Raw genomic sequence first — 72089 nt, 5'->3', positions numbered from 1 at the left:
AAGAATCGTGAAAAGTGACATGAAAGTGTTTTGAGAACGACTGACATATAAAAACATCGCTTTTTTCAAGAAAACTGTCAGGATTTAGAAATCGTTCCCCAGGTCAAAATGGGTTAATATGATGTTTGTATTGTACAAATAATCGAAAATAATATCTTTTATTAATATCGAATCGACATAGATTTTTGTATACTAAACCGATTGGTCTCATTAAGCTGGTCTCCAAGCTCACGAAACCTTTTTTTTTAACGATAGTGGTCCAAATTTCAATTTGGAGGTTCTTAGTTGGCACGAAAAAGGTTTGAGAGAACCACTGATTCATCTGGCCTCAGTGGGATAATTAAGCAATATTACACCAGAGGGTGTTGTTTAACGTGATTATTGCCACGACAGTGATGCGGTCAGGAACGGGACGTAGTCGAGTTCCGCAAGCATCCCTGAAGTGGCAATAATCATGTTAAACCACACCCTCAAGTGTAATATTGCTATTCTACAACAGTTACCCGTAACCCATTCTGACCTGAGATCAGATTCATACGAGGTTTTCCACTGGACACACACTGGTCTGATGAACCCATTCTGACCCGAGGTCAGATTCTAAAAATGTCAGTCGTTCTTCGATTTTTCAAAAATGGCAGACCTACAAGCTCGTATCGCGCCACTCGGTGGCACAATATGCTTGTAGATCTGCTATTTTTCAATAGATAAAGCATAACATGATGCTGACACCAAAATGGGTGCCCGGTCAGAATGGGTTAAAACAAAGAGAATCGCTGAAAAATATATATTTGTTTAATGACAGATGTAGTCACTACGACCACAAATGTCCAAAGAAACTAGCTAGCCTAGCCACCCAGTTTGCTATAGCGCTCTGGGAGAACAGAGCAGCTGAATTCTTTGTTTTGATTATAGGTGGTGAACAGTGCTGGTTTGATCAACGGCTAGAAGGCTGTTTCAACCAATCAGATTGCTTCCTCTTAAAGGAGAATTCCATGCTAGAATGCTTTCTTACCTTTCTTTGTAGTTGTTACGTCCCCACCAAAGAGGTCCAGGTGTTTTTTTGTGCAAAAGCTCCTTATTGGCTATTTCCCCTACCATAAGCGCTCAATGAATTACATTGAATTGAATGGGAATTGAATGGGGCTATGGGGTGTTGTGCTAATTCGCTTATTTCCATCGGAATAAGTAGTAAACTGTGCCGCTTGGGATATTATTTACATTATGAAGAGAGGATATATACAAAATAATTATAATTTTGAGCGATGGAAATAAGCAAATTAGCACAACACCCCATAGCCCCATTCAATTCCCATTCAATTCAATGCAATTCATTTAGGGCTTATGGTAGGGGAAATAGCCAATAAGGAGCTTTTGCACAAAATAACACCTGGACCTCTTTGGTGGGGGACGTAACGACTACAAAGAAAGGTAAGAAAGCCTTCTAGCATGGAATTCTCCTTTAACCCATTCTGACTGGGCACCCATTTTGGTGTCAGCATCATGTTATGCTTTAGCTATTTAAAAATAGCAGATCTACAAGCTCATATCGCGCCACCGAGTGGCGCGATACGAGCTTGTAGGTCTGCTATTTTTGAATAAAATCGAAAAAGACTGACATTTTTATAATCTGATCTCAGATCAGAATGGGTTCGTCAGACCAGTGTGTGTCCAGTGGAAACCTCGTATGAATCTGATCTCAGGTCAGAATGGGTTAACGACCTGTTGTAGAATAAAGGGTTTGATTGATGTCCGATCGTTCAGTTTGATCAGGAACCTCACGCTCTTCACGGAGGAGCCGGACGTGGCCTATCCGAGCCAGGACGTTGTGTGGGAGAAGTTCGAGAAGGCCTTCATGGTGGCAGCGGGCCTCATCGCCCACGCTCCCGTGCTGAAGGACTACCTCTACAAAGGCCTGGAGGAACTGCACGACGACAACATCATGTACCTGGAGCTCCGGAGCGGCGTCTCCAGGGTCTGTGTTCAACCCTTTTACCTTCTGTAATCTGTATATCATACTGTGTGTGTGTGTGTGTGTGTGTGTGTGTGTGTGTGTGTGTGTGTGTGTGTGTGTGTGTGTGTGTCTCTTTTACATTTCAAAGTAGTAGTTTAGGTTTAGTTTAGTTTGAGTGGTGCAGCCACTATTTCCGAGTACGAAAATAGCGTTTGGTTGGTTTTCACAACCCAGTGTTACTGTAGATATGAAGTAGGTTTAATGTAGATTTGATGTAGGTTTGTTGTAGATTTGATGTAGATTTGATGTAGGTTTAATGTAGATTTGATGTAGATTTGAAGTAGGTTTAATGTAGATTTGATGTAGATTTGAAGTAGGTTTAATCATGTAGATTTGATGTAGATTTGAAGTAGGTTTAATGTAGATTTGATGTAGATTTGAAGTAGGTTTAATCATGTAGATTTGATGTAGATTTGATGTAGATTTGAAGTAGGTTTAATGTAGGTTTAATGTAGATTTGATGTAGATTTGATGTAGATTTGATGTAGATTTGAAGTAGGTTTAATGTAGATTTGATGTAGATTTCAAGTAGGTTTAATGTAGATTTGATGTAGATTTGAAGTAGGTTTAATGTAGATTTGATGTAGATTTCAAGTAGGTTTAATGTAGATTTGATGTAGATTTGAAGTAGGTTTAATGTAGATTTGATGTAGGTTTGATGTAGATTTGATGTAGGTTTGAAGTAGGTTTAATCATGTAGATTTGAAGTAGGTTTAATCATGTAGATTTGAAGTAGGTTTAATCATGTAGATTTGATGTAGATTTGAAGTAGGTTTAATGTAGATTTGATGTAGATTTGAAGTAGGTTTAATCATGTAGATTTGATGTAGATTTGATGTAGATTTGATGTAGATTTGAAGTAGGTTTAATGTAGATTTGATGTAGATTTCAAGTAGGTTTAATGTAGATTTGATGTAGATTTGATGTAGATTTGATGTAGATTTGAAGTAGGTTTAATGTAGATTTGATGTAGGTTTGATGTAGATTTGAAGTAGGTTTAATGTAGATTTGATGTAGGTTTGATGTAGATTTGATGTAGGTTTGATGTAGGTTTAATGTAGGTTTAATGTAGATTTGATGTAGATTTGAAGTAGGTTTAATCATGTAGGTTTGATGTAGATTTGAAGTAGGTTTAATCATGTAGATTTGATGTAGATTTGATGTAGATTTGATGTAGGTTTGATGTAGATTTGATGTAGATTTGATGTAGATTTGATGTAGATGTGATGTAGATTTGATGTAGATATGAAGTAGGTTTGATGTAGATTTGATGTAGGTTTGTTGTAGATTTGATGTAGATTTGATGTAGATTTGAAGTAGGTTTAATGTAGATTTGATGTAGGTTTAATGTAGGTTTAATGTAGATTTGATGTAGATTTGAAGTAGGTTTAATGTAGATTTGATGTAGATTTGAAGTAGGTTTAATCATGTAGATTTGATGTAGATTTGAAGTAGGTTTAATGTAGATTTGATGTAGATTTGAAGTAGGTTTAATCATGTAGATTTGATGTAGATTTGATGTAGATTTGAAGTAGGTTTAATGTAGGTTTAATGTAGATTTGATGTAGATTTGATGTAGATTTGATGTAGATTTGAAGTAGGTTTAATGTAGATTTGATGTAGATTTCAAGTAGGTTTAATGTAGATTTGATGTAGATTTGAAGTAGGTTTAATGTAGATTTGATGTAGATTTCAAGTAGGTTTAATGTAGATTTGATGTAGATTTGAAGTAGGTTTAATGTAGATTTGATGTAGGTTTGATGTAGATTTGATGTAGGTTTGAAGTAGGTTTAATCATGTAGATTTGAAGTAGGTTTAATCATGTAGATTTGAAGTAGGTTTAATCATGTAGATTTGATGTAGATTTGAAGTAGGTTTAATGTAGATTTGATGTAGATTTGAAGTAGGTTTAATCATGTAGATTTGATGTAGATTTGATGTAGATTTGATGTAGATTTGAAGTAGGTTTAATGTAGATTTGATGTAGATTTCAAGTAGGTTTAATGTAGATTTGATGTAGATTTGATGTAGATTTGATGTAGATTTGAAGTAGGTTTAATGTAGATTTGATGTAGGTTTGATGTAGATTTGAAGTAGGTTTAATGTAGATTTGATGTAGGTTTGATGTAGATTTGATGTAGGTTTGATGTAGATTTGATGTAGGTTTGATGTAGGTTTAATGTAGGTTTAATGTAGATTTGATGTAGATTTGAAGTAGGTTTAATCATGTAGGTTTGATGTAGATTTGAAGTAGGTTTAATCATGTAGATTTGATGTAGATTTGATGTAGATTTGATGTAGGTTTGATGTAGATTTGATGTAGATTTGATGTAGATTTGATGTAGATGTGATGTAGATTTGATGTAGGTTTGATGTAGATTTGATGTAGATTTGATGTAGATTTGATGTAGGTTTGATGTAGATTTGATGTAGGTTTGATGTAGATTTGATGTAGATTTGATGTAGGTTTGATGTAGATTTGAAGTAGGTTTAATCATGTAGATTTGATGTAGATTTGATGTAGATTTGATGTAGGTTTGATGTAGATTTGAAGTAGGTTTAATCATGTAGGTTTGATGTAGATTTGATGTAGGTTTGATGTAGATTTGATGTAGGTTTGATGTAGATTTGATGTAGATTTGATGTAGGTTTAATGTAGATTTGATGTAGATTTGAAGTAGGTTTAATCATGTAGATTTGATGTAGGTTTGATGTAGATTTGATGTAGGTTTAAAACTCAATGTCTGCCGAGGACTTAATTAACTTATTTTTTATGATCTCCCAGACTGCCAACAACGCCATTAACGCCTTTTTAAAATGTGTATAACGTTGGGCAACGTTTTAGAATAAAATTAAAATTAAAAATGTATAGAAACTGGCGGTCAGGGCCTCTTTTGCGCCCCCTAGTGGTGGCGATGGATGTATATTTGATGTAGAGTCAAGCAGCTGTTCTCCTCTGTAGACGTATGAGCTGGACGGCACCATCCATGACAAGGTGTTCACTCTGTTCTCCTCTGTAGACGTATGAGCTGGACGGCACCATCCATGACAAGGTGTTCACTCTCAACATGTTTCAACAAGTCACACAGCAGTTCGTCAGGGACCACCCAGACTTCCTTGGAGCTCGAATCATCATGGCTGCTCACAGGTATGGTTTTTAGTTAAATGCTCACAGGTATGGTTTTGAGTTAAATGCTCACAGGTATGGTTTTGAGTTAAATGCTCACAGGTATGGTTTTTAGTTAAATGCTCACAGGTATGGTTTTGAGTTAAATGCTCACAGGTATGGTTTTTAGTTAAATGCTCACAGGTATGGTTTTTAGTTAAATGCTCACAGGTATGGTTTTTAGTTAAATGCTCACAGGTATGGTTTTTAGTTCAATGCTCACAGGTATGGTTTTTAGTTAAATGCTCACAGGTATGGTTTTTAGTTAAATGCTCACAGGTATGGTTTTTAGTTCAATGCTCACAGGTATGGTTTTTAGTTACAAATGCTCACAGGTATGGTTTTTAGTTCAATGCTCACAGGTATGGTTTTTAGTTACTGTAAATGCTCACAGGTATGGTTTTTAGTTCAATGCTCACAGGTATGGTTTTTAGTTAAATGCTCACAGGTATGGTTTTTAGTTACTGTAAATGCTCACAGGTATGGTTTTTAGTTAAATGCTCACAGGTATGGTTTTTAGTTACTGTAAATGCTCACAGGTATGGTTTTTAGTTACTGTAAATGCTCACAGGTATGGTTTTTAGTTAAATGCTCACAGGTATGGTTTTTAGTTCAATGCTCACAGGTATGGTTTTGAGTTAAATGCTCACAGGTATGGTTTTGAGTTAAATGCTCACAGGTATGGTTTTTAGTTCAATGTTGTGGAATATCAGCATTGAATTTATTCTCTCGTGTGATATATCCCATTCTGGGGCGGGAACCCCTTTTGGCGTTGGCATTAAGTTATGCTTTAGCTATTGAAAAATAGCAGATCTACAAGCTCATAGCGCGCTTGTCTGCTATTTTTGAAAAATCAAAGAACGACTGACACAGAAACACAGCTTTTTCAGAAAACGGTCTTTTTCAAACAGACATTTTTAGAATCTGATCTCAGGTCAATCAGGCAATTATATTATATTTAAGCAATATTACACGAGAGGGTGTTGTTCAACGTGATTATTGCCACGACAGGGATGCGGTCAGGAACGAGACAAAGTCGAGTTCTGCAAGCATCACTGAAGTGGCAATAATCACGTTAAACAACACCCTCGAGTGTAATATTGCAATTCTACAACAGTCACCCTTAAAACTAACAAAATCGCTGAAAGAAATATATTGTTTTAATGACAGATGTAGTCACTACGACCACAAATGTCACTGAAGTAGACATAAAATAGTCCCTGTTGATTCAAGTAGCTGCGCTCTGAGGCTCCGTCTGATCAACTCAGCTTAGCTGTCAAAGCCGGCCCGGGGAGATACTATGCGTCGTCGTATGACCGTGTCGCGTTACCCAAATAACTGATGTACAAGCTGGCTTACAACTCGTCGCGACGCGTTGTGAAACTATAATCCATTTCTGAACGGGGTGTTTGAATTCCCCTCTAGTAGGACTAGGCTAGTAAAGGCTACGAGGTGCGGAGTGATTTATTCAATGTGATTAGGCCCAGGGCCAGGTGGTGAATGGTGTCGGTTTGATCCACGGCTAGAAGGCCGTTTCAACCCATCAGATTGCTTCCTCTTAACGACCTGTTGTAGAACATATCATATTGTAATCTTACTCATAATACCTGTCTGGGTTTGAGCCTCGTTACAGGCTGAGCTCCACTGTTCCATTAAGAGAATACAATTCAGGTTACTGCACCTTTATGGATATGTGGAGTGATCTTTGTGGGGAAATGGCATTTGATTTGGCAAATTAGCAGCAGTGTGCTGTTCCAGTCATCATCCATGGGATTACTCGGAGACACCTCTTTATTCATTATCTGAAGCCTGTTACTGTAAATGCAATTAAACCGTTTTCATTTTGTGCGTGCGCACGTGAGCGCACGCACAAACTTCACCTACTCAAGGATTAAAGCGGAAATAAAATATCACGACTGTTTTCTAAATAATGTCCATAATTAATATGTGAAATTATTATGTTTTATTATAATATTGTTGCTGCTGTTCTACATGCTGCCAACCAGAGAGCACTATACTGTACTGCATACTGTATGTAGGCCTACTGTACAGTACTGGTTCTACATGCTGCCAACCAGCTGGTGGAGATATCACAGACTGAGGCTTTAACCGTTGCTTTCCGAGACCATTTGGGGTTTTATAGAAACGATGCTAGTTTGACCTTCAAATGCTCTAATCTTGTGTTAAATAATTACATAAAATAGCCTATCTGAAGATGCATTGAGAACTTGTAGATTGGCCTTTTTCGCTAGGCAACATGCCTCCATAGAAGACATGCTGGCTTCTATGGAACTAGGCAACATGCCTCCATAGAAGACATGCTGGCTTCTATGGAACTAGGCAACATGCCTCCATAGAAGACATGCTGGCTTCTATGGAACTAGGCAACATGCCTCCATAGAAGACATGCTGGCTTCTATGGAACTAGGCAACATGCCTCCATAGAAGACATGCTGGCTTCTATGGAACTAGGCAACATGCCTCCATAGAAGACATGCTGGCTTCTATGGAACTCACATGACTGAGAACTTTAATCCATGTCTACCAGTGTAATGACATGGCACAAACTAGGGAGAGCTCTTGAAACTGGTTCATTTTAAACAGGTTTTCTTTAGGGTTGTAAAGAATCAAATCAGATCAAATCAAATCAAGTTTATTTATGACGCACATTTAAAAAGCAACTGTCGTTGTACGCAAAGTGCTCATCAAGAAGTTGGCACCGACTTGGTACTGGCTTATATCCACCATAATACAATGGTCTTAAATCCACCATAATACAATGGTCTTATATCCACCATAATACAATGGTCTTATATCCACCATAATACAACACATAATACAGGCTTATATCCACCATAATACAATGGTCTCTTGTGATCTTATATCCACCATAATACAATGGTCTCTTGTGTTCTTATATCCACCATAATAATATGGTCTCTTGTGATCTTATATCCACCATAATACAATGGTCTCTTGTGTTCTTATATCCTCCATAATACAATGGTCTCTTGTGATCTTATATCCATCATAATAATATGGTCTCTTGTATTCTTATATCCACCATAATACAATGGTCTCTTGTGATCTTATATCCACCATAATACAATGGTCTCTTGTGATCTTATATCCACCATAATACAATGGTCTCTTGTGTTCTTATATCCACCATAATACAATGGTCTCTTGTGTTCTTATATCCATCATAATAATATGGTCTCTTGTGTTCTTATATCCTCCATAATACAATGGTCTCTTGTGATCTTATATCCATCATAATAATATGGTCTCTTGTATTCTTATATCCACCATAATACAATGGTCTCTTGTGATCTTATATCCACCATAATAATATGGTCTCTTGTGATCTTATATCCACCATAATACAATGGTCTCTTGTGTTCTTATATCCACCATAATACAATGGTCTCTTGTGTTCTTATATCCATCATAATAATATGGTCTCTTGTGTTCTTATATCCACCATAATACAATGGTCTCTTGTGATCTTATATCCATCATAATAATATGGTCTCTTGTGTTCTTATATCCACCATAATACAATGGTCTCTTGTGTTCTTATATCCACCATAATACAATGGTCTCTTGTGTTCTTATATCCTCCATAATAATATGGTCTCTTGTGTTCCACTTGTAGGGCGCTGACGCTGTCTGACATCACATCGGCCGTGAAGGAGGCCATTCAAATGCAGAGAGATTTCCCAGACGTGGTGGTAGGATTTGACCTGGTAACTGCCGCCCTGAAAATGAGAAAATTGCATTACACCACAAGTCTTCGTCCACGTTGCTTATTAATTACATACGCCTCAGCTCAGAGCTGCTGAAAGATGGATGTTCACGCACCTGGATATAACCCGCTTCAAACATCTATCGCTAGGCCAAAAGGGAAATCCCCCCCTGGGTCATAACTTAAGAATACAAACTTTTAAAGCTGTTTTAAAGAAACTGAAGGGACATAAAAAATAGAAAATAGCTGCAAAAAGTAGCTCTTCAGTGCAGGTTATTTGGTTTAGGCTTATATAACAATAGCCTCGATACCCAGGCTTTCATTTCGTCTGCGCGAAAGATGAAAGCCTGGAAAAAGCCGTGGGCTGAACCAGTCTAAAAGTGGGAGACAACCCTTCCGCGTAGGCGTCGCTCTAAATGATGTGACGTAGCGCTGCACTAGGGGGGAGAGGAGGGGCCGGGGCTGACGGACAGATCGATGAGATCCAATCAGGGTGCGCGCTTTTCTGAGACGCGACCCTCCCATCTAGGCCAGAAATGTCTCTGCTTAGGTCAGGCTAATATAACAATAATATGAGACAATTTCTTCACTGTGTTGTGCATATTTGCTTTGATGCTATTTCTGCATCTGAATCTGATGCTTTGTTTTGGTAGAAGCTGACAACCTATTCTTTTGGTTAGAAGGGACCCATAGAAGAAGTCTGTTGTAATGTTGAATTTATTTTCTGGTGACTTTCAGAAGACCTTTTTGAATGCTCATTTTATGCTATAGTCATCATCCGATTATTATTCTTTACTTTGAAATGCATTTTTTTGTATTTTATTTATTTAACTAACTGGGTATTATCGTAACAGTAATGGAAATATTGTCGCCCCATGTCGGTCGATGTCGATCGATGTCGATGTCGATGTCTCTCTGTGTCTCTCTCATTACACAATGAGAGACACAATATGACATCGTCTGTCTCTGTCTCTCATTACACAATGAGAGACACAATATGACATCGTCTGTCTCTGTCTCTCATTACAAAATGAGACACAATATGACATCGTCTGTCTCTGTCTCTCATTACAAAATGAGACACAATATGACATCGTCTGTCTCTGTCTCTCATTACACAATGAGAGACACAATATGACATCGTCTGTCTCTCATTACACAATGAGAGAGACACAATATGACATCGTGTGTGTGGAAGAGAGAATAATAATAATAATGTGTGGAAGAGAGAATAATCATCCAGGTATAGTATCAGTAATGCCAAAGTAAATCAGCAGGTCAGCGAGAAAGGTCACAGACAGGGAAGTGTAACGGAGGACTTTCGTCTCTGGCAGCTTGTTTGTAAAGGGCCTCTACAGTAAATATGCCTTCACACGTTAAACTGTAAAGGGCCTCTACAGTAAATATGCCTTCACACGTTCAGCTGCAAAGGGCCTCTACAGTAAATATGCCTTCACACGTTCAACTGCTGGTTAAAAACGTTCATTTAGTAATTTGTTGAGTGTCGTGGAATAGTCCTCACCTCACACCTCGACGGCTGGTCTTTAATGTTTCCATCATATCCTGAATCTCATTCAAAATAAATCACACTTGTGTGAAGTGAGGGGACGCTCTTATCACCATGCTGATGCATCATCCTATCATATACATCACATTCCGTGTTCAGCCAATCAAATCATCACAAATGTATTTCCGGCCAATCACAAATTGCGTCTTCACTTTTCAGTCCTCACTTTTGTCTTCAATGTTTTGGTGTTTTGCAGAAACACGGAAAGCCGGGCGAAGGAACAAAAGAGTTGTCATGACCATTTAAATTGACGATTGTGTGATTATGGTTTCATTGTACTTTGTAGGTCGGCAGAGAAGATGGTGAGAAAAACATCTGGTATTTCAAGGACGCACTGTCGCTACCAGCCCAGATTGGTGTTAGGCTGCCTTACTTTTTTCATGCTGGGGAGACAGGTATGTTCATTTTTCGACGTCCGCCCTCTGCCAACCCTTACTTGTTGATCTAATGCACATAATAGTCAACAGCCACTGCTTTTCCCGTGGTGGTGAAGCGTCTCACCGGAAGCACATCCACTCTGAACTCGCCTAACCATTGATGTGTTCGTCTGAGGCACCAAACTCCAGTCTAATCTCTACGGTGGTGCAGGAACTTTACCACGGACACCCTGTGCAATGAATGCTCTGTTCAGCTTATCGAGAAGAATGCACAGAATTGTTAGCGGAACACAAGTGGCCAGTAACTAGTTTAAAAAGATAATGATGTTAGCCATGTGCCTCCATCCTCTCAGTAGCGAGGTATGGGGCTAATAATGTAATGACGGCACTGGAAATAGTACAGGATATGAAGCATAACATACAAAACGCTACTGTTGGCTGCTGTTGCTTGAATGTGGAGTACGCTGTGTTGAAATGCTTCTAGACGATGAAGGCACGGAAGTGGATGGGAATGTTGCGGTCTCCAAACAAAGTATGCAAGTACAACAAGTGGCTCGAATTGGAGACCCCAACATAAAGGAAGGACATCACAAAATCCCAAGTTTAACGTTTTTATTAACCACTTCAACAAATCAACAAACAATATAAAACAAAGTACGGTTCAATGTCAGGTACCTGGAGATGCCGGCCAAAACAGGAGAATGAGGGGGGCCCCAGGCCACCCCCTGTAGGGACGTCGAAGCTGTTTCCCCCCTCCCCTAACTTACAACCAACTAAATAATACAACGAAAACTATAACTGCCGGTCATCTCCAGGCCAAACTAAACTAAACTAGAAAAAGTGCCCTTCTGGGCACAGGTCTCCACCAGGATAGGAATGTAGGGGAGTTGGCATACAAAGTTATCCACAGATCCGTGAAGTTAGAAGTAAAAACACTTTTTGGCCAGTTATAGCGCCACCTTGAGGCTGAGTTGAAATTGTTCATGTGGCATTTCGTCCTCGGCCTAGTGGGAATGTGGGTGCACAATTTCACGGAAATCACGCAATGTGTTCATGATTTGCAGCATTTTGTTTGAAACTGAGCACTCCTGTGAACTTTGGAAGCCAATCTTAACCAATCAGGATGGAGTCTGAGAAATCTGAAAGACCGGTTTCGTTGAATGGCTCTAGAGAGACTGTGTACCAATTTGCGTGATGTTTGGACAAAATCTGTAGGTGTACTGTGCAAAAACTTGTTTTGCACAAAGCGGCCTCCTGGTGGCGCTATAACAGGCCGTTCTGGAAAGTTTGGGGCAGAGATTCATCGTTGGCATCCAGGGAGTGTGTGTGCAAAATTTGCCATCGACCGGGTTAACGGTGGCCGAGATTAGCTACTAACGGACACACGGACGGACGGACGGACACACAAACGGACGGACGGAGTGCAAAACATACTCTCCCCACATGCCTTCGGCCTGGTGGAGACAATTAAGATTAACTGAAAACAAGTATCGGCATAGTGTGGGACTGATATGTTGCTGGGTCTGTGTCTGCCATGACACTGAGCTGGCTGGCTTTTATAGCAGAGGGCTGCAGCAGAGGACAATTAGGGGAATCTGCTGCACGTATGCCAGTCTGAGTGGGGAGGAGAGACAGAATTAGCACAGACAATGATTGAATGACTGAGTATGTGGTGTGAGTGATGTCATGGCCACATCCTTGATGCCCTTCTGTTCAACACTCTGTGTTTAAATGCTCCCAGACGATGAAGGCACGGAAGTGGATGGGAACATCCTTGATGCCCTTCTGTTCAACACCACGCGCATCGGCCACGGCTTCGCCATGGCTCATCACCCGCTGGCCAAGGAGATAGCCAGGAAGAACAACGTGGCGTTGGAGTTGTGTCCCATCTCCAACCAGGTAAAGGACTTAGACATTTAGGACAAAAACTATTCCTACAAAAGTACTCCTGCACGACAATAGAATAGAATATACTTGTTTTATTGTATGTTCTGGTCCTCCTGACCATGTGTGTAATAATTGTTTTGTTTCTGTTATAATAATTTTGACCACATCACCCAAGCATATCCTCCTATAATAATTCACTCACTAATGCTATATTATTGTATTATTACAACAATTTACAATTTAGGCATTTAGCAGACGCTCTTAATCCAGAGCGATTTACATTAAGCAAGAACAAAAAAGCATGGGAATAGATCACATGAAAACATTTATCATCAAACATGCGTAAGCTAAGAAAGTAACAGTGGAATATCTATATAATGAAGCTATACATATAAACTATACATCTATACTACTATGCTATACATATGTACTATGACGTGCTATGACTACATACAATGCAATTATAGTGCTGTCTACATAACATGCTATAAGTCTGTATCAAATGCTATCTAAGTCTACAGAAATGCTATCTAAGGGGGTGGGGTAAGTGCTATGGGCCATGATGGAGTCTGAAAAGGTGGGTTTTCAGACTACGGCGGAAGATTGGGAGTGATGCTGCAGTTCTGACTGCAATGGGAAGTGCATTCCACAGTTTTGGAGCCAGAAGGGAGAAGAGTTTGGGACGTGTGGAGCGTTATTAGATGGTACAATCTTATTCCAGTCACTTAACTCTGGACAGTTCAATAAGCTGAATCTCTGAGTTACCAATGGTCAACATTTGACTGTGTATATATTTAATGTACCGTGTGTGCTGTGCATGTGTGCGACATGCGTGCGTGCGTGCGTGCATCTTCCAGGTGCTGAAGCTGGTCTCAGACCTGCGTAACCACCCTGCCGCTGTGTTGATGTCAGAAGGTCATCCTCTGGTCATCAGCTCTGACGACCCGTCTCTCTTCGGCTCCACGGGTCTCTCTTACGACTTCTATCAAGCCTTCGTGGGCATCGGAGGGTTAAAAGCCAACCTGGGAACCCTGAAAGAACTAGCTATCAACTCTATCAGGTGGGATGTTGTGTTATTGTTGTTCTTCTAAATCCTAACAGTTCTCTGAAATACCAATTGTTCTATATCGGTGGTGCTCAATATTTCATGTCAAGGGCCTCCAGAACTTTCTGTATTTGGCCGCGGACCCCCATCTGAATTTTATTTTGTTCCAGGGACCCCCCAGAAGCAAATATTTGAGTTAAAAACGTTCACTCTGACTTGCGAATATAAAGTGCGTTATAAATAAAATCCATTATTATTATTACTCTGAAAGAATATATATTCAAAGATTTGAGTTAAAAACGTTCACTCTGAAAGAATATATATTCAAAGATTTGAGTTAAAAACGTTCACTCTGAAAGAATATATATTCAAAGATTTGAGTTAAAAACGTTCACTCTGAAAGAATATATATTCAAAGATTTGAGTTAAAAACGTTCACTCTGAAAGAATATATATTCAAAGATTTGAGTTAAAACGTTCACTCTGAAAGAATATATATTCAAAGATTTGAGTTAAAACGTTCACTCTGAAAGAATATATATTCAAAGATTTGAGTTAAAAACGTTCACTCTGAAAGAATATATATTCAAAGATTTGAGTTAAAACGTTCACTCTGAAAGAATATATATTCAAAGATTTGCGGCACATTTTTACGATATTTCTAAAATAGTTCATAGCGCGACACTCTGTGCCGCGCTATTAACTTAGATCTGCTATTTATCAATAGCTAAAGTATAACATAATGCTTTAAACACCAAAAGAGGATCCCGCCCAGAATGGGTTAAATAAAGATTTAAATACAAATGTAAATATAATGCATGTTATTTATTTTAGGGAAGAGTATGGCATTTTTTTTTTGAAAATCAGTTATTTCTTTATTTTTAAGTAAGTGTAAGTGCTTTCCTTTTGTTAAAGTGTTGTTATATATTATAAGCGTTAAAAAGAGCTATATTCTAATAGTAATAATTGCTATAAAGTTCAGTAACTGGGATCTCACCATCTCTCCAGCTCTTTGGTGAACAGAACATTCATTTTCAGTTCAGGATACCAATAATTAATTTGACACAATCAGGAGAGAGAACTCATAGTACCCAGATACAGGAAATTGGAAGTGATGAAATAAAAGAAATGGACAGGCATTTAAGCAATATTACACGAGAGAGGGTGTGCGTTACTGTCATTAATGGCACGCCTGCGTTGCTGCAAGAAGGAGCCGAAGGCGAGTTCTGTAAGCAGCGATTATACAACAGTTACCCTTAAAACTAAGATCGTCGCCAAAACATCTGGGAGAACTGGGAGAACAACACGGCTGAATTCTTTGTTTTAATTATGTGTTCCATGACGCTGGTTTGAGTTTCAACCATAGACTGTAAAAAATATGGGCAAAGCGTTCCGCGGGTCTAACATGAACGTAAAATGAAGCCTGGCAGTCCTTGAATTGTACATCGCCATGTTTCTAGATCCGTTTGGGCCCAGCTGGCCATTGGCTGGCCCAGACAACGAGGCGGGACTTCCCCCCTTCTTCTCTGTTGGTTTTTATTTTGACTCGAGTGGGTGGGGAATCCCGATCATAGACTGTAACGGTAGCCACACCCCTCAGAACATACGGTGGTCATTTTTTTTATAAATGGGACCATCATTTTCCAAAAAGAATATTATGACATTAGAAATGAGACTTTAAACTAGTGACTGGAAGCAGAAAGTATTCGTGACCATGTTTATTAAGGTAATACAGTCTAGGTGAAGTTGGGCCCAAATACATGGACTTCTATGGGGCTATGGGTTTTTTTGGGCCCAATGACAGCGCCACAACAGGCCATTATATGAACTTTCAGGAAATCCCGATTTCCTTAGTGGCTTCACAAAATATCTGTCTGACTGCCCCCCTGGTTAAATATCTGTCTGACTGCCCCCCTGGTTAAATATCTGTCTGACTGCCCCCCTGGTTAAATATCTGTCTGACTGCCCCCCTGGATAAATATCTGTCTGACTGCCCCCCTGGTTAAATATCTGTCTGACTGCCCCCCTGGTTAAATATCTGTCTGACTGCCCCCCTGGTTAAATATCTGTCTGACTGACCCCCTGGTTAAATATCTGTCTGACTGCCCCCCTGGTTAAATATCTGTCTGACTGCCCCCCTGGTTAAATATCTGTCTGACTGCCCCCCTGGTTAAATATCTGTCTGACTGCCCCCCTGGTTAAATATCTGTCTGACTGCCCCCCTGGTTAAATATCTGTCTGACTGCCCCCCTGGTTAAATATCTGTCTGACTGCCCCCCTGGTTAAATATCTGTCTGACTGCCCCCCTGGTTAAATATCTGTCTGACTGCCCCCCTGGTTAAATATCTGTCTGACTGCCCCCCTGGTTAAATATCTGTCTGACTGCCCCCCTGGTTAAATATCTGTCTGACTGCCCCCCTGGTTAAATATCTGTCTGACTGCCCCCCTGGTTAAATATCTGTCTGACTGCCCCCCTGGTTAAATATCTGTCTGACTGCCCCCCTGGTTAAATATCTGTCTGACTGCCCCCCTGGTTAAATATCTGTCTGACTGCCCCCCTGGTTAAATATCTGTCTGACTGCCCCCCCTGGTTAAATATCTGTCTGACTGCCCCCCCTGGTTAAATATCTGTCTGACTGCCCCCCTGGTTAAATATCTGTCTGACTGCCCCCCTGGTTAAATATCTGTCTGACTGCCCCCCTGGTTAAATATCTGTCTGACTGCCCCCCTGGTTAAATATCTGTCTGACTGCCCCCCTGGTTAAATATCTGTCTGACTGCCCCCCTGGTTAAATATCTGTCTGACTGCCCCCCTGGTTAAATATCTGTCTGACTGCCCCCCTGGTTAAATATCTGTCTGACTGCCCCCCTGGTTAAATATCTGTCTGACTGCCCCCCTGGTTAAATATCTGTCTGACTGCCCCCCTGGTTAAATATCTGTCTGACTGCCCCCCCTGGTTAAATATCTGTCTGACTGCCCCCCTGGTTAAATATCTGTCTGACTGCCCCCCTGGTTAAATATCTGTCTGACTGCCCCCCTGGTTAAATATCTGTCTGACTGCCCCCCTGGTTAAATATCTGTCTGACTGCCCCCCTGGTTAAATATCTGTCTGACTGCCCCCCTGGTTAAATATCTGTCTGACTGCCCCCCTGGTTAAATATCTGTCTGACTGCCCCCCTGGTTAAATATCTGTCTGACTGCCCCCCTGGTTAAATATCTGTCTGACTGCCCCCCTGGTTAAATATCTGTCTGACTGCCCCCCTGGTTAAATATCTGTCTGACTGCTCCCCTGGTTAAATATCTGTCTGACTGCCCCCCTGGTTAAATATCTGTCTGACTGCCCCCCCTGGTTAAATATCTGTCTGACTGCCCCCCTGGTTAAATATCTGTCTGACTGCCCCCCTGGTTAAATATCTGTCTGACTGCCCCCCTGGTTAAATATCTGTCTGACTGCCCCCCTGGTTAAATATCTGTCTGACTGCCCCCCTGGTTAAATATCTGTCTGACTGCCCCCCTGGTTAAATATCTGTCTGACTGCCCCCCTGGTTAAATATCTGTCTGACTGCCCCCCTGGTTAAATATCTGTCTGACTGCCCCCCTGGTTAAATATCTGTCTGACTGCCCCCCTGGTTAAATATCTGTCTGACTGCCCCCCTGGTTAAATATCTGTCTGACTGCCCCCCTGGTTAAATATCTGTCTGACTGCCCCCCTGGTTAAATATCTGTCTGACTGCCCCCCTGGTTAAATATCTGTCTGACTGCCCCCCTGGGTAAATATCTGTCTGACTGCCCCCCTGGGTAAATATCTGTCTGACTGCCCCCCTGGTTAAATATCTGTCTGACTGCCCCCCTGGTTAAATATCTGTCTGACTGCCCCCCTGGTTAAATATCTGTCTGACTGCCCCCCTGGTTAAATATCTGTCTGACTGCCCCCCTGGTTAAATATCTGTCTGACTGCCCCCCCTGGTTAAATATCTGTCTGACTGCCCCCCTGGTTAAATATCTGTCTGACTGCCCCCCTGGTTAAATATCTGTCTGACTGCCCCCCTGGTTAAATATCTGTCTGACTGCCCCCCTGGTTAAATATCTGTCTGACTGCCCCCCTGGTTAAATATCTGTCTGACTGCCCCCCTGGTTAAATATCTGTCTGACTGCCCCCCTGGTTAAATATCTGTCTGACTGCCCCCCTGGTTAAATATCTGTCTGACTGCCCCCCTGGTTAAATATCTGTCTGACTGCCCCCCTGGTTAAATATCTGTCTGACTGCCCCCCTGGTTAAATATCTGTCTGACTGCCCCCCTGGTTAAATATCTGTCTGACTGCCCCCCTGGTTAAATATCTGTCTGACTGCCCCCCTGGTTAAATATCTGTCTGACTGCCCCCCTGGTTAAATATCTGTCTGACTGCCCCCCCTGGTTAAATATCTGTCTGACTGCCCCCCTGGTTAAATATCTGTCTGACTGCCCCCCTGGGTAAATATCTGTCTGACTGCCCCCCTGGTTAAATATCTGTCTGACTGCCCCCCTGGTTGAATATCTGTCTGACTGCCCCCCTGGGTAAATATCTGTCTGACTGCCCCCCTGGTTAAATATCTGTCTGACTGCCCCCCTGGTTGAAACCAACCAGATTGCTTCCTCGAAACGACATGTTGTATAATACTTTGTTAATACAGTTTAATGCCACGGGTGACCAGCTCAACTAGATCTATCCACCGAAAGAAATATAATACCATGTCTGAACTTTTTTTTTAATGTTATTTGGAATAGTGGCGCTGCCGTTACGTATAAGACAAATGCACTTTGAATGGGAAATAGAGCAGGAGAAATGGAAATCGTATTTGATTAGTAATTCTACAGAAATGTGTGCACAGCAACACTTTCAAAAATGTTTTTGTGGCTTTTGCCTTTTTTTTTTAATATTTTATGGAGGGACAGACAGTAGGCTGACAGGAAATGGGGGATGACATGCAGTGAAGGCCGTCGGGATCGGGATTCGAACCCGCGATACACTGCCAGACTGGATTACCAGCCAAGGTGCCTGGACCGCTGAGCCACGGCCCAGGCCTGCACAGCGACACTCTTGAAAACAAAGTATTTCATTATGGGTTTGAGCTGATAGGCCTTTTTTATGTCAATCAATCAAGTGGCATAATGTCAAAAATAGTTTATTTTTTCATATATATTTAAATTAAATATAATTTAGGGGCTACCTGCACAGCGATCTACCTTTTGGGCACCCCTGGACTTTATTATGCCCTCTTTCGTTTTTATTTAAATTACCTATTTTCAAACATCTTGACCAATCTGGACAACGGTTTGCTTGGGGTCCCCCCTGATACAAAATCTTTTCAAATGTGTGTCCGCATCCAAATACATGTCATTTTGTGGACCCTTGCTTGTAATGAACATGCTTAACCCATTCTGACCGGGCACCCATTTTGGTGTTGGCATCATGTTATGCTTTAGCTATTGAAAAATAGCAGATCTACAAGCTCGTATCGCGCCACCGAGTGGCGCGATACGAGCTTGTAGGTCTGCTATTTTTTGAAAAATCGAAGAACGACTGACATTTTTTTAATCTGATCTCAGGTCAGAATGGGTTAATCAGACCAGTGTGTGTCCAGTGGAAAACTCGTATGAATCTGATCTCAGGTCAGAATGGTACAACAGACCTATAGAAAGCATTTGAACATGTCTCTCATCATGTAGGTACAGCAGACCTATAGAAAGCATTTGAACATGTCTCTCATCATGTAGGTACAGCTCACTGCCGTCACATCTGAAGGAAAGCGGCCTCCTGGTCTGGCAGAACAAGTGGAATGCATTCATCTCCAGCTATTCAGGACAGCCACACCACAAAGGGACTCCCACGCTTAGCTAGTGAAAGCGCTTAAAGGACAACTTTAGTTTTTTTCAACCAAGGTTCATGTTTTAGGTTGTTATTAGAGAAAGTAAAATATGAGTGTTATTTTTTTCTTCATTTGCTGCTTTCTTTCGTTTTAGGGATTTTAGCTGTTTTTGACGGGGGGCGGGGGCATTCGAGCATGGGGCTAAATATGTATTTTCTTACAAAATATTATGGCAATTTCTTTTATTATTATTTACTATAGTCCTAATAAACCCCAGGAAATTACATCTGGCCACAAAAAAATCACAGGATCTACTGAATGTGAAGGTATAGCCTACTAGGGGGAAGCCACACTGTGTCATATAGGCTCAATGTCAGTTTGACACATTTAGTAGATCTCGTGATCTTTTATGGCCAGATGTAATTTCCTGGGGTTTAATAGGACTATAGTAAATAATAAAAAAATAAATCGCTCTAAAATGTTGTAATAAAATACATATCTAGCCCCATGCTCGAATGCCCCCGCCCCCTGTCAAAAACAGCTAAAATCCCTAAAACGAAAGAAAGCAGCAAATGAAAAGAAAAGAACACTCACCTTTTATTTTCTCTAATAACATCCTAAAACATGAACCTTGGTTGAAAAAAACTAAAGTTGTCCTTTAATGCCACAGCAAAACACTTCGTACAAGGTTATTGTTCTGTTGTCTTTTTTTGTGCTTTGCACTTTGAGTTTCTCCAGCGCCTTCTTTATTCAGTTCAGTTGTGAAAAGTGCAGTTTTTTTTTTTCTTTTACAAACACAGGATTTTTTCTCATCCTGTATTTTCAGCCATGTATTTTCAACCCTGGCAGTGAATGTAAATCTTTTTTTCTTTTTTACAAATTGCAGCAATGTGCTCATTCTAACTCAAATGCAGCTGTCAATCTAACAGCTGACCGGACTTCCCCATGCTTACTATCACTATGTCAGCGAATGTGTACTTGTGTAACTATCTGTGTCTCGCCCTTATCTTTAGAACAGATCCTTATATGACCATTTAGTGTAAAGGAGAATTCCATACTAGAAGGCTCTCTCACCTTTATTGTCTCCACCAGGCCGAAGGCATGGGGAGAGAGTATGTTTTGCACTCCGTCCGTCCGTCCGTGTGTGTGTGTGTCCGTGTGTGTGTGTGTCCGTGAACAGCTAATCTCGGCCACCGTTAACCCGGTCGATGCCATATTTTGCACACACACTCCCTGGATGCCAACCATGAACCTCTGCCCCAAACTTTCCAGAACGGCCTGTTATAGCGCCACCAGGAGGCCGCTTTGTGCCAAACAAGTTTTTCAATGCCATATTTTGCACACACACTCCCTGGATGCCAACCATGAACCTCTGCCCCAAACTTTCCAGAACGGCCTGTTATAGCGCCACCAGGAGGCCGCTTTGTGCAAAACACGTTTTTGCACAGTACACCTACAGATTTTGTCCAAACATCACGCAAATTGCTACACAGTCTCTCTAGAGCCATTCAACGAAACGGGTCTTTCAGATTTATCAGACTCCATCCTGATTGGTTAAGATTGGCTTCCAAAGTTCACAGGAGTGCTCAGTTTCAAACAAAATGCTGCAAATCATGAACACATCGCGTGATTTCCGTGAAATTGTGCACCCACATTCCCACTAGGCCGAGGACGAAATGGACGAAATGCCACATGAACAATTTCAACTCAGCCTCAAGGTGGCGCTATAACTGGCCAAAAAGTGTTTTTATCTCTAACTGCACGGATCTGTGGATAACCTGGTGGAGACCTGTGCCCGGAAGGGCACTTTTTCTAGTTTGTAGTTGTTACGTCCCCACCAAAGAGGTCCAGGTGTTATTTGTAGTTGTTATGTCCCCACCAAAGAGGTCCAGGTGTTATTTGTAGTTGTTACGTCCCCACCAAAGAGGTCCAGGTGTTATTTGTAGTTGTTACGTCCCCACCAAAGAGGTCCAGGTGTTATTTGTAGTTGTTACGTCCCCCACCAAAGAGGTCCAGGTGTTATTTGTAGTTGTTACGTCCCCCACCAAAGAGGTCCAGGTGTTATTTGTAGTTGTTACGTCCCCCACCAAAGAGGTCCAGGTGTTATTTGTAGTTGTTACGTCCCCACCAAAGAGGTCCAGGTGATATTTTGTGCAAAAGCGCATTATTAGCTATTTTCCCTACCATAAGTCCACAATGAATTGCATTGAATTGAATGGGCCATTGGGGTGTTGTGCTAATTCTCTTATTTTCATCACTCAAAAATCTATTATTTTTGTATATATCCTATCTTCATAATGTAAATAGTATCCCACGTGGCACACTTTACTATACTTATTTCAATGGAAATAAGCGAATTAGCACAAAAACCCAACCCCCATTGAGGGCTTATATTAGGGGAAATAGCCAATAATGCACTTTTGCACAAAATAACACCTGGACCTCTTTGGTGGGGACGTAACAACTACAAATAACACCTGGACCTCTTTGGTGGGGACTTAACTACAAATAAAGGAAAGAAAACCTTCTAGCATGGAATTCTCCTTTAAGACTAGACTACAAGAACTGCCTGTTCCTCACTGTCTGTATGTTGTTACTCTGCTGAATCTTCTTAATACATTCTCAATACTTCACCCTGAAGAACTTTGTCAATCCTTAATTTTTGGAAGATTATTTAATCTACAATACTCCCATTTCATTTTATATGGTTATAATATAAAGAAATATATATTCATGAAGAAAACCGAAGAAATTATTATTATAACTAAAGCTACTAATGTGTGTATTATTTAGTGTGTATATATATATATATATATATAGTTCACTGCTGCGGTGTTAATTTTGATGTGATCCACCTCCCAATATCAGCGGGTGTACTGAAGTATGGCTCTGAATGCAACCCAAGGTTTCCTGCTAAATGGTCAATTGTTTGATCAAGTGTAACTAAGCAATACTTACTTCCGGTTTGGTCAGTCTTGATTTTTACATCCAGAACATCCTCCTTTTCACGTTCAGTCTTCTGTACGGTAGGGATGCCTCCGATAAACAGTCTGCTTCCATTCTCTTTATCGGTAATTGTATTCCATTCGGTAGCTTCAGAATCCTTCTGCCCGTGCGACAGGACTGCAGATCAGCGCCTGATGATGGATTCATGGATGGAGAGAAACGTGAAGCAGCTTTTGCTGTTTCCAAAATCATCCATTTACGTATACTGATTACAAGTTGTCGGAGATTTCATAGGTTTCCTCGGGGTCATATAACTTACTGTGACCCAATATGTGTTGAGTAACAGGTTTCATAGGTTTCCTCGGGGTCATATAACTTACTGTGACCCAATAGATTTCATAGGTTTCCTCGGGGTCATATAACTTACTGTGACCCAATATGTGTTGAGTAACAGGTTTCATAGGTTTCCTCTGGGTCATATAACTTACTGTGACCCAATATGTGTTGAGTAACAGGTTTCATAGGTTTCATTTCATAGGTTTCCTCGCATCAAATTCAACATTCCATGCAAAAAAGACGATCAGCTGCAGTCGATGGCGCGGCGCGTCTGAATAACTTGAGTGATATAATTGGTATATATCGTCTGACGTCAGACGCTTTGGATTTACCGGTAGTGCCATTTCTGAGAGGGGCCTCTAGGGGGCGCTAGCCTCGCCGCACAGCTTTGTTTGTCTGTCTGTCCGTCCGAGCACGGAATGTGCTGCTGAGCTGATTGGCTGAGACGGAATGATGATCAGAGCGCCGCTCACTTCCCCTTCTCTATTAGACTTCAACACGAAGTTTCAGTTGAATCAAATATCTGCTCTTGAGTGGCTGGAATCTTCTTCTTTTGGCTTTCGCCCATCGGTGTATTACTGCCTCCCACGATTTGGTTCAGTATCTGCTGGCACCCAGGAAGCGCCACCACACAGGAAGCGCCACCACACATGCTGTTGAGGCAGCGAGGGAAACGGAACAACAGCCAAGATTGTACCTTTAACCATTGCAGCCTCTTTATTGGCTTTTGTGTTTTAGGTCCCCTGGACACTCGGTGAACACTAACATAATAAGATGTGGGAGTGTAGGAGTGTGTGTGCGTTTGTAAAAAATGATTTTTTTTAAATAATGTTTGTTTTTTCATGTCATATGAAAGCAGTCAATCATAGCTTCAAATTGACATATTGGTTGTTCAGTTTGACACCCGGTTTTGGTGATATGGCTGAAATCAGGAATCAGCGAGTTGATAAAACAGGCTTGAAAGCATTTACTTCATATTTACATTTTCAGCCAGGGAAACTAGTGCTGCTGGAACACCCCATCATCGCAGTTCCTGTTTATACTGAGCATGTGCAAACCTCCCCGCAGGAGCCCTGGCCACACCTCCGTGCTCTATCCTCTTTATTTGTCCTAGGCCACAACCAGGATGTTGTATGAATGCTCCCACATAGAAGCATATAGCCAATGCCCCTTTCTGAAACCAGCTCCTCGCCACTCGCCCTACACACTTGCCCTCGATATGCGCGTTCACGCGAGGCTGCGCCATATTAAGTGTCGTCCGAAACCAAGCAGCCTTGAGTGGAAGTGGCTTATAAAGCCCTCAAGAGCGAGTCTGTGCCGATCTAGACTCGACTGCCTTGTGCAGCCCTGCTCTCTGTCCGCATGGAAACCGTAAGTACCACCACAAATAATTTAAATACATTATAAATAAACTCCTCCTAAACAATCTTCATCTGATGCAGAATAGACAACGCTCCAACTGATGTTCACAAGGGCTCTTTATTTACCCCACCGTGAAAATCTATGAATGAAACCACACAAACAAAACTACTTTTAACAATGATTTATAAACACCATGGATGTATATGACATTTTTGACAGTCACGCTGTATTTCCTTTTTCCATATTAATGAAATCCACATGTCACACAAACATACACTTTGCAATGCAATATAACTGTACAAACAAAATAACAGGTAACACAATTGCATGATGGTAACCATGGCAACGAATGGTGTCTGTTTCCTGTTTCTGCACAAGGAGGGCGAGTGTATTTCCAAACAGTTTTTATACCCAGCACCCTAATCAAGGGAACTTGATTCAGCTGGAGGGGCACTTCCTGACGAGGGAACCTCCCGAGAGCACTTCAAGTCAAGGGACTGGTTTCAGAAAGGGGGGCCAGGTGACAGTGACAGTGAATGCAATAGAACATAATTATAAAGTAGACAAAAAAAGCAATACTACGGAAGTATTTGATAGATGAATGGCAGTAATGTTGGGATTGAAGAGAAGGAAGGTCTTTTTTATCAAATTCAAAGAAAGGTTAAGAACAGAAGGTAAAGTATGGGAAGTAGGAAGCAGTCATAACATGTATGATGACCATGTATTCCCCACATTCACGACATCCATGGCCCTCCTGTGGCACATCCATGGCCCTCCTATGGCCCTCCTGTGGCCCTCCTGTGGACCAGGACATCCATCAATTCATCAACACATTTAGAGACGTACGAATATATAGATATATAGTATAGTATATAGTATGCAGCCACGCAAGGCCTTTTTCAATTTAAGCTTAAGGTTAGTATGCCCCAGCCGATCCCAGATGGTTGTCTCACACGTTGGAGAAAAAAAAGAAAAGGATGGGATACCGGGCTTTCACCCCACACATTACTTTTCTCAGAGATAAGCCTCACGGCTTGCAGTCATGGCTTCACATAGCTCACGTGCAGGATCCATAAATGCATAGCCGTTGCATTTCGTCACTATTCTAGTGGGACATCTGCCCGGATGTGTATCGGTTGAGTCTTCCCGTAGGGCGTTCTCGGTTCTGCTTTGTTGGGGGGGGGGGTTAGCATATCCGTGCAGGTTCCAGAAATACATATTTGCATTTGAAATCTGGCTGACTATAATTATAGTTGTGTACAACTATATAGTCAAAACAGGAAATCATCATAAAGGAGGTAAAAATGGAAAATAAACATATACAGTGAGGGGGGGGGGGGGGATTCCGATTTTACGGGGGCCAGTTTCGAATTGCAGCCGTCTGTAGGTGCCCTTTGAGAGCAGTTTTGAAGGAGTCAAGTGATTTGCATGTCTTAATGACTGTTGGTAGGGCGTTCCACATTTTGGCATAGGAGCGAAATGAAGTTAGACCCTTGTTTGTGCCGAATCTGGGTTGTACATGGTTTGTTGCACTCCCTCTGGTGTTGTGGGTGTGGACTTCGTTAACATTAAGGGAGTATCTAGACAGGTACATGGGTATCTTAGTGAAGTATTTAGACAGGTACATGGGTATCTTAGTGAAGTATTTAGACGGGTACATGGGTATCTTAGTGAAGTATTTAGACGGGTACATGGGTATCTTAGTGAAGTATTTAGACAGGTACATGGGTATCTTAGTGAAGTATTTAGACAGGTACATGGGTATCTTAGTGAAGTATTTAGACAGGTACATGGGTATCTTGGTGGTGTATCTAGGCAGGTACATGGGTATCTTGGTGGTGTAACTAGACAGCTACATGGGTAACTTGGTGGTGTATGGTATGGAATCTTGTGGACCAGACACATTGCTAGATGCTGTACTAAAGCCATCCAGCCTGTCAAAGTGGGCACTGGGTAGGGGTGAGGTGGGTTCGGGGGGTGAGGTCAAGTAGAGAGAGAGAGAGAGAGAGAGAGAGAGAGAGTTCTGATGAGTCAGATTAACTGACTGTAGTTTAAACTGTAGTTTTACAATGAGTCCACTAGGTGGTGGACAATGAACACGTTAGCATATCCGTGCAGGTTCCAGAAATACATATTTGCATTTGAAATCTGGCTGACTATAATTATAGTTGTGTACAACTATATAGTCAAAACAGGAAATCATCATAAAGGAGGTAAAAATGGAAAAGAAACATATACAGTGAGGGGGGGGGGGGGGATTCAGATTTTACGGGGGCCAGTTTCGAATTGCAGCCGTCTGTAGGTGCCCTTTGAGAGCAGTTTTGAAGGAGTCAAGTGATTTGCATGTCTTAATGACTGTTGGTAGGGCGTTCCACATTTTGGCATAGGAGCGAAATGAAGTTAGACCCTTGTTTGTGCCGAATCTGGGTTGTACATGGTTCGTTGCACTCCCTCTGGTGTTGTGGGTGTGGACTTCGTTAACATTAAGGGAGTATCTAGACAGGTACATGGGTATCTTAGTGAAGTATCTAGACAGGTACATGGGTATCTTAGTGATGTATTTAGACAGGTACATGGGTATCTTAGTGAAGTATTTAGACAGGTACATGGGTATCTTGGTGAAGTATCTAGACAGGTACATGGGTATCTTAGTGAAGTATTTAGACAGGTACATGGGTATCTTAGTGAAGTATCTAGACAGGTACATGGGTATCTTAGTGAAGTATTTAGACAGGTACATGGGTATCTTAGTGAAATATTTAGACAGGTACATGGGTATCTTAGTGAAGTATTTAGACGGGTACATGGGTATCTTAGTGAAGTATTTAGACGGGTACATGGGTATCTTAGTGAAGTATTTAGACAGGTACATGGGTATCTTAGTGAAGTATTTAGACAGGTACATGGGTATCTTAGTGAAGTATTTAGACAGGTACATGGGTATCTTGGTGGTGTATCTAGGCAGGTACATGGGTATCTTGGTGGTGTAACTATAGACAGCTACATGGGTAACTTGGTGGTGTATGGTATGGAATCTTGTGGACCAGACACATTGCTAGATGCTGTACTAAAGCCATCCAGCCTGTCAAAGTGGGCACTGGGTAGGGGTGAGGTGGGTTCGGGGGGTGAGGTCAAGTAGAGAGAGAGAGAGAGAGAGAGAGAGAGAGAGTTCTGATGAGTCAGATTAACTGACTGTAGTTTAAACTGTAGTTTTACAATGAGTCCACTAGGTGGTGGACAATGAACACATTACATTTAAAAAGAGTATATATGTGACGTGTGGCCGTTCAAGTCACAAGAAACAGACCCATTAAAAGTGTATTTGTACGTCTCTAAATGTTTTGATTAATTGAACAATGTGGACCCTGTTTTAAACAAGTGTAATGCTTAATTGGGTCGTCCACTCACAGTTAACAGTCTTTGTATTGAGTTTGTGCTTGAAATGTACTGTAATTCTACAAACTGTTAATAAATATTTCAATCAATAGCCAACTACGCCACCCTTTGATTAAAAGAGTAAAGGGAACTCTTAAAAACAATAAAAAGGACACCCAGGTTCGATATTAAAACCAGTTAAAAAGAGCATATAAATTAAGGAAAACCATAGAAAGACTGATACTGAGACAGGATTTTGGGGGGTTACAAAATGGAACTTTATTGCGCTAATACAGGGGGCACTCTAAAATGGCCAATAGAAAATACAATGATTAAAACGCCCTAAACCTACAACCCTATAAAAATCCTAACTAACTAAACTAAATTCTAAAAATAAACACTTAACCAAAATAAACAAAACAACTTTAAAATATGGTTTCCCACAATGTGCAATCTGCAATACTGTCTCTGTGCAAATATACAATTGTGTAAAAATGCAGGAGGAGGTGCGTTGTGGGGACAGTCACGATCACAATCAATTCATGGTGGCTTCTCCTCTTCTGGCCACTGAAACCCACAAGAGGACTACACACAGTTCATCTGGTTTACATATACATATATAGGGAAATGTAAAAATGTGTTTTACTCCCCGTGGAGTATTGCCCATTTGCAGACCGCGGCCATGTTTCCATCAGAGTTTAGAAGCACTCGTTTTCTGTAAAGCAACGTCCTGCTGCCTCTTGTGTTATGTGCTAATTCAAAACAGGTGGTACGCCGGGACAGTTGAGTGATCTAACGAGCGCTTCCATACTCCAGCACTTAGAAAAAGATTAATCTGCAAGGACCCAAAGTAGCTCATAACATGTCAACAGTGGACTTTTATGAAACAAACACTTTGAGGATAGAAAGAGAATAATTCAATGTTGGTGAGTTTGACGTTGTTTAATACAATCAGAGAGGACTTTTCTGTTTGGATGAATGGGCTTCCATTGCACCTGTAGGTAGCACCTTGTCATTACCTTTAATATATGGTAAGATGGACGCAATACAAATTTATTTATACATTTTCAGGTTTAAAGACAAGACATAGCCTACTTTACAAACAATCACATCACATAGGCTACACATATACACACATAAGGGACTGATCGTTATTTATCAAAGGTTGGTATGGTGCAAAAAAGGGGGGGGGGGGGGTCATTTTTTGAGCCTGAGGGGGGGATATGTTTATTTTTATTTTGGCTTGGGGGAGGTTGTACAACTTTATTTTGCTGAATTTTGTATTTAAAAAATGTTTTGATTATTTTGTTTTTCATAGTGTTTCACTTTCACTCATATCTATCTATATAAAGTTTACCCTGTGTGGCGAGTGTACTTGGTATCTTCCATGTGTGCGCAACTGCGCATACAAATAGAACAGGCTGGCTACTTGGCTTTGCGTTGGTGCATCTATCCTTAATGGTAGCTGTCTGCAGTAATACTATTGTCAGAGTTGCTTGCTACACTACTAACTGCATCTGCAACACTGTGGTCAGACTGTCTGTCGTTGCCGTGGTCGGCGCGTCTATCATGCGCTGTATATTGACTGGCTGTTTGGTTGCAAACTGTTTTGTGGTGTCTGCGCCTGCACTCTTCAGAGTGAATGCCCTGCGTTCTACAATTACGCGCGACATATGCAGCCTGCCTAGCATTTTAATGGTAGGCCTATTGTCATAATTCTGGTCTGATAAAGCCAATCCCGCGACTACATACATAGCCGCTCTGCCACTTAAGAATACTCACTTTAAATATGTGAATTTATCAGACTTACTGAGACTCGTGTTTTTGTCTATTGCTGTCTCAAATTGACTTCAAAAGCTTTGCCATTGACTCACATCTCCAGTGAACTTCTCCATGGTCAGTTTAGGCAGTTTGACGCAATGACGGTAGATCTAAAAGCATGCAGCTGTCATGTGCATCTTTGCGCACTCGCATTGCAATGGTGGATTGTTGGTGTGTGCGTCACAGTAGCCTACTTGTGTTTTGTTCGCGGTGCCATGTACTTTTGTCTGCGTATGTGGTTGTAATAGATTAAAGAAAGAGTTACACTATTCGGTGGTGCCTGGCTGGCTAAATGAGCCGAGAAGGCAGTTGAAAGTTGGTGTTGCGCAAATTGTGCTTTTCTCTGTGGAGTATGACGCTGTAGTATTATGGTATGCGACTGCGTGACATATTTATTTAGCATTCATTCATTTTCATCATCCTGGGCTTGGGCACAGAGGCGAGGGGTGCCCACTGCCTTGGCAGCTTGGCTATATAATGACTTTACGCACGAGGCTCACTTCAAAAATAGCCAATCTAAGCTCACAAATTTGTGTCGCGTCATCAGCGTGTTGTTGTGAGCTTGTAGGTGCTATATTAAAATCTTTAGTTGGAAGAATGCAATGGCATATCATCAGTGTTGAGTGTTGACCATAATGTAATGACGGATATGGAACCAAATGAACCCCAGACGGCCGCCGCCTAATAAACGATCAGCGTTTACTTTATGCTGCTATACTGTTGGTGTGAATATCAGTCCCTAAACCCTTCCCACCCCCCCATTCAAAGGAAAGTAAAAGGAAAAATAATACATTTAGCACAGAAACAAAAACAAAACATACACAAATGAAAATAATATTATACAATAGATCACAGTTAAGAGTTTTTTAGAAAATAAAAAATGAAATAAAACATTTATGTGCATACATACTTCAGCCTGTTAATGATAGGCGAGAGAAAAAACGGTTGCCACATTCTGTCTAATACTTTGGTTTTAAGAGAAACGTCATATCTTATCTTTTCCATTTGTAGCAGGTTGGTCAATTCTGCTAAAAGTGTGTAGCCTACTGTGTCGTTCCCAATCCCTCCCCCCTTCATTCTAGCTTATTCATTCTAGGTGGAGCTAGGTCACTGTCACACTTCCTCATTCCTCCGACCCACACTACAAGAGCAGACCTACAAGCTCACAGCGCGTCGCTTTTTCCTCTGCTCTGCTCAACAATTAAGCTACAGGTATTTATAAAATATACTTTATGCCGTTAGTATGTTGTGTTTACACGTAACCTGTGGTTAGCAATAGACCTGCTACATGTATCTCTGAATATTTAATACTTTACTTTTTCTAATACTAAACTAATTAATTATCCTTAAATATTTTCTATATTATTAGCCTGCACTTGTATTATGTCTTCTGTAATCTCAGCATCATTGAAAATGAAGACTTTGTCCTTTTATAAGAAAACAAATAAAGGTTTAAATGTACTTTTGAACCCTACCATGAAATGTTCTATGAGCAGGGTGTGGCTGTAAACACTAAACAAGGCCTTGGCTTAGTCCACTTCCCTGGGTAAAAAAAAGAACTTTGCTTTGCTTTGAAAGTGCAATATAATTTGTATTATACACCAAAGACAAAATGGCATTTTATCTGATGAATTATCCTCCATTTTCAATTCATCTGAACATTAAAGACATGACATACAAATACACACTTCTATGAAAAAAGGAATAACAGTTAAATAAAATTACAATACAATAATATTTGCAGTTTGTCCACACAGCCTTATATCTTACCAAAACATTTGGACTGGAAAAACATGCAGGGAAGATGGCCCATTTTAGCATTTCAATTAATTCACTGAGTGAGAGAGACAGATCAAATCATTGGCATAGACACTCACTGGCCTGACAGAAGGGTATGGGTAAGGGAGGGAGCAGTGCTCCACCTTGTGGTACCAACTGGCATTGGCGCATGTGAAAACTGTGCTGAAAACTGAAACTGCTCACAGTAAGGTCACATTCATACCAGAGAGCTTTGCTGCGATTAAAACGAATCCTGCTGCGCATTTTCAGAAAGTGCGCTTCGTTTGGCAGGTGTGAAGGCTCATTCGAATCCTAATGCGCAGCAAAGAACCGCATTTTACTCCGCCCAAAAACGGGGGTTTCGCTTCGCTTCCAATCGCACTTGACTACGATTCGGTGCAGGTGTGAATGCAATCCGCAGTAAATAAAGGAAATGAAGCAAACAATGTGGCGTGTGAGGAGCTGAACACAGTTGGAGACGGAGAAGGCATATTTTCGCAGTGCAAAGATGTCCCGTTACCGTGGATAGACGTGGAATGAGGAGACTGAAGCCCTGATCGAAATGAGGACGAGTACATTAATCAATTGCTTAAGAAAACACATAAAAACACTGCAGTGTATTATAGCCTACAGAATATTCTGTCTGTCTGTGCGTGCCGTAAACATGGAGTGCTGTCACTGTGTGGGGACTGGGGAGTTATATCAGTGCGTTCAGCGCTGTGCCTCCATGCCCAAAAGAACAGTGTGTGGCGGCTTTGTGCGTATAGAGAGAGAAAGAGAGAGAGAGAGAGGGGGGGGGTCCCAGACGGGCGATGGCACGACACATGCACGTTATGAGTGTAATTTTATCACCATAGATTTCACTGTGTAGGCTAGTTTATGAATGGAACACATTGATAAAGGTCCCCCCTGCTGCGTTTCCAATTGCTGCGGATGACAGTGTGAAGGTAAACCGCAGCCAATTAAATATGCAAGATTCCCAATTTCCCCACCCATACGCATTCGAGTCTACCGAAGTATTAGGTGAGAATGTGACCTAAGACCCACAGAGAGACAGATGTCATTGAATTGAGCATTATCTATACACAACAAAGTGTGAATATATCTAGCTATAAAGCAAGTCTTCTCACTTTGTGCTATCTAGATCTAGCATAGTAAGACAAGACACAACAGATACAATGGTTCTTCTGACAAGACAAGACACAACCGTTCTCAATGTGTGAAGGGCCGTCATTTGGCTTCAGGCTTGTCGTCATCAACATTCTGTGTAGACGTGTCATGTTCAGTTGTTTGTGTGAACCAGGTAACCAACCAGTTTGACAACCTCTTCTCTTTCCTTGTCTCTGTCTGTCTCTGTCTTTCTCTGTCTGTCTGTCTGTCTGTCTGTCTGTCTGTGTCTGTCTGTCTGTCTGTCTGTCTGTCTGTCTGTCTGTCTGTCTGTCTGTCTGTCTGTCTGTCTGTCTGTCTGTCTGTCTGTCTGTCTGTCTGTCTGTCTGTCTGTCTGTCTGTCTGTCTGTCTGTCTGTCTGTCTGTCTGTCTGTCTGTCTGTCTGTCTGTCTGTCTGTCTGTCTGTCTGTCTGTCTGTCTGTCTGTGCGTGCACATTGTCAAAGTCTTTCTCAGGTTTGTATCAGTTACTGTAGTTAGGTAGTCTGCCACAGTATACTGTCTGTTTAGAGCCAAATATGTTTCTAGTTTGTGTTGTGATTGTGTGAGTTCGTTCCAATATGTGATGTATTTATCTTTTTCTTTAGTTATAATTAATAGTCTCTGTCTGTCTCTCTCTTTCTCTCTCTCTGTCTCTCTCTCTCTTTCTCTCTCTCTGTCTCTCTCTCTCTTTCTCTCTCTCTGTCTCTCTCTCTCTGTCTCTCTCGGTCTCTTTCTCTGTATCTCTGTGTCTCTCTCGGTCTCTCTCTCTCTCGGTCTCTCTCTCTCTATGTCTCTCTCTCTCTCTGTCTGTCTCGCTGTCCCTCTCTCTCCATGTCTCTGTCTCTCTTTCTCTCTTTCTCTCTCTCTCTCTCGCTCTCTGTCTCTCCGCCCATCTCCACTTTATCTAATCAGGACACAGAAGTCATTTTATTATCCAGCCCAAAGTCTACAGTACAGAACCAGAACCAAGGGTGGTCTACAGTACAGAACCAGAACCAAGGGTGGTCTACAGTACAGAACCGGGCGGACAGGATTCATGACAGGTAAAGATTCAAACAAACATTTGATGACTTGTAGGTCTACATTCAATATACATAAAAAAAACCCCAAATAAAAACTACACTAAAATGTCAGGAAGGGACTAGTGGACAAGAGATCTACTATTAGTCATTTTACACTTGGATTCATGCTGAAAATAGCAGATCTACAATTGATCTATATTGTTTATAGCGTATGAGAGTTTATGAGTTTTATTATTGGTAGGCAGACAAAAATTAAAAAATTACTCAGCCATCAGATGGAAAATTCATTGGATTTATAACCAGATTATAAGAAAAATTAAATAAATCTACCTGGCATACTGGAAAGAGACCACCAAAAACCAAAGCAAAATGGAATGCTGTGACACTTGCTTTGGCAATGTAAACGTTTGTTTTCTCATGCCAATAAAGCTCCTTTGAATTGAATTGACTCAAGTGCGCACCCAAGTGGTCAGACGTTTCATATAAATAAATAACAGTCACAACATGTGCAATGCAATGACATCATCCAGTAAAGGGGGTCCCCAAATTATTTAAACACCTAAGAAAATAAATAATGTTTTTTTTTTGCAACTGAATGGCTGGAAAATGGAAATTAAGAGTTTACATAGTACACACGGTACATGCATAAACTTTCCTTAATGATTATATCTGGTTTCAGTATTCATTTATGATATATTTTCTCTATTATTAAGGTTATTTTTGCAGTCAGTTTGTATTGGGGGCGGGGCAGGGGTCGCGAGTGATGGCCAAAGCATTTCCGCGGGTCCCCGGAGGGGGTCCCCGGAGGGGGTCCCCTCCCCAGCCAAAAACGTTGAGAACCCCTGCAGTAAGCATATGCTATTGCACTACTGGTCTGTCGTGACACTATATTACTGGAATTACAAATTCTAAAGTCTAGGATACCTTAACTATAATTAAAAGTTAAAGATGGCGCCGTATTCACTATGGTGAGCTAAGTTGTGTGATGTTAACTGTCACCGACCAACCTGACAATGCTCCAAATGTATGTGCAGCTATTTTAGATATTTTTGAAAAGTCGTGAAAATGGAATATTTATTTTTCTGTTTTCTGTTTTTAACTCAAATCTTTGCTTCTGGGGGGATGGGGGGGTCCCTGGAACTACATATTTTCAGATGGGGGTCCCTGGAACTACATATTTTCAGATGGGGGTCCCTGGAACTACATATTTTCAGATTGGGGGGTCCCTGGAACTACATATTTTCAGATGGGGGGTCCCTGGAAGTACATATTTTCAGATAGGGGTCGGCGGCCAAATACATATAGTTTCTGGGGTCCTTGACATTAAATATTGAGAACCACTGATATAGATACATGAGGTTTAAATTTTTTTTATTTTTTTTATTTCGACGTCAGTCCTAAATGGGTTAAGTGCCTTCCAGACTTTGTGCCCCCAACAACCTGGCCTAGCAGAGACCTTTCTAGTTGAATGTGTTTTAAATTCAGAGTGCTATAATGTAAGAGATGTTTGACCAGTGGCTGTAGATTCAACATGGATTATAATGATTCACTAAATATTGTTCATCCTCTCTTTTCTACCAGGAGTCATCAGGAGATAAGCCGCCATCATTTTCAACAGCACTGCATGGGGCCAGAAGAGAATGTCCCATTCATTTTGCTTCATAGATAGATAGATGGATAGAACATTTAAAAAAATCCTTTTATTAAGAGTTTGAAGGCTGGAATCAAGCCAACCAGCGACCTGATAAATGAACTCGTAACGACATTTTACTGTAGCTGATAATACAATATCTCTATGGAGAAAATGAGTGGGAGTTCTGCTTCTGGCGCGTCATCGTTGGTCTCTAGTGACGGAGACGACCCGGCCGATGAAAGGTTTGAATTGACTCATTTCTCCTGCGTGTTTACAGATGCGTGCGCGTCGTTACCGATGTAGCGCGACGCTGCTTTCAACCACCTTATCGCAGACGCACCGCTCTGTTCCTTATGGCAGACGCACCGCTCTGTTCCTTATGGCAGACGCACCGCTCTGTTCCTTATGGCAGACGCACCGCTCTGTTCCTGCAAAATACACTGAAGCATCATTAATCTATCTCTGTTCCTGCAAAATACACTGAAGCATCATTAATCTACTCCATCGTGCAGCGGTGTTGCTCGTCAAAATGATAAAAAAGTTGTCAGGAGGACAGACAAGTGATAGATGTAAATAGATTTAAAAGCTTACACTGACTCCGACTCTTAAAAAAATGTTTGCTCATAAAACAACGTTACATAATTATGATTTTAACCGTTTTAAATTGTAATGTTGTTTGTGCATATCCAAATAATAATAATAATGGATTATTTTTTTAATCGTTGGCAATATTAAAACTTAAAGGACAACTATTGTTTTTTTTCAATCAAGGTTGATGTTTTAGGTTGTTATTAGAGAAAGTAAAAGATGAGTGTTAATTTTTTTTCATTTGCTGCTTTCTTTCGTTTTAAGGGATTTTAGCTGATTTTGACAGGGGGCGCGGGCATTCGAGCATGGAGCTAAATATGTATTTTCTTTTACAAAATGTTATTTACTATAGCCCTTTATTATTATTTACTATAGCCCTACTACACTCCAATAAATTACATCTGGCCACAAAAGATCACAGGATCTGTCAAAAACAGCTAAATTCCTAAAACAAAAAGCAGCAAATTAAAAAATATATACACTCATCTTTTACTTTCTCTTATTTATAAATAAACTAAATCCTGTTGATCCTCTCTTTGTAACAGGGTTGATCATCACAGAGCAGAGTCTCCTGTACCCAGCTGTGTCTCCATGAAGAGTGACTCGTCCATGCATGGACTTATTGACTTCAAAGATGGACACCACTCTGCTGATCAAAGGTTGAAACATGAACTCCTTTACAACCAACACCTCCATCTGGTGTCTGAATTGTGTACTCCAAGTCAAATCAAACTTTATTTCTAAAGCATCTATCTGAGCAGATCTAATGGGGAGGGGCAGAAATGGAGTAATGTGTTCACGTTTTATAGACAAAAAAAAAAAAAAATACTCTAAAAACGCCTTCTCAATCCTGACCTAAGTTTTAAGTGTTTAGAGAGGCACTTGTCTTTATCTCCTTGGGCAAATCATTCCATTGCACCGTTTGTACTACATGGAATACAAGCTACTGTTATGCTAATTACTGTCTGTTATTTACTTAGTATTATTTCTAGTAGTATTATTCACTGTCTCTGTTGTTTATGTATTGTCATTTCTGTCTGTATGATTCCAGAAGTGTCCACCACAGAGCAGAGTCTCCAACTCCCAGCCTTCTGTCTGTGAAGAGTGACTGGTCTAAAGGCATTCCTCCTGACTTCAGTAACGAACCTGGACCTCCTGATTCACAGTATGTCAACCCTCCTATAAATATATACAACACTATAACACTATAACACTATACAATATACAGTATAACATATTTTATAGTGACGGTGAGAAGGCGGGCAGCTGTGTTCTGCACTAGCTGTAAACGCCTGAGTGATGCCTGGTCGATGCCAATATACAAAGAGTTGCAATAATCTATTCTTGATGAAATCAAAGCATGGATAACCATCTCCAGCTGTTTTTAGGGGGAGGTAGGATTTGACCGTGGCGATGATTGGAAGAAGATAGTTTTAACGACGGAGATGATTTGTTTATTAAGTTTGAAATATTTATCAAAAATAAAACCAAGAGGGGGGACAGTGTCACAGTCGGTAGTGTTTTCGCCTCACAGCTAGAAGGCCCTGGGTTCGATTCCCGCTGTGGGCGCTGGGGGCGTTTTCTCTCCTCTGCGTCATTAGAGCCCATACCCGAGGCGGGGTTGGTGAAAGGGCCTTTCTGTGTGGAGTTTGTATGTTCTCCCCGTTTCCCCTAGGGTAGGTACGCTCACATGTTCTCCCCGTGTCCCCTAGGGTAGGTACTAGGCATGTGGAAAATAATCGATACGTATCGATTCATCGATTATGACGTGCGCGATGCGAGTGAATCGGTTCATTCACTGTGTATCGGTAAAATTGACGGGTGAAATCTCGATGCATCGTTCGCGGAGTGCTTGCATCGGTAAAATCCGTGGTTGCACCGTTTTTTCATGGTAAATTTCACCCTATCCTGTGTTTCCGAGGCGCATTGAACGGATCAGAAAAGGAAGAAAAAAAAAAGGTCTCTCGCAGCCATAGCTCGCAGCGCACACACAGGGCACGTTCGGAAATAGCGCACTGAGCCCACTGTGCAATGCAAACTAATAGGAGAGTGTGCTCCGGTGTGGTATTTCCGAACGCGCCCACAGTCGGTGAACAGAAGCTACCGTACGACGGTGCAGAGTAGACACGTTGAGACAACAGACTCAGAGTCAGACTATAAAGAGCACCCGTGACTAACAGAAGTGAGCCCCACGCATTAAACAAGAAGCACCACCTTTACTCTTTAGCTTTATAAAATAGCTGTCTGAGTAGCTTTGTCCGTCGATCAGTTGACTTTTCACTGTAGCGCTGCGTGCTGGACTGCTCGTATCTGATCCACACTCCACAGCTGTGCTTGCTGATTATCCGACGCAAATCTGCGTCGCGATCCTCATCAATTTGTAATTAAAGAAAGCTTCTGCAGTCTGCACACACGTGTAAAACAACAACAACGCCACAGCAGGGTGTAGTAGTACTGCTTGTATTGCGTTTAAAGTTGTTTACAACTTTCCACTGTCCAGCTTTCCCCTGCTGTTCTCTGGGATAGAACTTAGAAGCCTTATTTATATTCTGCAGCAAGACGGTGTCGCACGCCTAAAATTGCAGATCCACAAGCTCACAGCGGGGCGTGGATGAGACGCGTTGTGAGCTTGTAGGCCTACATCTGCTATGTATTTATAACGTTAATAATACATGCAGGCCAGGGTCTTCAATGTTTTTCAGGTCAAGCCAAGGACCACTTAGCTGAGAGTGAGAGATCAAGTAGGGACCCCCACTATACATAGGCAATTATATTATAAAACTGTTGCAGATTAAACTAGACATAGACTTGTTTGACAGCACTATACAAGTGTGACCTGTAATTTTTGTTTTGTTTATTTGTTTCTTTTCTATTTATATGTTGGTAACATTAATTGATGAACGATAGGCTATTACATTTTAATCTCTTGAACCCTCTATACTCAAAACCTCAAATTGACCTTTGAGATATAATAATTATACTATAGCCTATGATTATTAGTAATCTAACAATTCCACAATAACCAGCAGAGAGCAGACCCTTTGTTTACTTACATAATTCTATAGCCTAAGTTGGGTTGTTTGAGATGCAGAGCTATAATACTAACCTACAGTAAAACAATAAATTCCTTTGAATTTAAATGTAATGCTTTTTTACATGTTTTGGGAAATTAATAGAGCTTTAATATAAATCCTTTCTATTGTGATGAATCGCCATCAAATCGCATCGTATCGGTCGAGGGGTGAATCGCATCGTATCGCATTGATTTGAACTAAATGGTTATCGCATCGCATCGCATCGGGAAGAGGGGTGAATCGTATCGCATCGTATCGCCAGGGGATTCCATGTATCTCTAATGTATCGTATCGCTGGCAGTGCATCGAGATGCGTATCGAATCGTGAGATGAGACGAGATTCACATGCCTAGTAGGTACCCTCACATGTTCTCCCCGTTTCCCCTAGGGTAGGTACCCTCACATGTTCTCCCCGTGTCCCCTAGGGAAGGTACCCTCACAAGTTCTCCCCGTGTCCCCTATGGTAGTTACTCTCACATGTTCTCCCTGTGTCCCCTAAGGTAGGTACCCTCACAAAAAAACATGCAGTAATCCTGGTCGGAATGTGTTAAGGAGATAACTGTTACAATTGCTCAATTCAACAGGCCCATTCAGGATTCTAAAAACGCCTTCAAAATCCTGACCTAAGTTTTAAGTGTTTAGAGAGGCACTTGTCTTTATCTCCTTGGGCAAATCATTCCATTGCACAGTTTGTACTATATGGAATACTAATTACTGTCTGTTATTTACTTAGTATTATTTCTAGTAATATTATTCACTGTCTCTGTTGTTTATGTATTGTTATTTCTGTCTGTATGATTCCAGAAGTGTCCACCACAGAGCAGAGTCTCCAACTCCCAGCCTTCTGTCTGTGAAGAGTGACTGGTCTAAAGGCCTTCCTCCTGAGTTCAGTAACGAACCTGGACCTCCTGATTCACAGTATGTCAACCCTCCTATAAATATATACAACACTATAACACTATAACACTATAACACTATAACACTATAACACTATACAATATACACTATAACATATTTTATAGTGACGGTGAGAAGGCGGGCAGCTGTGTTCTGCACTAGCTGTAAACGCCTGAGTGACGCCTGGTCGATGCCAATATACAAAGAGTTGCAATAATCTATTCTTGATGAAATCAAAGCATGGATAACCATCTCCAGCTGTTTTTAGGGCGAGGTAGGATTTGACCGTGGCGATGATTGGAAGAAGATAGTTTTAACGACGGAGCTGATTTGTTTATTAAGTTTGAAATATTTATAAAAAATAAAGCCAAGAGGGGGGACAGTGGCACAGTCGGTAGTGTCGTCGCCTCACAGCTAGAAGGTCCTGGGTTCGATTCCCACTGTGGGCGCTGGGGGCGTGTTCTCTCCTCTGCGTCATCAGAGCCCATACCCGAGGCGGGGTTGGCGAAAGGGCCTTTCTGTGGAGTTTGTATGTTCTCCCCGTTTCCCCTAGGGTAGGTACCCTCACATGTTCTCCCCATGTCCCCTAGGGTAGTTACCCTCACATGTTCTCCCCGTGTTCCCTAGGGTAGGTACCCTCACATGTTCTCCGTGTGTCCCCTAGGGTAGGTACGCTCACATGTTCTCCATGTGTCCCCTAGGGTAGGTACCCTCACATGTTCTCCCCGTGTCCCCTAGGGTAGGTACCCTCACATGTTCTCCCCGTGTCCCCTAGGGTAGGTACCCTCACATGTTCTCCCCGTGTCCCCTAGGGTTGTACCCTCACAAAAACTTGCAGTAATCCTGGTCGGAATGTGTTAAGGAGATAACTGTTACAATTGCTCAATTCAACAGACACCTTTTAACCCATTCTAAAAACACCTTCTCAATCCTGACCTAAGTTTTAAGTGTTTAGAGAGGCACTTGTCTTTATCTCCTTGGGCAAATCATTCCATTCCACAGTTTGTACTACATGGAATACAAGCTACTGTTATGCTAATTACTGTCTGTTATTTACTTAGTATTATTTCTAGTAGTATTATTCACTGTCTCTGTTGTTTATGTATTGTTATTTCTGTCTGTATGATTCCAGAAGTGTCCACCACAGAGCAGAGTCTCCAACTCCCAGCCTTCTGTCTGTGAAGAGTGACTGGTCTAAAGGCCTTATTCCTCCTGAGTTCAGTAACGAACCTGGACCTCCTGACTCACAGTATGTCAACCCTCCTATAAATATGTACAACACTATAACACTGTAACACTATAACACTATACAATATACACTATGACATATTTTATAGTGCCGGTGAGAAGGCGGGCAGCTGTGTTCTGCACTAGCTGTAAACGCCTGAGTGACGCCTGGTCGATGCCAATATACAAAGAGTTGCAATAATCTATTCTTGATGAAATCAAAGCATGGATAACCATCTCCAGATGTTTTAGGGGAGGTAGGATTTGACTGTGGTGATGATTAGAAGAAGAGAGGTTTAACGACGGAACTGATTTGTTTATTACATTTAAAATATTTATAAAAAATAAAGCCAAGAGGGGGGACAGTGGCACAGTCGGTAGTGTCGTCGCCTCACAGCTAGAAGGTCCTGGGTTCGATTCCCACTGTGGGCGCTGGGGGCGTGTTCTCTCCTCTGCGTCATCAGAGCCCATACCCGAGGCGGGGTTGGCGAAAGGGCCTTTCTGTGGAGTTTGTATGTTCTCCCCGTTTCCCCTAGGGTAGGTACCCTCACATGTTCTCCCCATGTCCCCTAGGGTAGGTACCCTCACATGTTCTCCCCGTGTCCCCTAGGGTAGGTACCCTCACATGTTCTCCGTGTGTCCCCTAGGGTAGGTACGCTCACATGTTCTCCATGTGTCCCCTAGGGTAGGTACCCTCACATGTTCTCCCCGTGTCCCCTAGGGTAGGTACCCTCACATGTTCTCCCCGTGTCCCCTAGGGTAGGTACCCTCACATGTTCTCCCCGTGTCCCCTAGGGTTGTACCCTCACAAAAACTTGCAGTAATCCTGGTCGGAATGTGTTAAGGAGATAACTGTTACAATTGCTCAATTCAACAGACACCTTTTAACCCATTCTAAAAACACCTTCTCAATCCTGACCTAAGTTTTAAGTGTTTAGAGAGGCACTTGTCTTTATCTCCTTGGGCAAATCATTCCATTCCACAGTTTGTACTACATGGAATACAAGCTACTGTTATGCTAATTACTGTCTGTTATTTACTTAGTATTATTTCTAGTAGTATTATTCACTGTCTCTGTTGTTTATGTATTGTCATTTCTGTCTGTATGATTCCAGAAGTGTCCACCACAGAGCAGAGTCTCCAACTCCCAGCCTTCTGTCTGTGAAGAGTGACTGGTCTAAAGGCCTTATTCCTCCTGAGTTCAGTAACGAACCTGGACCTCCTGACTCACAGTATGTCAACCCTCCTATAAATATGTACAACACTATAACACTGTAACACTATAACACTATACAATATACACTATGACATATTTTATAGTGCCGGTGAGAAGGCGGGCAGCTGTGTTCTGCACTAGCTGTAAACGCCTGAGTGACGCCTGGTCGATGCCAATATACAAAGAGTTGCAATAATCTATTCTTGATGAAATCAAAGCATGGATAACCATCTCCAGATGTTTTAGGGGAGGTAGGATTTGACTGTGGCGATGATTAGAAGAAGAGAGGTTTAACGACGGAACTGATTTGTTTATTACATTTAAAATATTTATAAAAAATAAAGCCAAGAGGGGGGACAGTGGCACAGTCGGTAGTGTCGTCGCCTCACAGCTAGAAGGTCCTGGGTTCGATTCCCACTGTGGGCGCTGGGGGCGTGTTCTCTCCTCTGCGTCATCAGAGCCCATACCCGAGGCGGGGTTGGCGAAAGGGCCTTTCTGTGGAGTTTGTATGTTCTCCCCGTTTCCCCTAGGGTAGGTACCCTCACATGTTCTCCCCATGTCCCCTAGGGTAGGTACCCTCACATGTTCTCCCCGAGTCCCCTAGGGTAGGTACCCTCACATGTTCTCCGTGTGTCCCCTAGGGTAGGTACGCTCACATGTTCTCCATGTGTCCCCTAGGGTAGGTACCCTCACATGTTCTCCCCGTGTCCCCTAGGGTAGGTACCCTCACATGTTCTCCCCGTGTCCCCTAGGGTAGGTACCCTCACATGTTCTCCCCGTGTCCCCTAGGGTTGTACCCTCACAAAAACTTGCAGTAATCCTGGTCGGAATGTGTTAAGGAGATAACTGTTACAATTGCTCAATTCAACAGACACCTTTTAACCCATTCTAAAAACACCTTATCAATCCTGACCTAAGTTTTAAGTGTTTAGAGAGGCACTTGTCTTTATCTCCTTGGGCAAATCATTCCATTCCACAGTTTGTACTACATGGAATACAAGCTACTGTTATGCTAATTACTGTCTGTTATTTACTTAGTATTATTTCTAGTAGTATTATTCACTGTCTCTGTTGTTTATGTACTGTTATTTCTGTCTGTATGATTCCAGAAGTGTCCACCACAGAGCAGAGTCTCCAACTCCCAGCCTTCTGTCTGTGAAGAGTGACTGGTCTAAAGGCCTTATTCCTCCTGAGTTCAGTAACGAACCTGGACCTCCTGACTCACAGTATGTCAACCCTCCTATAAATATGTACAACACTATAACACTGTAACACTATAACACTATACAATATACACTATGACATATTTTATAGTGCCGGTGAGAAGGCGGGCAGCTGTGTTCTGCACTAGCTGTAAACGCCTGAGTGACGCCTGGTCGATGCCAATATACAAAGAGTTGCAATAATCTATTCTTGATGAAATCAAAGCATGGATAACCATCTCCAGATGTTTTAGGGGAGGTAGGATTTGACTGTGGCGATGATTAGAAGAAGAGAGGTTTAACGACGGAACTGATTTGTTTATTACATTTAAAATATTTATAAAAAATAAAGCCAAGAGGGGGGACAGTGGCACAGTCGGTAGTGTCGTCGCCTCACAGCTAGAAGGTCCTGGGTTCGATTCCCACTGTGGGCGCTGGGGGCGTGTTCTCTCCTCTGCGTCATCAGAGCCCATACCCGAGGCGGGGTTGGCGAAAGGGCCTTTCTGTGGAGTTTGTATGTTCTCCCCGTTTCCCCTAGGGTAGGTACCCTCACATGTTCTCCCCATGTCCCCTAGGGTAGGTACCCTCACATGTTCTCCCCGTGTCCCCTAGGGTAGGTACCCTCACATGTTCTCCGTGTGTCCCCTAGGGTAGGTACGCTCACATGTTCTCCATGTGTCCCCTAGGGTAGGTACCCTCACATGTTCTCCCCGTGTCCCCTAGGGTAGGTACCCTCACATGTTCTCCCCGTGTCCCCTAGGGTAGGTACCCTCACATGTTCTCCCCGTGTCCCCTAGGGTAGGTACCCTCACATGTTCTCCCCGTGTCCCCTAGGGTTGTACCCTCACAAAAACTTGCAGTAATCCTGGTCGGAATGTGTTAAGGAGATAACTGTTACAATTGCTCAATTCAACAGACACCTTTTAACCCATTCTAAAAACACCTTCTCAATCCTGACCTAAGTTTTAAGTGTTTAGAGAGGCACTTGTCTTTATCTCCTTGGGCAAATCATTCCATTCCACAGTTTGTACTACATGGAATACAAGCTACTGTTATGCTAATTACTGTCTGTTATTTACTTAGTATTATTTCTAGTAGTATTATTCACTGTCTCTGTTGTTTATGTATTGTTATTTCTGTCTGTATGATTCCAGAAGTGTCCACCACAGAGCAGAGTCTCCAACTCCCAGCCTTCTGTCTGTGAAGAGTGACTGGTCTAAAGGCCTTATTCCTCCTGAGTTCAGTAACGAACCTGGACCTCCTGACTCACAGTATGTCAACCCTCCTATAAATATGTACAACACTATAACACTGTAACACTATAACACTATACAATATACACTATGACATATTTTATAGTGCCGGTGAGAAGGCGGGCAGCTGTGTTCTGCACTAGCTGTAAACGCCTGAGTGACGCCTGGTCGATGCCAATATACAAAGAGTTGCAATAATCTATTCTTGATGAAATCAAAGCATGGATAACCATCTCCAGATGTTTTAGGGGAGGTAGGATTTGACTGTGGCGATGATTAGAAGAAGAGAGGTTTAACGACGGAGCTGATTTGTTTATTAAGTTTAAAATCTTTATCCAAAATAAAACCAAGAGGGGGACAGTGGTACAGTCGGTAGTGTTGTCGCCTCACAGCTAGAATGTCCTGGGTTCGATTCCCGCTGTGGGCGCTGGGGGCGTGTTCTCTCCTCTGCGTCATCAGAGCCCATACCCGATGTCAGGGGGTATCCGGCTAGCCGGTTAGCCGACCGTTAAGAAATATCCGAGTATGCTTATCAGCTTTACGGTTAATTTGCATAATAATAAATGCGTGTTCTGATCTTAAATCCCTTTATTTTAGATTGTTTTTAGTAGTAGTACAACATAAACATTACAGAGACTGTAGTTGTCACTAGTGTACAATACTGTACAAAACTGTTGTGATGTTGCACACATGCCTAAAATTGCTGTTATTTGCGCCGCCCAGCTTGTCACACTCCAGGCTGCATGAACAGCGCTGCTCGGGCGCTGTTTTCTGCCCCCTCAATGTCCCAAATTTCTCTGTTGTACTCCGTCTCCCCACACTGGCACGGCTTACGGCTATCAAGTTAGCCATGCGCTATCGATGTTCGAGGGGTTTCTCGTCAGCGAAAAGTCAACAAACAGAACACGGTGACATGCATGCTGATCTTCCTTAATAATTAATAAAAGGCTTAGCCCATGTGTCCAGTGGCTTTATAGTTAGGCTATAGGTAGCCTGCGCTAACGTGTTAGGTTTCTGGTCTAGAGGGGCGGGTCGCGGCTCAGATTCGCGCACGCCCTGATTGGATCTCATCGATCTGTCCGTCACCCACGGCCCCTCCTCTCCCCCCTAGTGCAGCGCTACGTCACATCATTTGGAGCGACGCCCACCCGGAAGGGTTGACTCCCACTTTTAGACCAGAGCGGCCAATGCGTTCCTCCAGGCTTTTTTGCACCAACAAAAATGAAAGCCTGGTACCGAGGCTAGGCTATAGGCTGCTCAGATCTGGACTGGACTTATTTATGTTTTGGAATAGAACCGGCGGACCTCTACTGTAGACACGCAGATGCGTGCATGCAGATGCGATGCATTGTTTATTGATTATTAAGCCTACAACAATTTATTTATATTGTTAAATGTTGCTTTAACACTACGAAGTCTGAAAAAAAATCACTACTACTCAGTCGGCTGAACGGTCAGGGGGACCGTGTTTTTGGTGCGATTTGATTGGCCACTCTCTCCCCCACACGTCCCTCTCCAGCTGGAGAAGACATTGTTCAAGCCTGCATCCCATTTCCAACGAATTAAATCATAATATGTTTCTTAACACATGTTTTCACTCCTAAAATGTATAAAACTAATAATACATGTGAAAAATATATATTTTGCCGTTGCCCGTTAGTACTATATTGCAACATAGCCATGGAAGAGTGTCACGTTGCTGCCTTTTGTTGTTATTTTTTTCCTTCCAAAAGAGCAAGATCACTTGTCTTTTCTTGTGTGTTATCGATGTAATTAATATATGTGACCCCACGCGATGTACAGACTGCTTGACTAGGCATGTAAACATGACATAATTGTATTAATGTTTAAGTGTAATGATGTTATTGACCGGATTGTCCGTAGTCCTCCAGCCGTTAGCTTACAGTTGCTAATATTATAAGCTAACAACATTACTAAAGCCAATGTATTGCATTAAATGCGGCCTGTCCGCGGTAAATTACTTATACAAGTGAGTCGCGTTATATTTACCTAAATTACCAGCCAAAGTACATTCCAAATAAACAATTATTAGCCACGTTATGTTGTTATATCAGTTTAATTAATAAAAAACATCGTTCATAATACGGCCGTTAGCACTGTGAATTCAACATCCGGTGAGGAGAGGATACGGTTCGTGTATGTGTTGTGTATGGAAGTCAGCGCATACAGTGGCTTACCGGATGTAAGCCTTGCACACTAAATAGAAAGCCTGCAGCCTGGTGATACAAAAAATAAACTCCACACGTGAAATGCACTGCATGTTGAGGAGAAACACCAGCTCAGCTGCTGTTTATAACATCGTGCAGTTATTGAATTCATGAACATTTGCATGCTTCCCTGAGAGGGAGAGAGAGAGAAAAAGTTTACAGATAAAGAAGGACGGACAGGCTGAACTCTTTTGACTGACAAAGAGCTGGCGATATTGAGCCTATATGCCAGAACAAATTAATCCACAGCAGCATGCCTACATAAGTTCCACGTCGCTTGCAGAAAGAACTGTTCTTTTGACTGACAAAACATTTAGCGGTTCGGGAGGTCTATCTGGTTGGAATTATTCAAACACTTTTTATTTTGTATCGCGCATCGGCAAGCGTTCTCGCTTCATGGAAAGTAAATGTCGGGTCGAGTCTAACCGAGCATTCAATAATAATAATAATAATAATAACAATGATAATAATCATTGTATTCATATTCCTATTATCTTATCAAAATAATAAACAAATTCCAAGTTAATTAACCAGCCAAACGTATATGATTTAATTCGTTGGACATGGAATGCAGGCTTGAACAACAACAACAACAACAATGCCGTCTCCAACTGTCTGTTTGTGTGTTCTTTTTTTTTCTCCACCCCTACCACCATAACCACCATAACTCGCTCATTTTTTGCTCATTTAAAAAAAATCAAAATACCATGTAAACTATGGAATTGGGGCTTTCATTTGGTATATAAATCGGTTGTGTAGGCGCTCTCTACGAAACGATATCAAGTGAAAAGGAAATGTCGGGGAATCACCATTAACACCATTATCAAGCAGCACAAACAAAAGACGAGAGGGGGAGAAAGGGTGACGGCGGTCGATTGGGCCGATTATAGTCAGACTGAGTAAGAGATATATGCCTAAAATCATATTTACAAAATGTTTCAAATGGAAAAAAAAACAGAGATGATTTCAACCGAATATTTAGACAAAGTCATGCAAGGGGAACTTTCTCTGGACTCCATGGGCTAAGAAAATAAACGTTGAAATTTCAAATTCGGTCAGAACGGCTGCTCAGACTTCCTAGTGTTAACAACATTTTGTTTGTCTTTTAAAAATACATGCATATTACATTTGGGGTAGCCTATTAAAATAATCAACAACCGTTAATTAACCGGATAATGCCATCAGCTACCCGGCTGGAAAATTAACCGTTAGATACATATGTATCTATATGTATATATTCTATTGTCTTCATCTATATGTATATATTCTATTGTCTTCATATATATGTATCTATATGTATATATTCTATTGTCTTCATCTATATGTATATATTCTATTGTCTTCATCTCCACAGAGAGACATTCAGAAACACACCTGGACAGAAGACATTCAGTCGAACCACACCTGGACACAGTAAGACTGGACACATTTTACACCAACATTTATTTAAATTAATAAAATGTTTAAATAGCAACAGATTAAATATACTCGTTGTATTCCTGTTTCAATGTCCAAATACAAATACTGATGATAAACACATACATTTAGCAAAAAAAAAACGATCCAATCTTGTTTATTTTAGACAATTTTCTCATTTTTTTTTCTTTTACAAATTTAGATTTTCTGTAGGATATATACATAGTAGTTTTAATGCTATGGATTGTTCAATGTAAAGTTGTAAATTAAGCATAATGTTTAACATGTATTAATTGTCTCCTCATATCAGATGTCCGTCTGCCGGAGTATGTAAAGGTCTATAAGGTCACTTTGGACGGTCTTGATCATGTGGCATACGTCACTGAACATCCCTCCCTCTCCAACATCTACACAGAACTCCACCTATCAGCGGGAGTGAGTGAAGGGGTTAATCAGCAACATGAGGTGTGGCAGCTTGAGACCGCCTCCAGCATGAAGACCATCTATGATGTCATAATCAAGTGCCGTGCCATCTTTAAGACCCTCCTCCCTGGCAGAGACACACCCTGCAGCAGAGTTCTGACCATTGGCATCGCTGGCATCGGGAAGACATTCTCTGTGCGTAAGTTCGCTCTGGACTGGGCGAGAGGTTTGGAGAACCAAGACATCAATCTCCTGGTTCTCTTCGCATTCCGGGAGCTGAACTTGGTCCGAGATGAGCAGCACAGTCTTCTCTCACTGATCCATGTTTTCCATCCAACGTTAGAGAAGGTCACAGCAGAGCAGCTCGCTGCCTGGAAAGTTGGCTTCATCTTCGATGGTCTCGATGAAAGCAGGTTTCCGCTGAAATTCCAGAACTTCGACAACAATGACGTCGTCTCTGATGTCACGGTGACATCATCGGTGGGCCTGCTGTTGACGAACCTCATCAAGAGGAATCTGCTCCCCTCGGCTCTCCTCTGGATAACCACCAGACCTGCAGCAGCCTATCAGATCCCTCCTGAATGCGTTGACATGGTGACAGAAATACGAGGGTTCACAGACCCCCAGAAGGAGGAGTTCTTCAGGAAGATGTTCAGTGATGATGAGGAGCTGGCCAGCACCATCATCTCACATGTGAAGACATCAAAGAGCATCCACATCATGTGTCACATCCCAGTCTTCTGTTGGATGACCGCTACCGTTGTGGAGGACCTGGTGAAGACCGGCAAGGGAGGACAGCTGCCCAAGAACCTGACCGGGATGTACAGCCACTTCATATCGATTATGATAAAAAAGATGATGACGAAGTATGGCGAGACTGACAGGGATGTTCTTCTGATGCTGTGCCTGCTGGCGTTTAAACATCTGAAGAAAGGCAGCGTCACGTTCTACCAAGAAGACCTGGAAGAGTGTGGTCTCGATGTGAACCACGCCGCGCTGTACTCGGGAGTGTGCACAGAGATCTTCAAAGAAGAGACCGTTCGATCTCAGAGAAAGATCTACAGCTTTGTTCATCTGAGCATCCAGGAGTTCCTGGCTGCAGTCTACCTGATGCACTGTTTCACACAGAAGAACATGAAGGTACTGAAGTCATCCCTGGGAGGAGGAGGAGGAGGAGGAGGAGGAGGAGGAGGAGGAGGAGGAGGAGGAGGAGGAGGAGGAGGAGGAGAAGAAGACGTCTTCGTGCAGAGAGCCATCGCAGAATCCCTGATGAGTATGGGAGGAGGAGGAGGAGGAGGAGGAGAAGAAGAAGAAGAAGAAGACGTCTTCCTGCAGAGAGCCATTGAAGAATCCCTGAAGAGTATGGGAGGAGGAGGAGAAGGAGGAGGAGGAGGAGGAGGAGGAGAAGACACACAGAAGAACATGAAGGTACTGAAGACATTCCTGGGAGATGATGTCAGTTCCTTGGAGGACTTCCTGCAGAGAGCCAGCGAAAAAGCCCTGGAGAGTAAGAACGGCCACCTGGACCTCTTTGTCCGCTTCCTTCATGGCCTCTCGCTGGAGTCCAACCAGAGTCTGTTAGGAGGCCTGCTGGGTCACACAGAGAACAGTCCAGAGAGCATCCAGAGAGTCATCAACAACCTGAAGGAGATGGAAATGGAAGATTCGAGTCTCTCTCCTGACAGATTCATCAACATCTTCCACTGTCTGATGGAGATGAACGACCTCTCAGTACATCAGGAGATCCAACAGTACCTGAAGTCAGCGGACAGATCAAAGACAGAACTGTCTCAGAGCCAGTGTTCAGCTCTGGCCTTCATGCTGCTGACGTCGGAGGTTCTGGAGGAGTTTGACATGCACCAATACAACACACCAGCAGGAACATGGGGGGCGAGATCCAGACTACTCCCAGCTGTGAGGAACAGCAGAAAGGCTCGGTTAGTAGTCATGTGGATAGAAAACCTGTTATAATCAATCTACCATCACACCTAATTACTATAATAATAATTAGGTCTTAAAGTGTGTGTGTGTGTGTGTGTGTGTGTGTGTGTGTGTGTGTGTGTGTGTGTGTGTGTGTGTGTGTGTGTGTGTGTGTGTGTGCGCGTGCGCGCGAGCAATATTTATACAGCATTTTTGCCTAAATGGAACTGACTGACACGCACAGAGAACAAAGTAAAAAGAATAAATAAGAATAAGAAATTTGGGCGGGAACCCCTTTTGTTGTTTTAACCCATTTTGGGCGGGAACCCCTTTTGGTGTTAGCATCATGTAATGCTTTCGCTATTGAAAAATAGCAGATCTACAAGCTCATAGCGCGCGAAGAACGACTGACATAGAAACAGCTTTTTCAGAAAACTGTCAGGATGTACAGTACAAGACATTTTTCGAATCTGATCTCCAGTGGGGTTAATATGGGGTTAATATGGGTTAAAAATATGGGTTAAAATGGGTTAATACAGATTATCTGTCTTTCACTTTGATGTTTATTGGTTGCCTGTTCTTATATGACCTGTTCTTATCTGACCTGTCAATATCTGACTAACTAGACTGTTCTTATATGACCTGTCAATATCTGACCAACTAGACTGTTCTTATATGACCTGTTAATATCTGACCAACTAGACTGTTCTTATATGACCTGTTAATATCTGACCAACTAGACTGTTCTTATATGACCTGTTAATATCTGACCAACTAGACTGTTCTTATATGACCTGTCAATATCTGACCAACTTGACTGTTCTTATATGACCTGTCAATATCTGACCAACTAGACTGTTCTTATATGACCTGTCAATATCTGACCAACTAGACATTGGTACATTTACATTACACTTTATAGTTCATTTCATTGAACATGAATTTGATCTAATCTGTGTCGATGATCACTGATTTTACATCATCTACATTTACAGACTTGTTGGCCTTGACCTCAAAAAGGCAGAATATGAGATTGTGGCTTCAGCTCTCAGCTCTAATCCTTCACATCTAAGAGAATTGGACATCAGTTATAATGACATAACGGATCCATCCATGGACCTGCTCTCTGCTGCATTGAAGAGTCCAAACTGTCATCTGGAGATACTGAGGTCACATTATTATTTACATTAGTTCTGTTTTATTTATTATTTATAGTTTGATTCTTAATAATAGGAGTGTTAATTAAGTTGACATCATGGTATCCCACTGATTAGAATAATGATATGGTCAGAGTTTGTGTTGTCTAGTTCACACTCTCACATCACAATGCTACGGTACAGTAACTACAATATGTGATCCATCATGGCTGCTAGGGAATTATCATTATCAATGCTACGGTACAGTAACTACAATATGTGATCCATCATGGCTGCTAGGGAATTATCATTATCAATGCTACGGTACAGTAACTACAATATGTGATCCATCATGGCTGCTAGGGAATTATCATTATGTGAACTAATGGGGTACAGTGATTACAGTATGTAGTCATGTTGGCATGCACGCACACGCACACTTACACACACACAGTTCCTATGTTGGAAGATTAAGATTATGATGATTTACTTCACATTATCCCTGCCTGCCTTCTCTTTCCATCTCTTGGGGTCTTTACTCCAAAACTGTGATATTCAGTCCAGATATTTCATGTGTAATTACAGACTTGCTGGCTGTACCTTCACACAGACAGGATTTGAAGTTCTGCTCTCAGCTCTCAGCTCTAATCTTCTCCATCTGAAAGAATTGGACCTCAGTTTCATCTGCCTGCAGGAATCACAACTGCTCCAGCTCTCTGCGTTACTGAAGAGTCCACAGTGTGGACTGCAGATCCTGGGGTAAAGAATGTGTGTTCTCTCTGTGTGGATCTCTACGTGAACATCAACACAGCACTTTGTTAAATGTGTATTTCTCTGCAGGTTGTCAGGCTGTGGAGTCACAGAGGAAGGCTGTTCTTCTCTGGCTTCAGCTGTGACCTCCAACCCCTCCTCCCAGCTGAAACAGCTGGACTTGAACTTCAGCCACTTAGGAGACTCTGCTCTGAAGAAGCTGTCTGCTGCCCTGGAGACTGTCAAGTGAGTAGACTTGTGTAGAGCGGCCGTCAAAGGTTCCAGGTTAAATTCCCGGCTCCTCCTGGCTGCCACATGTCGAAGTGTCCTTGAGCAAGACTCTGAACCCCTAACAGCTTCCGATGAGCATGCATGTTTTCCTCTGCCATCGATGGGTGAATGTGAACTACATTGTAATGTAAAGCACTTTATAAATGCAGTTTCCTATATTATCATATCATATTACCATATGATCCATGGTTCATTCTAGCAGAGATTTAATATACAGTAGATAGTGTATATGTTCCATGGTTCTATAATCTATAACATAGATTAATATACAGTAGATAGTGTCTATGTTCCATGGCTCTATAACATAGATTAATATACAGTAGATAGTGTCTATGTTCCATGGTTCTATAACATAGATTAATATACAGTAGATAGTGTCTGTTTCCATGGTTATATATAACATACATGGGGGGCCAACTGGCGGCCCGGGGGCCACATGCAGCCCCCACCATCACTTAAAGCGGCCCGCAGGTATATATATCCGAACATTGATATATTATAGTTTTGATGTCTATTTTTTATGTCCAATGTATTTGTATTTGGTTCATAAAGTTAAATGCATTTGAAATTAAATAAAAATGTTACATTTCAGGATTCCAATTCAAAAATAGCAAAAGAATAATTCAGGATTTCAGTTCAAATAATAGCAAAAATAGCTGATCCACAAGCTCAAAACGCGTCACATTGCGGCGTGTTGTGATTGTGCTGTACTTTAACATTAATATACAGTATAGTCTGTGTCTGTGTTCCATGGTTCTATTTCTAACATTTTGAATGTACAGTGATTGATACAGACAGTGATTTACAGTGAGTGTTATGATGTTCACCATGATATACTAGAATGATAAACAGCATCTAAATCTAAACAGTGTTCTAAATGACATCATAGTCTAAAGACATGAGGATAGAAGTATTGATATATTTAACATGTCTATAATCTATCTATAGAGATGATAGAAGTATCAGTGTAACAATCGCCCTCTTCACAGCAAGGCAAATTATTAACTAAGGAATAAATCAGCAGGATCGTGGGGTTTACTCTGAACACTTTATGTAGGAAGTTGTAATTGACGAAATCACAGGTAAACAGTACACTTCACAATGACGTCTCTCCCTGTCTCTTTCCCTACTAAATGAAATAAACAAACAAGAAAACAAACTCAAACCAACAGTCAATAATTACATTCAAACCCCCCTCCCGCCCCAAACCAGTCCCAAAGTCAGCGGAACGCAACTGCGCTTCGAATTAAACAAATAATAAAAACCTCATCCGACCTCCTCTTCCAATGAGTGATGTTTGGACAGAGTCTGTGGGAGAATGATGACAAAATGTGTTTAGTAAATATTTGGTGGGACTAAAACAGGCCGATGTGAGACATTAAGCAGCAGGTTTTGACTTCATTCATTGTTGTTCTACTTCCTACAGTGTGAATCATGGAGGAGAACACTGGACTAAACCTCAACGCTGTGAGTCTGTCTGTCTGTCTGTCTGTCTGTCTGTTCCAGGGGGTCCTTGGGGGGTTCCAGTTGGTCTGGGGGGTTCCAGGGGGTCCGTGGGGGGTTCCAGGGGTCCGTGGAGGGTTCCAGGGGGTCCGTGGAGGGTTCCAGGGGGTCCCCAGCTAATTGTGTTAATTCAGCATTACACTCATATTGACCCATTCTGACCTGAGATCAGATTCTGAAAATGTTCTTCTACATCCTGACAGTTTTCTGAAAAAGCTATGTTTCTATGTCAGTCGTTCTTCGATTTTTCAAAAATAGCAGACCTACAAGCTCGTAGCGCGCCACCGAGTGGCGCGCTACGAGCTTGCAGGTCTGCTATTTTTCAATGGCTAAAGCATAACATAGTGCTAACACCAAAAGGGGTTCCCGCCCAAAATGGGTTAAACACTTTATCCATATTTTATACGTTGGCTATTTAAAAATAGCAGATCTACAAGCTCACAGCGCATCACTGCGTGCCGCGCTTTGAGCTTGTACATCTGATACATTGTGTGTGTGTGTGTGTGTGTGTGTGTGTGTTAAGGCTGTCCCCGAACATTCAGGGTTCGAATGTTCGCTCGTTAAGGTTGGCACTTGAATCTTAATTAATTTTTATTATTATATTTTTTTATTATATATATATATTGCGATATGCATAATAAGAGTACTATGTTCATGTTGTGTTTACAATAATTTGAAAGTCCTGCAGACGGCAGAAGAGACAAACACAGTAACACACACACACTCAATGCGCTTCTGAGAGTAGCCTACATACACAGGTGGAACAAATTAATGAAAGAGAGACTAACGATCAAGCTACGCTCTCGTTGCCTGCCAGGCTGCCAGCAACTCATTCAACTCATGGCTCATTTTTGTGTGTGTGTGTGTGTGTGTGTGTGTGTGTGTGTGTGTGTGTGTGTGTGTGTGTGTGTGTGTGTGTGTGTGTGTGTGCTGGGAGAGAGGGAGGGGGAGACGCGCTGCGCTCTGATCATGTTCAAGACGGATATCTCGTGTTATTATAGTGTATTAAAAGTAAAGACGGTTGTATCCACACTCAAAATGCACACCTTCCCGGTCAGCCAACCCGGTAGCAACCCTCACCAACCCCTGATGAACTTAACCATTATTTCACTGATCGTCTATGCAACGTCGCCCCGGAGGATCTATTTATGAATTGCAGCCTGGTTAAAAGCACTCTGAGAAATTAATTAATTAGAACCAATTAACCAAATGGTTCGGATGTTCGTTCGGAAATTCCTGCAAATGTTCGAGTCCTAAAAACAGGGCTAGGGTACAGCCTTAGTGTGTGTGTGTGTGTGATGATACGTGCACGTGCGGTCGTGCTCCGTGCACGTATCATTCAGTGAAGGATGTATTTAATGTGTACTGTGTTGTTTTCTCATCAGATTTCCAGCGTCTCACTCTGGACACAAACACAGCACACTGTGTCCTCTCTCTGTCTGAGAACAACAGGAAGGTGACCCGTCAGGGTGATCAGGTTCATTCATATCCTGATCATCCTGACCGGTTTGATAGACAGCCTCAGGTTCTGAGTTCAGAGAGTCTAGATGAACGCTGCTACAGTGAGGTACAGTTCAGTGGAAAGGTTTGGATAGGAGTGACTGACGGAGACATCAGTAGGAAAGGAGACGGTCTGGACTGTGATCTTGGAGAGAATGAACGGTCCTGGTGTCTGTACTGTGCTGATGGTACAGGATGGTACTCTGTCTTACACAATAGTAAGCATACTATCCTTCCTATCCGTCCCTCTGGCTCCAACAGAGTAGCGGTGTATCTGGACCGTACCGCTGGGACTCTGTCCTTCTACAGAGTGTTAGAGGACACTCTGACTCACCTGTACACCTTCCAGACCACCTCCACTCAACCGCTCTACGCTGGGTTTCAGTTGTTCCATGACTCCTCTGTTTCTCTGTGTGAGGACAGACAGGCGGTGAGGACAGACAGGCAGGCTGTGAGGACAGACAGACAGGCTGTGAGGACAGACAGACAGGCTTTGAGCACAGACAGACAGGCTGTTAGGACAGACAGACAGGCTGTGAGGACAGACAGACAGACAGTGTGTTGTATCATAATGTAATAATCAGGAACAGGTGTGGTGGGGGGGGTGTTTACATAATCAATATGTTTTGGTTTCCATGGAGTCACTGTTAGGGTTACCATTAGGGTCATTTGGGGTCACCGTTAGGGTCATCTGGGGTCACCATTAGGGTCATCTGGGGTCAAGGTTAGGGTCATCTGGGGTCACTGTTAGGGTAATCTGGGGTCGTTGACATGTAAAAGTAGCACAGTGGTTCTCAACCTGTGGGTCGAGACCCTCGGGGGGGTCCCAACATGTTTTTTCTTAAGATTAGTTTTTGGCTTTTCTATTGTATTGTATTCTATTTATATTCTATAACAATCATATACCTCAAGGAAACATGCACACACACACACACACACACACACACACACACACACACACACACACACACACACAGTGTGATGTGCATTGGGTCCAGATGGTTCAAATGGAACCAAATGGACCGCGACGGGGCACGGCACCTCCAATAAACATCCACCCAATCCACTTCTCTCCACCTGAGTCGTGCCCTGAGAGACAAAGACTTTGAGAAGCACTGATGCATCCTATATTATACATGATGTGTTGTCCAGTGTGTCGCAGCGTGAGCTTGTAGATCGGCTATTTTGTGTAAAAAAAACAGTGTAAAAACAGTCATTACGACCGCATCAAGGCCCGCCAAATGTTTTATTCCAAAGACTGACTAAAACTAAAATAGAAATGTGCTGCCCAAAACAACACTGTTGTCACAATGCTGTTATCTTATATAACTATATATTTGTTGTTATATTTGAGATGTGTTGATTAAAAACATATTTACATTTCATGCTGTTGAACGCCTTCTTTGACCCTCCTATCATGTCCTATGACCCTTCTATGAGGGGCGCTAGTCCCTCCTATCAGCAGCTTTTCAGGGTGAGTGTGACCTGTAATGGGAAAATGACATTTCAGTCTATGTGAGCTAACTGTTGAGAGAAAATACTCTTCCACCTGTTACCAGCAGTCAACAACCTATTTGTGTTTAGACTAGCAGAATAGAACAACATCATACAAGGACATGTGTTAAACCATATAAGGCTATGTGTTAAAGAAGTGTCTTGTTGCATTTTCAACCATGTGTATTTTTATTATTTGGAACCTTCTCGAATTGTATAAGAGAGGATGGAAACCTGTAATTGGGAGTTGTCATAATGCTCCGGTGTTGTGCTGCTCCAGGACCGGTCTTATAATAAACCAGTGATTGTGTTCTCAACACTTTTGACCTTTTACTTGATTTGGACTTCGACTTCTTCCCATTTTTTGATTGTAAGTCTGATATTCCTTAACAGAACCTCCTCTGACCCTCCTATGAGCAGCTTTTCAGGGTGAGTGTGACCCTCCTATGAACAGCTTTTCAGGGTGAGTGTAACCCTCCTCTGAACAGCTTTTCAGGGTGTGTGTGTGACCCTCCTATGAACAGCTTTTCAGTGTGAGTGTGACCCTCCTATATGACCCTTCTTTGAGGGGCGCTAGTCCCTCCTATAAGCAGCTTTGCAGGGTGAGTGTGACCCTCCTATGAGCAGCTTTTCAGGGTGAGTGTGACCCTCCTATCAGCAGCTTTTCAGGGTGAGTGTGACCCTCCTATGAGCAGCTTTTCAGGGTGAGTGTGACCCTCCTCTGAACAGCTGTTCAGGGTGAGTGTGACCAAAAAGCAAACATTGAAGCTAAAAGTGAGGGCAGAAAGATTGAAGACAGAAACGGTGAGGACACAACATTGCGATTGGCCGGAATGACATTCCGGATGATTTGATTGGTTGAACACGGAAAGTGATGTATGATGAATGATAAGAGCGCCCCTCACTTCACACGGGTGTGATTTTTCTTTTTCCTAACCCATTTTGGCCTGACGTCGAAATTAGAAAAATGTCTTCAAAATCCTGAAAAACCTTATGTTTCTGTGTGCTCAATATTTCATGTCAAGGACCCCAAAATTATATGTAATTGGCCACCGACCCCCATCTGAAAATATGTTGTTCCAGGGACCCCTCAGAAGCAAAGATTTGAGTTAAAATGTTCACTCTGTAATAATATATATTCAAACATTTTCACAATGTTTAAAAAATAGCAGATCTACAAGCTCATAGCGGTGCCGCGCTATGAGCTTGTATAGATCTGCTATTTTTCAATAGCTAAAGTATAACATAAATTACATAATGCTTAAAACAACAAAAGGAGTTCCTGAACTTCCTGCCCAGAATGGGTTAATGAAAGATGTTATACTTCCAGATTACTTCCATGTGTAACTATATCATACCATGCGTTGTTACACTTTAAACTCCAGCTTCTCGCTCAAATGTTTTCAAAAACATTTTTCAGAGCAATGTTTAATTATGATAAAAATAAACATTGTTTAGCTGTAAATGAACATTGCGTGTGTGTTTACATCGTGGCTCTCATGTTGGAAACGGCAGCGGGCGCAGCTGGTGCTCCGAGGCTTTGATTAGGCATCGGTCTGTGTTACGGTTACGTAAGAACTTATTTCTTACGGTCCGTAAGAACTTAATCACACCCGTGTGAAGTGAGGGGCGCTAATATACAGTATTAAAGTAATCAAAACTCATGTTGATTATATAGGTGATGTACAACAATCATTACATTCTCTTTATTGTTAATAGCATTTAATGTTTGTGTTTAGGGACAAGATGACGTACATTTTCCCTTCGTTGTCAAGGGTTAGGGTTAGTGGCGTTAGTACTAATGGCGTTTTTAAAACAAACACTGAACTAAAAACAAACATTAAACCTGTATATATACTCACAAACAGACCTGCTGAATTCAGCCATTGACCAATCAGAATCAAGCATTCAACCTAGCCATGTAATAAGCTATACTATAGGCCAGTGGTTCCCAAAACTTTTCATGTCAAGGACCCCCAAATTGACCCCAATTAGAATATATATATATATACCCCCGTAATATAATAAATATATAACAGGGACCCCCATAGTATAATAAATATATGACAGCGACCCCCGTAATAGAATAAATATATGACAGAGAACCTGCTTTGCCTTATTTATGACTGCTATACTTCCAGCCACTTTGTACTTGACGTTAGTAATGTGTGGTTTCCAGCTAAGTCTGTCATCTATTGTCACGCCCAGAAATGTATTTCCACGGACCCGGTCAATAGCAATCCCATCAATATGTATATGTACCTGTGTGTTAGTCCTGTGATTACCAAATGGTATAAACTCTGTCTTGCTCACATTTAAAGATAATTTATTATAATCAAACCATAACCTTTATTTACTTAATTCTTCATTGATGTCAACCTGCAGTTTATCCAGATTATCACCAGAGCAAAATACATTAGTGTCGTCTGCAGAAAGTATTAGTGACGGGTGGCAGCTTTGATATTTTGTAAATATCATTGATATAAAGAATAAATAGTTTCGGCCCCAGTACTGACCCCTGGGGTCCAGCTTCACAAACTGTTGCCGTCTGTCCAAGTAACTTTTAATCCAGTTTATTGCAATGCCTCTGATACCAGTTTTCTCCAGTTTATTTACTAAGGTGTTGTGTTGTGATGGATAGTGTCAAAAGCTTTTTTTGAGGTAAATGAATATTCCTATTGCGTACTGCCGATGATCAATTGCGTCTGTGATTCTTTCTATGGATTCCATCAATGCCTGAGATGTTGATCTGTTCTTTCTGAAACCATATTGACTCTCTGAGAGTATATTAAATCTGTCACAGAATGAACCTATGAAGTCTGCTGTTAAAACGTTTCTCCAATATCTTTGAGAATTGTGGCAGTAATGAGACAGGTCTGTAGTTTGTGAAGTGGTGTTTGCTCCCATTTTTATACAGTGGAATGACCTTTGCTATTTTCATTTATTGGTCTGGAAATGAACCTGTTTGGAATGATACATTAGGCCTACATTATGTGTGTAAATGGCCTAGAAATCCCCCCAATGACTTGTTTGACCAGTGACATGTCAATATCATTATAGTCGGTAGATGTTTTGTTTTGACTGTTTTTGACTATGTCCAAAATGTCAATTTCCTTCAATTCACTCAAGAACATTGAGCAAGGATTTCTATCAACCATTCCCCCCACATGTTCACCACCTGATCCTCGGTCCTGAACCATTCCCCCCCACATGTTCACCACCTGATCCTCGGTCCTGAACCATTCCCCCCCACATGTTCACCACCTGATCCTCGGTCCTGAACCATTCCCCCCCACATGTTCACCACCTGATCCTCGGTCCTGAACCATTCCCCCCCCACATGTTCACCACCTGATCCTCGGTCCTGAACCATTCCCCCCACATGTTCACCACCTGATCCTCGGTCCTGAACCATTCCCCCCACATGTTCACCACCTGATCCTCGGTCCTGAACCATTCCCCCCACATGTTCACCACCTGATCCTCGGTCCTGAACCATTCCCCCCACATGTTCACCACCTGATCCTCGGTCCTGAACCATTCCCCCCCACATGCTCACCACCTGATCCTCGGTCCTGAACCATTCCCCCCCACATGCTCACCACCTGATCCTCGGTCCTGAACCATTCCCCCCCACATGTTCACCACCTGATCCTCGGTCCTGAACCATTCCCCCCCACATGCTCACCACCTGATCCTCGGTCCTGAACCATTCCCCCCCACATGTTCACCACCTGATCCTCGGTCCTGAACCATTCCCCCCCACATGTTCACCACCTGATCCTCGGTCCTGAACCATTCCCCCCCACATGTTCACCACCTCATCCTCGGTCCTGAGTTCTACTGCCTAGATCAGGGCAGGTATACTAGAAAAGGTATACTGTATGTAACTGCATTAATGTTGACTGTTGTTATTGGTGTTTTTTTAGAAGTTGAAGTGAAAGTTGTTATTGGTCCATTAATGATGTAAAGTCCAATGTTGACTTGTCATCTGACAGCAGAGTTCAACACTTCCATTCATACAACACATAATGTTTGTTACCGTATGAAATAGTATGTTTGTTACCTTGTTAAAAATAAATAAAGATTAAGATCCTTGAGTAAAACAAAGTGTTGTCTCCTCCTACATGTGTGTGTGTGTGTGTAGAACAGGACGTTGTCATGGGTTATGCTTTACATTAGATTGTGCATTACATTCACCCACATTATATTTTTTATTTTTGTTTTGTTTTTTGTTTTATTCTGAACAAAAATAGCAGATCTACAAGCTCATAGCGCGCCACGAGCTTGTAGGTCAGGTCTGCTATTTTTGAAAAATCGAAGAACGACTGACATTTTTAGAATCTGATCTCAGGTCAGAATGGGTTCATCAGACCAGTGTGTGTCCAGTGGAAACCTCGTATGAATCTGATCTCAGTTCAGAATGGGTTAAACCACATATGCTTCCATAAATTGGGCTACCCCAGATGTCGGCTCCCTGCTTTCTGACATGGCATGCTCAGAATAGTGATGCTATAAGGGTTCATAAACGGTAAGGAGAGGCTACTCCTAATGCTTTATATAACAATCATAGCACTAATTAGGCCAAGTATTTTAATTATTATTCTAGTCACAACTCGTCTATGATGAGGGAGGCATTCTCAAGAAGCGCTGTGAATGATCATGCTGTAAAATGACTTGGCTTATTAGGGCAACTAATGTAATATTATGCTATTTCATAATTCCTGGACACTCACACTTTTATTATGTTATCTCCAAAATACGAACAAGGAAAACAACCGCACACTGTCTTCAAATGCAGTGACCAACTTTTATTTACAGGGAAATAGCAACGTTTGGGCCTATGCGGCCTTCATCAGGCTATCTCTATGAACACAACGTTTGGGCCTATGCGGCCTTCATCAGGCTATCTCTATGAACACAACGTTTGGGCCTATGCGGCCTTCATCAGGCTATCTCTATGAACACAACGTTTGGGCCTATGCGGCCTTCATCAGGCTATCTTTATGAACACAACGTTTGGGCCTATGCGGCCTTCATCAGGCTATCTTTATGAACACAACGTTTGGGCCTATGCGGCCTTCATCAGGCTATCTTTATGAACACAACGTTTGGGCCTATGCGGCCTTCATCAGGCTATCTCTATGAACACAACGTTTGGGCCTATGCGGCCTTCATCAGGCTATCTTTATGAACACAACGTTTGGGCCTATGCGGCCTTCATCAGGCTATCTCTATGAACACAACGTTTGGGCCTATGCGGCCTTCATCAGGCTATCTTTATGAACACAAATGAGAAAGCATCCTTTTTGTAGGCTGTCTGGCCTAAAGGTAAGCCTATCAGAACAAAGGAAATGACATGACATCACTCAACTTAAGGTGACAGGTACTCATGTGGTTAAATGAGAACTAGAAAGTCATATAAACAACTCAATACACCCGTGCAAAGTAATAAGAAAAAATCATAATAATCCATATTAATCATGACAGTATACAAATGGTAATATTGTTAAATAAAGTATACAAAAATCATGATCAAGAAACATATTGCAGGTTGAAACTTACAAAATCAAATCATCAACAATACAATAAGTAAAAAACTATATGGAGCAAACTGAAGGATAAAAACAAAGATCACAGCATGACATTTAATAAAAGTCCATCATTAAGGTGCCAATGTTTGGAGTGTGAAGATCCAGAATGCTTCACCTCTTTTTAACAGCAAATCATGATCGCCACCTCTGTGTGGCGGATCAACTTGTTCAATGCCGCAGAAGCGTAAATAAGATATGTCATGCTTGTGATCATTGAAATGTCCCGCCACTGGGTAGTCTCTATCATTTCTTCTAATAGAGCTTTTGTGCTCGCTTATCCTTATCTTCAGTTTCCTAGTGGTTTTGCCCACATAGGCTAGACCACAAGGACAGCGCAGCATGTAAATGACGTGAGTGGAAGCGCAAGTAATGACACGGTTAAAAGCTTTGCTTTTCATCTCCAAAATACAAAATGTCTGATCTAGTGGCTGTACATCATGAACAATCCATATTTTTTTTTAGCTCATAGGTTTGCCTAAATGGTGCATTAATGTAACGCTTTTTTATCCAAAGCGCTTTACAGAGATTGTGCATAACACATTCACCCATTATTCACACACAGATTCATACTGTAACTGTACACCGATGGCGGAGGGTTTTCGAGGTATCCATGCAAGGCACCAACCTGCTCATCGGGAGCAGCTAGAGTTTCAGAGGTCTTGCTCAAGGACACTTTGACACTATAGGGCTGTATTTTGCGTGTCTTAAGTACCAGGTCTTATTCCCTAACTTCAGTAAACTAAAGACCTGGAGGCGTGATCAATGCCATTTGGCTATTCTGAGTGGCCAAAGAGCATTGATCACGCCTCCAGTTGCAACGCTCAGTTCACACGGGTGTGATTTTTATATATAGCACAATTCAGACAATTATAGTTCAAAGTGTAGTTCAAAGTAGTATCTAATTTAGATAACATTGTATGTAGACATATAGCTGCTATATGTCTACATACAATGTTATCTAAATTAGATACTACTTTGAAGAATATCTATAATGAAACATATATACTATGTGCTATATTATAGCACGTAGTATATGTTTCATTATAGATATTCTTCTTATAGCTTTAATATGTATAATTCATGATGACTCTTTATGTATATGATGTACCATGTTTTTTGTTCTTGCTTACTGTATAAATTGCTCGATAAATCGATTCATTGAGAGTGTCTAAATGCCTAAATTGTAAAGTGCTTCACAGGAAGAAGAAATATTGCGATTTTGCCACCAAGTTACTTAAATTTAAAGGATATATAATATTTAAAAACAATTTAATATAAACCATGCAAAGTTGAATCATACACTTCAATGCAGCCAGATACTGTTACGTCAGTCAATCTTACTGTCATGAAATGAATGAATAAATAAATAAAGTGTGTGTGTGCGTGTGTGTGTGTGTGTGTGTGTGTGTGTGTGTGTGTGTGTCTGTGTGTGTGTGTGTGTGTGTGTGTGTGTGTGTGTGTGTGTGTGTGTGTGTGTGTGTGTGTGTGTGTGTGTGTGTGTGTGTGTGTGTGTGTGTGTGTGTGACTGTGTGTGTGTGTGTGTGTGTGTGTGTGTGTGTGTGTGTGTGTGTGTGTGTGTGTGTGTGTGTGTGTGTGTGGGGGGCCACTGGGGGTGGGGGGGGGGGGGGGGGCGTGCGTGCGCGTGTATAGCGCGTACTGGGAGCTGTCTGGTGTTCTGAGCAGCGGGGGGGCGGGGGTTTCCTTGAGCTGTGGTGGGATCCATATAGCCTGGGTACCCCCGATGTTGTCCAGCAGGGGGAGGTGTTTTACCAGGCTAGGATCCATACGCATGTGCATGTATTTAAGTCATCAGGACGCCCAACGCCACCTTTTGGCAACACGCCAACAAACACTCAACACGCTGCTGTAGTGTTTGTTACAACAGGCCCGGCCGTTTGTTTTCATAAATAACTCGTAATGTAACATTTAATTGACATGGTCATCGATTAGAGTCGTCAGTGTTTTTACCAGGCTGGTGGAAAACAAAAACATAAACAAAAGCTTCTACAATAAGAAGCTGTGGAAACAGAAGTCTTCACTCTGCAGCCTATCAACCTCAGGTGAGTCAGTGTTTGCAGGTGTTCGCTTATTTAGCTCAGTTGGTTTTCAACCCTTTTCACATAAAGGTTCATCAGCCTATATTTATTCTCCATTTGAGCCACGGAGAATTATAGTCTCTCAGAACTCCAAGAACTATTGGAATATTTTGTTTTCCTTGGATAAGATTGATTGAAGTATCTATCAACAGTTTGCAGAATGGCTATACATAATATTTCACTTGAAAGCACAACTCGATACAAAGACTGTTACTGTGGAGTGGAACGACAAATAAAGCATTACACTTGTTTACATCAGGGTCCACCCTGTTCAATTCACCAGAACATTTATAGACGGTAACAAATACACTTAAGATTTTGTCCACAATTCCATGCTGTATTGATGTTGGTACCATTAGGAGAGATAACAGGCTGTATTGATGTTGGTACCATTAGGAGAGATAACGGGCTGTATTGATGTTGGTACCATTAGGAGAGATAACAGGCTGTATTGATGTTGGTACCATTAGGAGAGATAACAGGCTGTATTGATGTTGGTACCATTAGGAGAGATAACAGGCTGTATTGATGTTGGTACCATTAGGAGAGATAACAGGCTGTATTGATGTTGGTACCATTAGGAGAGATAACAGGTTGTATTGATGTTGGTACCATTAGGAGAGATAACAGGTTGTATTGATGTTGGTACCATTAGGAGAGATAACAGGCTGTATTGATGTTGGTACCATTATGAGAGATAACAGGCTGTATTGATGTTGGTACCATTAGGAGAGATAACAGGCAAACGTTGTTCAAAATGACAATTATTTATTAAGCCCTAATGCAGATATTTAACAATAATGTTACTCTGACGTGTCCATTTGGTTTAATTCTACTATCTCAAGAGTTAAAGATCTGATAAGGGTCCATTTGATTATGGGGACCACCTGGAAGGACCAATGGTGCACTAGCTTAGCTAATCAACTGCTTATCATTAAAGGAATTGATGGAAGTGCTTCTATAACTTAGAAGCATTGATAAAGCAGCAACTAGTTAGTTGGAAGCATTGTTGTTTTGTGTGATGTGATATGAAGCTTTTATTTGCTGGAGTATTTCCAATTTGACATACTGTGTGTGTGTGTGTGTGTGTGTGTGTGTGTGTGTGTGTGTGTGTGTGTGTGTGTGTGGCTATTTGGACATGTGAGCTTGTAGATCTGCTATTTGTATAAATTTCATACAAAACTTAGGCCTACCCCTGGGTCCACAGTTGATATTGCTTATTGTGCAACATTGTGATTTGGATTACTAAAACACACACACACACACACACACACACACACACACACACACACACACACACACACACACACACACACACACACACACACACACACACCTGAGTCAAATGAAATTACTAATTGACATCACCATGCAGCTGGATTGGAAGTGACTGTTAACGTGTGTGGTGTTGCATATATTTCCTGGTGTACAACATATAGACCATGTTTAAGTATAACAACACACCTGAGAACTAAAACGGTTTTAAATGTGTTAATTTATTGACACTATGTGCGGAAGCTAAATGATGTGTGGGTCACTGGCCTGTCTGATCTGCAGTGTTGAAGCTAGATGATGTGTGGGTCACCGGCCTGTCTGATCTGCAGTGTTGAAGCTAGATGATGTGTGGGTCACTGGCCTGTCTGATCTGCAGTGAAGCTAGATGATGTGTGGGTCACTGGCCTGTCTGATCTGCAGTGAAGCTAGATGATGTGTGGGTCACTGGCCTGTCTGATCTGCAGTGAAGCTAAATGATGTGTGGGTCACTGGCCTGTCTGATCTGCAGTGTTGAAGCTAGATGATGTGTGGGTCACTGGCCTGTCTGATCTGCAGTGAAGCTAGATGATGTGTGGGTCACCGGCCTGTCTGATCTGCAGTGTTGAAGCTAGATGATGTGTGGGTCACTGGCCTGTCTGATCTGCAGTGAAGCTAGATGATGTGTGGGTCACCGGCCTGTCTGATCTGCAGTGTTGAAGCTAGATGATGTGTGGGTCACTGGCCTGTCTGATCTGCAGTGTTGAAGCTAGATGATGTGTGGGTCACTGGCCTGTCTGATCTGCAGTGAAGCTAGATGATGTGTGGGTCACTGGCCTGTCTGATCTGCAGTGAAGCTAAATGATGTGTGGGTCACTGGCCTGTCTGATCTGCAGTGTTGAAGCTAGATGATGTGTGGGTCACCGGCCTGTCTGATCTGCAGTGTTGAAGCTAGATGATGTGTGGGTCACTGGCCTGTCTGATCTGCAGTGAAGCTAGATGATGTGTGGGTCACCGGCCTGTCTGATCTGCAGTGTTGAAGCTAGATGATGTGTGGGTCACTGGCCTGTCTGATCTGCAGTGTTGAAGCTAGATGATGTGTGGGTCACTGGCCTGTCTGATCTGCAGTGAAGCTAGATGATGTGTGGGTCACTGGCCTGTCTGATCTGCAGTGAAGCTAGATGATGTGTGGGTCACCGGCCTGTCTGATCTGCAGTGTTGAAGCTAGATGATGTGTGGGTCACTGGCCTGTCTGATCTGCAGTGTTGAAGCTAGATGATGTGTGGGTCACTGGCCTGTCTGATCTGCAGTGTTGATGTTATACTTAAACATTGTCTATACAACATATTATGTTGTACACCAGGAAATATATGCAACACCACACACGTTAACAGTCACTTCCAATCCAGCTGCATGGTGATGTCAATTAGTCATTTCATTTGACTCGTGTGTGTGTTGTGTGTTGTGTGTTGTGTGGTGTGTGTGTGTTAGTAATCCAAATCACAATGTTGCACAATAAGCAATATCAACTGTGGACCCAGGGGGAAGTTTTGTATGAAATGTATACAAATAGCAGATCTACAAGCTCACGTGTCCAAATACCCCCCCCCCCCCCCCCACACACACACACACACACACACACAAAATGTATGTCAAATTGGAAATACTCCAGCAAATAAAAGCTTCATATCACATCACACAAAACAACAATGCTTCCAACGAACTAGTTGCTGCTTTATCAATGCTTCTAACTTATAGAAGCACTACCATCAATTCCTTTAATGATAAGCAGTTGATTAGCTAAGCTAGTTCACCATTGGTCCTTCCAGATGGACCCTTATTAGATCTTTAACTCTTGAGATAGTAGAGTGTGTGTGTGTGTGTGTGTGTGTGTGTGTGTGTGTGTGTGTGTGTGTGTGTGTGTGTGTGTGTGTGTGTGTGTGTGTGTGTGTGTGTGTGTGTGTGTGTGTGTGTGTGTGTGTGTGTGTGTGTGTGTGTGTGTGTGTGTGTGTGTGTGTGTGTGTGTGGAAATAGCATATTGTCAGAGTCATTTAGCTGCATAATGCGATGAATCTAGAGTTGCAATCTACCCTCCATTGACATCCCATTGATCCAAATTACATTTATGATCTGCTTGTATTAAAGGACAACTTTAGTTTTTTTTCAAAATTAGGTTATTAGATGGTAAAAGATGAATGTGTTTTGTATCTTTCATTTTAGCTTTTTTAGCTATGTTTGGCCACAAACGATCACACGATCTACTGAATGTGAAGGGGGAGGTGACAAACAATAGCCACAATTTGTAACTCTAGATTTTCTTTTTCATAATGGGGTGAATCTAGCCGCAATTTGCAACTCTAGATTTTTTTATAATGGGATGAATCTAGAGTTGCAATACCCTCCATTGACTCCCCATTCATCCAATTTGCATTTGTGATTCGCTTGTATTAAACAACGTTAAACTCGCCAACATAGCAGCTCTAGGCCAAGGTTGAATTATCATCTTTCAATCTGCCGAGCTTTTGTTTCATAAAAATCCACCGTAGACATGTTGTTATGAGATACTTTCTGTCACAAAATTCTGTGCAGGTGATTCTTTTTGGTGGAGTGTTGGCGTTTGGAAGCGCTCCTTTTTATTAACGGGTCGCGCTGCTGCCTCATTATGTGCAAATTCTAAACGGGTGCCATGCAGGGCCGTTCAGTGACTTTGACGAGTGCTTCCAAACTCCAACACTTAGAGAAAGAATCACCTGCACAGAATGTCTTGACAGAAAGTATCTCATAACAACATGTCTACGGTGGATTTTTATGAAACAAAAGCTGGGCAGATTGAAAGAGGATAATTCAAGCTTGGCCTAGAGTTGCAATGTTGGTGAGTTTAACTTGTTTAATACAAGTAGATCACAAACGCAAATGATCGTTTTGAACCAAATGGACCCTAATGGATCCATTTATACTCTCAGAATTAACTAAACATTGATTTTACAATATAAATTGGGGCTCTCAGAGATAGAAATGCCATTAAATGGGGGTCCGTACGTAGACTAATGCATGTCAAACTGGGGGTCCTTGAAATTATAAACGGGTTGAGAATCACTGCTCGAGCAGTAAAAATCTTCTTTTTTGGGGGTCCCTGACATATCTTTTCAAATGGGGGTCCGCGGGGCTGATTAGTGTCAATTTGGGGGTCCTTGACATGACAACGTTTTGGGAACCAGTGATCTAACTAACTAACTAATTCCATCAACTCCTTTAATGGTAATTAAGCAGCTAAAATAAGCCAGTCCACCAGTGGTCCTTGAGGGTGGTTCCAGGTGGTCCGCATGCAGATATGAGTTTAACCATATGGACCCTTATTAGATCTTTAACTCTTGAGATAGAATGAAACCAAATGGACCCGTCAACAGTAAAAGTATTGTTTAATAATGTATCACAATTAGATGTAAAATAATTGTCAATGAGGCTAAATGTCATCAAATGGTGGTTCCGTGGCTCAAATGGGTCTGAGAGGCTCAATGTCATCAAATGGTGGTTCCGTGGCTCAAATGGGTCTGAGAGGCTCAATGTCATCAAATGGTGGTTCCGTGGCTCAAATGGGTCTGAGAGGCTAAATGTCATCATATGGTGGTTCCTTGGGTCAAATGCCCAATAAATAATGGGCCTTGATATGAAGAGGGTTGAAAACCACTGATCTAAATGTACAAACTAACATACAGTAACGACATTTTTCAAATTAATGTAGTGGAGTAAAAGTAGACTATTTGCCTCTGAGATGTAGTGGTAAAAGTCCTGGAAATTTAAATACTCAAAGTAAAATACAATTTCTTTTTTTTTACTGTTGTACTGTTGTGTTCTTTCCTATAAACCACGTCCAACCGTTTGTGTAACTATCGTGCCAGAAGGAGTAATGTCACGTTTTGCTGGACGGCGAAGCTATGCCCAATTTTGGTACGAAATTATTTTAAAAAAAAGTTCTTGTTTGGATTATTTCTTCAGTTCCAATTGACTATGAATGGAGAATTTAGGTCATGTGTGTCTGAGCAAATCGACATACGTTACGTCATGATTATGTACGATGACAAGACAAGAGCACCGCTCACTTCACACGAGTGTGATTTTTATTCATACAGCTTTTGTCCCCACACGTCTCAATATTTGCAATTTGCAATATATTGACAATGAAAGGAGAACTTAGGTACAGTACAGTACAGTACAGTACAGTACAGTACAGTACAGTACAGTACAGTACAGTACAGTACAGTACAGTACAGTACAGTACAGTACAGTACAGTACAGTACACATACAGTACCACTCACTTCAGACGGTTCTGATGTTTTTTTGTTTGTTTATTTTTAAAGGAGAATGATGCTCTTGTCTGGAACCCTCCTCAGAACAGCGTGGGGGAGAGGTACAGATTTGGCTCCCTGCCTCTCCCAGACCCTCCTCAGAACAGCGTGGGGAGAGGTACAGATTTGGCTCCCTGCCTCTCCCAGACCCTCCTCAGAACGGCGTGGGGGAGAGGTACAGATTTGGCTCCCTGCCTCTCCCAGACCCTCCTCAGAACGGCGTGGGGGAGAGGTACAGATTTGGCTCCCTGCCTCTCCCAGACCCTCCTCAGAACGGCGTGGGGGAGAGGTACAGATTTGGCTCCCTGCCTCTCCCAGACCCTCCTCAGAACGGCGTGGGGGAGAGGTACAGATTTGGCTCCCTGCCTCTCCCAGACCCTCCTCAGAACGGCGTGGGGGAGAGGTACAGATTTGGCTCCCTGCCTCTCCCCGGCATGTGAACCCGGCAGACCGGTGAGTTGTAATTTATTAGTGTTACAATGATATTACAATATTACAATGTCATTAGCGTTACACTGTTATCCCAAGGTTACTACAATGTTGTTAAAATGTTACAATGTTACAATACGTTTTTGAGGGAATTTGAGTAGGTTTTGGTCATTCGTTAAAATGTTGAGGCATTTGCACTAGTTTTTCCCCAATATTTTTAACTTCTACTACCACTACATCTCAGATCCAGATATTATACTTTTACCTCCACTGCATTTATTTGAAAACATTAGTTACTATTTACTTTGCACGTCTTTTTTAATATTTATTACAAAACATACCTGAGGACTATTCTACAAATGCCTTCTAAATCCTGACAGTTTTTCCTGGCCAGTGGACCTAATGAGCCCAAATCCCTCTCCTGTGCAATTTCCAGTCTCTGCCTCAGCCAATTGATTTCCACGGCAACCCCACACCTGTTAATTGATTACTTAACCAGTCCACTTGTCACAGTCAGTTTGCACTCTTCAGGCACAGACAGACAGATACAGAAACCTCCATATACAGTATGGGCACAAAAGGGACCCGTTAAAACGGGTCCTATGACAAGTTGACAACGGGTATTATTAGGTTCCCTAGTTGCATCGTTCTCAAGTAGGCCGGTGGCCGATGGGCATGTACAGGTGTAGTCATTTCTAACACTTGTTTTTAACACTTTTTTTTATAGGCATTATTTATTAAGGAAAATTATGCCGGCTGCCCATGATGTCTGGAATGCTCCTTGGGAACGCCAGGGGAGTGACCTCCGAACACCGGGGATAGGGTCGAGATGCCTGGGGGGTCTCCCCGCCCGGGCAACGATAGTGGGCGCGCTATGTTGTCTGGAATCCCCAAATGTACCCCTGGAGCCTGGGTACATTGAGGTACATTAGGCCCGTCACAAGTATTAATAAATTATTTACATTACAAAAAAAAATACATGAATTGTGAAAGTAGCAGATCTATGAGATCAAAACAGTTTTGAGCTCCTAGATCTGCTACTTCCACTACTTTCTAACATGGGAGCGATTATGACTATTATCCCAAAAGTATTGCGATTATCACAAATACTTATTATGTAGTAATTGTGATGGGCCTAAGGGTGTGTGTGGGGGGGGTGTGTGTGTGTGTGTGTGTGTGTGTGC

The 72089-nt window shown here is 41.9% G+C and overlaps 2 protein-coding genes across 2 annotated transcripts in view; both read left to right on the top strand.

Moving 5' to 3' along the window:
• ada2b (adenosine deaminase 2b) overlaps positions 1–19693 on the top strand; it is a 26174-nt gene extending 6481 nt beyond the window's left edge. Inside the window, exons 4-10 of the mRNA XM_083757537.1 lie at positions 1762–1972; positions 5032–5159; positions 8836–8926; positions 10779–10887; positions 12611–12768; positions 13614–13816; positions 19558–19693. Of these exons, the coding sequence (XP_083613663.1) occupies positions 1762–1972; positions 5032–5159; positions 8836–8926; positions 10779–10887; positions 12611–12768; positions 13614–13816; positions 19558–19681 (1024 nt within the window). The 3' untranslated portion in view covers positions 19682–19693. The remainder of the gene's footprint in view (positions 1–1761; positions 1973–5031; positions 5160–8835; positions 8927–10778; positions 10888–12610; positions 12769–13613; positions 13817–19557) is intronic.
• A 13695-nt stretch (positions 19694–33388) lies between these two features.
• LOC310853130 (NACHT, LRR and PYD domains-containing protein 14-like) lies at positions 33389–58042 on the top strand (the record flags this gene model as incomplete). Its single annotated transcript, XM_083757369.1, has 16 exons — positions 33389–33458; positions 35019–35186; positions 35242–35312; positions 36204–36317; positions 36710–36823; positions 39537–39650; positions 40762–40845; positions 48110–48168; positions 48482–49734; positions 50023–50531; positions 51510–51683; positions 52236–52409; positions 52491–52646; positions 54118–54158; positions 55580–56124; positions 57926–58042. Exons 3-16 carry the CDS (start codon positions 35242–35244, stop codon positions 58040–58042), a joined length of 3525 nt encoding a protein of 1174 aa, XP_083613495.1. The 5' UTR covers positions 33389–33458; positions 35019–35186.
• Positions 58043–72089: the final 14047 nt, after the last annotated feature.

The sequence above is a fragment of the Protomyctophum parallelum genome (assembly GCF_964188405.1).
Source record: "Protomyctophum parallelum genome assembly, chromosome: 22".
Classification (NCBI taxonomy): Eukaryota; Metazoa; Chordata; class Actinopteri; order Myctophiformes; family Myctophidae; genus Protomyctophum; species Protomyctophum parallelum.
Note: the sequence above shows the minus strand (reverse complement) of the source record. Positions and strands in the feature narration are given on the sequence as shown.